Genomic DNA, 72089 nt, shown 5'->3' with positions numbered 1-72089 from the left:
ACAGTAGAGTTTAAGGGACCTTCAAAATTAGACTTCATGTTATTTTGGAAGAATTAAGTGGATAGGACTGGCAAGCTTTATTGGGCTGAATGGCCTGTTCTTGTCTAGATAGTTCTAATGTTCTAATGAAGTGTCTTTTTAAATGTGCCTCCATTCAATGGGCTTCGTCAGTGGTTTACCAAGAAGCAGGGCCATCGTGACATCACTGCTGCTGAGCCATCCATCTGGCTATGTAAGCCCAGAGGAAATGAGCTCTTCCAGTGTTTGAGTATTTCATTTTCTTAGCTTTTCAATAGGTTTTTGATCTACTATTTACAGATGTTGTGTTTTTATTGTGTACTGCGACTAGTACACTTTTCCAGTGTTGCCTTTTAGGCAACACCTTTTATTCTTGTTTTTTCCAATAAATATTTTCATTAATGGAGGGCCATTGTCAGCCTTTTGGTCACAAGCCGGAGCTTTTCACAGTTTTCCCCTTTGGTTGGGTATATTGGAACTGTTTAGGTTTACTTTCAAGCAAGTTTTTTATTTTTGGGTGCCACCAGGCCATAGACTACTGGAGGTTGTGGAATACTTCTTTGGTCATTTTTAGCGGCCTCATCCCCATTTCATCATGTTTGTAACTCTGAATACAGCAAGTCCATATTTACTGGCTGAGGATGTTGTTTTGTCTTTATTTTCATTTTATAGTAGACTTAACCTAAATGAAATGCCAATACACTGCCCTGCCTCAGACCAATGCTGCAGCTTTCGTTAAGAGCAGAGGCATGTCAGAAATGAGAATAAAACTAACAAAAAAAGAAACCCCTTACAATATTCATCTTCTGAATTGTTATTTTTAACATACTTTTTTGAAAACACAGTAAGCAATACACCATAACAGTTTTTAAATGTATTTTCAGGGAGTCCTCATACTTTTCTGTTTGAGGCGGGTCCAAAGGGTTAGTTATGGTCCTAGAGCTTTTTACGTTTTGTTTTTTTTCATAATTTCAATGCAATTATCTTTTGTTCTTCATATTGTTTAATCAAGTTAGTATTCTCTTAAGGTATCCAAAATGGCCAATGAACTTTATTGGAGTAATCACATGAGTTACCATGCAGTGTCATGCTAGCTACTTTCTTGTATATGAATACAGACAAGGCAGCACAGCAGGATGTCTGCTCATCTGATTATCTTAAAAAATACCGAACTTCATTTTTTGACTTTCTTTTTCTTAAGATATGGTTAAATGCATATTTGACTATTTTTGAGCATGTGTTTTGTGGTTTTGCAGTATTTTGTAAATTGTGGTGTTACCTGTTTATTTGGGAGTTACTAGTTTTGAAACGGTACTCTTTCCTGTGTAAACAGAAGTAAGTAAATAATGTAATATCTTTCAGACTTAACCATAAGGTATTTGTATTTCATCACTTCTTTTGTCAGAATAGTTATAGGATCTAACAGGATGGTATATCACAAGCTATGCTTTTTCAAGTTATTTACAGTTTTTTCTGTCATTTCATAAGTTTTGATGTATGAAAGTTGCCAAATACAGAACTCTATGAAACATATTTGTAACTACAGTTTGCAATCAGCCTTTGTAGGAATAAATTTCCTGTTTTACTTTAAGGTGTTTTTAGGTTCATAAGGATTAGATTTTATTCCATCAATGTAACAGGCAGTGTCAGCTAGTCGCTGCAGCATGTTACTGGTTCAGACCTCATCACTGACTCAGTCTGCGGTTCTAAGCGAGTCATTTAATCCTCTAGGAGTTTTTGCTTTGAATAGATTTTTCTAATGGTTTTTCCATCAAAGCTGGATTCTATTTCACAACTAGAAAAAGTGATTTTTCAAGGAATTTTCAAGTAATGCTCATATTGATGACAATGATCAATAGAACAATAACATTCTCTGATTGTGAGAATGTAGGTCACATTTTTTTATCCAGAAAAAGCATAACTCTGTTAGGCCCAGAAAAGTCAGCTGCACTACTGGACTTGTATGCCTTCTCAAATGCAATTTTATATAAAAATGCCCTTTTTTTTGGATGTTTGAAATTTGTATTTATTTAAATACAATATTAAGAAATAGAAAATATGTAAATATTTACTCTTCTTTTTTAAATAAGTAAATGTAAATATTAATGATTAAAAATGAATATGACTGTAAGAATAAAAATACTGAGCACCTTAAATACTGAAATTTACTGTGCATAAATATATGCTGCAAAAAGTATAAATGTATGCATAGATATAAAACTATACTGTGTGTATATATATATATACTGTATATATATATTGTGGAGGACTGCCGGCTTCATACTCCGGTCCTCACCTCCAGGCCGCCAGGAGGAGCTCTCCCGACAGCAGGATCGTGCCCCGACTTCCAGAAGGGCATCACGGACCTTGTAGTGTTTATACACAGCCCTGCTGGATACCTTGGGGGCCGCTGGGAGTCACTGTAGGGGGGCTCGTGGGTTCATATGTGCCCTATAACCCGGGAGTACGTCACAGTCACGTGACAGGAAGAAATGACGTGCTCCTGGGTTGAAGAAAAAGGACTGTTTACCCTGACCCAGAAGGAATAAGGAACTGTGGACTGGTTGGGCAGGAACACCTCCGAGGGGGCTATAAAAGGACTCTGGGAAAGTCCAGACACTGAGTTGAGCTGGGAGGTAGGAGGGCAAAGTGTCTGGGCGAGGAGGAGAGAGAATATTATTGTTATTGTTGATTTATGAGTAGTGTGGAGGGTGCTTTGTGCACCTTATTGTTAATCAAATAAAAGTCTTGAACTTTTATCCAGTGTCTGGAGCCGTACCTGAGGGTTCGAGGGAGCGCTAACGCCCCCAACTGTCACAATATACATATATTGTGGAAAGCGTACCCCCAGACACAGACAGACCGACACCAGAATGTCCAAAACACACTTCTTTTTATTTAATTCTTTCTGCACCACAATGCCTTCTCTCACCAACTCTTCTTCCTTTCTTCTTCTTTCTCTTCTTCTTCTTTCTCTCCTTCTCTCACCAACTCTCTTCCTTTCTTCTTCTTTCTCTCTTGACCTCCTGTCCCCTTCTCACAAGCTTCGTCTCCTTCCTCCCAACTCTGGCTCGTCTACTGGAAGGAGGCAGCACCTTTTATTATGACCAGGATGAGCCCCAGGTGCTCCCCCTGACGTCACCTCCTGGTGTGGCGGAAGTGTCAGGAAAGCACTCTGGGTCTTCTTGGAATTACTTCCGGCAGCACTTCCTGGTGTGGCGGAAGTGCTGCCATCCAGGATTCCCTAACTGTCCAGGCTCCCCCTGGCGGTGGCCACGTCCTCTCACGAGCATCCCAGCTCCGTCCTTGTGGCCCCCAAATAGACCCGGGCAGCTGCCCTCTCGTAGCCGAGGAGAAGTATTGCCCAAGTCGGGGACAATCCAGGCGTCCCGGCCGGGCAGTGTCCCCGGACATCTGTGACAATATATATATATTGTCATATGCAAAAAGTTTGGGAACTCCTCTTAATTCTTTGCATTCTTGTTTATCATTGGCTGAGCTTTCAAAGTAGCAACTTCCTTTTAATATACAACATGTCTTACAGAAAGAGTAGTATTTCAGCAGTGACATTAAGTTTATTGGATTAACAGAAAATATGCAATATGCATCATAACAAAATTAGACAGGTGCATAAATTTGGGCACCCCAACAGAGATATGGCATCAATACTTAGTTGAGCCTCCTTTTGCAAATATAACAGCCTCTAGACGCCTCCTATAGCCTTTGACGAGTGTCTGGATTCTGGACGGATGTATTTTTGACAATTCTTCCATATAAAATCTCTCCAGTTCAGTTAAATTTGATGGCTGCCAAGCATGGACAGCCTGCATCAAATCATCCCATAGATTTTCAATGCTATTCAAGTCAGGGGTCTGTGACGGCCATTCCAGAACATTGTACTTCTCCCTCTGCATGAATGCCTTTGTAGATTTTGAACTGTGTTTTGGGTCATTGTCTTGTTGGAATATCCAACCCCTGCATAACCAACTTTGTGACTAATGCTTGAACATTATCCTGAAGAATTTGTTGATATTGGGTTGAATTCATCCGACCCACGACTTTAACAAGGGCCCCAGTCCCTGAACTAGCCACACAGCCCCACAGCATGATGGAACCTCCACCAAATTTGACAGTAGGTAGCAAGGTTTTTTTCTTGGAATGCGATGTTCTTTTCCGCCATGCAAAGCACTTTTTGTTATGACCAAACAACTCAATTGTTGTCTCATCAGTCCAAAGCACTTTGTTCCAATATGAATCTGGCTCGTCTAAATGAGCATGTGCATACAACAAGCGACTGTTTATGGCACGAGTGCAGAAAGGGCTTCTTTCTCATCACCCTGCCATACAGATGTTCTTTGTGCAAATCGCTCTGAATTGAAGAACGATGTACAGATACACCATCTGCGGCAAGATATTCTTGCTGGTCTTTGGAGGTGATCTGTGGGTTGTCTGTAACCATTCTCACAATCCTGTGCATATGCCACTCCTGTATTTTTCTTGGCCTGCCAGACCTACTGAGTTTAACAGCAACTGTGCATGTGGCCTTCCATTTCCTTATTCCATTCCTTACAGTTGAAACTGACAGTTTAAACCTCTGAGATAGCTTTTTGTGGCCTTCCCCTAAACCATGATACTGAACAATCATTGTTTTCAGATCTTTTGAGAGTTGCTTTGAGGATCCCATGCTGTTACTCTTCAGAGGAGAGTCAAAGGGAAGCATAACTTGCAATTGACCACCTTAAATACCTTTTCTCATGATTGGATACACCTGTCTATGAAGTTCAAGGCTTAACGAGCTGATCCAACCAATTTGGTGTTGCAAGTAATCAGTATTGAGCAGTTACATGCATTCAAATCAGCAAAATTACAAGGAGACCCACATTTTTGCTCAGCCAGTTTTTCACATTTGATTTAATTTCATACAACTAAATACTGCTTCACTAAAAATCTTTGTTCGGAAAACACCCCAGTACTCAGATGTTAGATAGATAGATAGATAGATAGATAGATAGATAGATAGATAGATAGATAGATAGATAGATCCTAGGAAATGAAAGACATACCACTGTTATCTTTTTTGTTGAAAGTAGACTAAATTATTATGCAGGCTGAGAGGGGTTCCCAAACTTTTTCATATCACTGTATATATATATATATATATTTATATATATATATATATATATATACAGTGATCCCTCGCTATATCGACTTTCGCTGCTTCACTCTTATCGTGATTTTTTTCTCATACACGCTTACGTCACTACGCATGCGCTTTCTGAGAACTTTTATCTAAGCCCTACGATGGCTCGTAAACGTGCTGCTTTTTCTAAGCCTTCTGACAATACAACTAAGCGCCGGAGGAAGATGCTTACTATCCAGAAGAAGGTGAAACTCTTGGATATGATTAAAGATGGCAATACCCTACAAAAGCCTCCTCACGCATATGAAAAGACAGCTCCAGCAACTTCCTATCAAGATGTTCTTCAGCCGCGCACCCAGACACCCACTGCCTACTCCTAGTACTCCTTCAGCGGAAGATGACAACAACGCACCTGCTGAAGATACTGCACCACCTCTGAAGACTCTCCTACTGATGTCGTGCCTTCATAGGTTAGTGGTTGTGTGTAAGAACTGTGTGTGTTTGTGTGCAATTAAATGTACAGTACAATAATCTACTATATAAAAGCGTTCGGGATTGTCCTTCCATCCCGTGAGTGCAAAGCGTAGCGGTATTCCACTTATTACAGACTTACTACTTGCGGCTTGAGGTACGAAGCGACACAATGTGAGCAGAGTTCTGGTGCTCTCATTTTTTCCCTTGCTTTTGTGCGCGATGCGCTGGAAAAATAGACAAAATGATGCCTCTAGAAATAATTAATGTTGATGGAGTACAAGTGCCTCACCGCGTAGTAAATATTAGGGGAGATGGTGCTTGCTTATTCTCATCTATAGCTTATTTAGTGCATGAAACTCCGTCTTTAGCGGTACAGATTCGGACTGACATTGTACAACTTTGGACAGGCACTTGAGGGGATAAAAAAAAAACGTAGGTTTTCGGGAGATGTTATGAATGGGCACTTTGATGTTCTCATTCCCTACACTTACATGCCTGATGTACACATGGAGCACAAAAATTGAGGATAAAAGTCGGTGGCCTTAAAAGGCGAGTGCGCCTAGTAATATGATATTTGTAACGTCTAATATGTCTTATTTTGTTTTATTTTGTCTAATATATTGAGTAATACGAGTGTAATTGTGACTAAAGGGTGTTATTTCTAGAGGGCTCTAATAATGTTAAAAAACGTATTTAGAAGGTCGTAAACAGGTTTTCTATACTCTAAATGTGAATATTCAATTTATAAATAAAGAATCCTACTTCGCGAAAATTCATTTATCACGGTAGAGTCTGGAACGGATTAACCGTGATAAACGAGGGTTCACTGTATATATATATATATATATATATATATATATATATATTGTGACAGATGGCCGGAGCCCATGCATATCTTCCGGGGGAGCAGGGATGGGAAACCCAGTATCTTCCACTGGACGCTAGATGGCAGCCTCCTTGGGTTGCAGCGGTGCCTTGGACTCCCCCAGGGCTTCATGGGTGTTGGAGTTCTGTACAGCCCTGTTGGGTTCCGCCAGCACCACCAGGGGGTGCTGTAGCAGGAGCTGCTGGCCCCTTTTTAGCACTGGTTTCGCCACACCTGGAAGTGCAGCTGGGTACCCATTAAAATGAGCCAGTGACCACCACTCAGCGGCGAGATTCGGGTGGAGGAGGACAAGGTTGCCTGGGAGGAGTGGTGGTGCCAGAAGAGAGAAGAGTGGTGTACTTACATTGTGTGTTTGTACCCTGGGGACTGTGTTGTGCCTGTGGGGAAGATGTACCCCACAGGTGAAGAAAAATAAATATTTGTTTTATTTTACACGTGCCTCCGTGTGAATCTGTGTCGGGTCAGGCACAATATAGCACCTTTCTTACAATATATATATATAAAACATATATTGTAGAATAATGGCACAAGAACAAAATAAAGTTTTGGGGATTGGCCTGGCATATTGTTTTTTCAGAGTTATCAATAAAGACTGAAACCGGTCTTGTAAGCTATAAACAATGAAAAAGACAAATTATAAATGAAAAGACTGAGAATTTATATTGAGGTGGTAGGAAGTAGGGTAAGGTCATAAGTTTGGGATGGAAGTGAGGTCATCAAGGTGGAACAGAAGTGAGGTCATCAGGTTGGGAAGAAAATGAGGTCATCTGGAAGGGAGGAAAGTTACTTAATCTTCCGTGATTCAGTGGGAAGAGAGAACACATTAGTACCCTTTACCCTTTATAATAAAGTATCTATCTATCTATCTATCTATCTATCTATCTATCTAACCTTTCACACTCTGAATTGGACCATTTGGCTGTCCCCTAATCACATGTACAGTGGAACCTCGGTTCCAAAACTCTGTTCGTAAACCGATTTGTCGTGAACCGAAGTAATTTCCCCCATAGGATTGTATGTAAATACAATTAAACCATTCCAGACGTACGAACTGTATGTAAATGTATTTTTGTTAAAGATGTTTAAGCACAAATATAGTTAATTATACCATAGAATGCACAGCATAATAGTAAACTAAATGTAAAAACATTGAATAACACTGAGAAAACCTTGAACAGAAGAGAAAACTAACACTGCAAGAGTTTGCGCTATAGCGCTACGAACTGCTCGCTAAAAACACTTTTTTAATGAGTTTTAAGCACAGGGAAAAAAATGAACATTTGAAAAATCCGTAATTTAATAAACCACCAAGAAAAGTAACATTGCAACAATGCACACTACAAACCAATCGCTGTAAACAGAAGTGAAGTGGAAGTTAATATCCAAAAGAAAAAAGTCTTCATTAAATACAACAAGGTTAAAACAATGCTAGGATCTGTCTCTTTAAAAACATGCCTGGTGCATTCTTTAACTGCCTTCTCGACCTTATCGCGCACGTGTGTGTGTCTCTCTGTTGCACGCGTGAGCGCGTGTGTGTCTTTCTCTCGTGTCTGTCTCTTTGTACATGTTCCAAGACGTTTGTGAATCGAGGTTCCACTGTATATGACAATATATATATAAATATATATATATATATATATTTATTGTCACACGCGCGTGTTTAGGGGACAACTAAAGGGCCTGAATAAATGTAATTCCACGCCAAACCAGGGGGTGGCGAAGGGTACTAATTTTCTCTCTCAGTTCCTTGCAGACCATTCTCGGGAACTCCCACCTGGTTCTGGGACAACCAACGGCGTCACTTCCGGCTCCACCCCGATGACATCACATCCTCTGTGAGCATTTAGAAGCTGCCATCTTAAAACAATGATCAGTTCTGTTTTGGACTCTTTTGGAGGGCTTCAACTGCCTATTATATCTGTAGACATTTTTTTCAATAGTGAAATAATTATATACAGAATATGATAGCACTTATGAAAGTATACAGTATATATATATATACACTCACCTAAAGGATTATTAGGAACACCTGTTCAATTTCTCATTAATGCAATTATCTAATCAACCAATCACATGCCAGTTGCTTCAATGCATTTAGGGGTGTGGTCCTGGTCAGGACAATCTCCTGAACTCCAAACTGAATGTCAGAATGGGAAAGAAAGGTGATTTAAGCAATTTTGAGCGTGGCATGGTTTTTGGTGCCAGACGGGCCGGTCTGAGTATTTCACAATCTGCTCAGTTACTGGGATTTTCATGCACAACCATTTCTAGGGTTTACAAAGAATGGTGTGAAAAGGGAAAAACATCCAGTATGCGGCAGTCCTGTGGGCGAAAATGCCTTGTTGATGCTAGAGGTCAGAGGAGAATGGGCCGACTGATTCAAGCTGACAGAAGAGCAACTTTGACTGAAATAACCACTTGTTACAACCGAGGTATGCAGCAAATCATTTGTGAAGCCACATCACGCACAACCTTGAGGCAGCAGAAGACCCCACCGGGTACCACTCATCTCCACTACAAATAGGAAAAAGAGGCTACAATTTGCACGAGCTCACTAAAATTGGACAGTTGAAGACTGGAAAAATGTTGCCTGGTCTGATGAGTCTCGATTTCTGTTGAGACATTCAAATGGTAGAGTCAGAGTTTGGCGTAAACAGAAGGAGAACATGGCTCCATTATGCCTTGTTACCACTGTGCAGGCTGGTGGTGGTGGTGTAATGGTGTGGGGGATGTTTTCTTGGCACACTTTAGGCCCCTTAGTGCCAATTGGGCATCGTTTAAATGCCACGGGCTACCTGAGCATTGTTTCTGACCATGTCCATCCCTTCATGACCACCATGTACCCATCCTCTGATGGCTACTTCCAGCAGGATAATGCACCATGTCACAAAGCTCGAATCATTTCAAATTGGTTTCTTGAACATGACAATGAGTTCACTGTACTAAAATGGCCCCCACAGTCACCAGATCTCAACCCAATAGAGCATCTTTGGGATGTGGTGGAACGGGAGCTTCGTGCCCTGGATGTGCATCCTGCAAATCTCCATCAACTGCAAGATGCTATCCTATCAATATGGGCCAACATTTCTAAAGAATGCTTTCAGCACCTTGTTGAATCAATGCCACGTAGAATTAAGGCAGTTCTGAAGGCGAAAGGGGGTCAAACACCATATTACTATGGTGTTCCTAATAATCCTTTAGGTGAGTGTATATATATATATATATATACATATAAGAGCATGTTATTTGTGCCAAGGGAGAAATGTAATTTTTTATAGAAGTTCAACATTTAAAAATAAATAATTAAAAAAAAATACAGTAGAACCCAGTTATTTAAGGTAACGCGGACTGGTGCTACCTCAGATAATTGTAAAATCAGATAAAACAGCCACAGCCATCTTCGATTAAAAATTACGGATATAGAAATGTGGCCAGTTTATATGACAGTACGACTTTTCAGCCTCTTTTCATACCTTACTGCATTTAATGTTCCTCACTTCTTTGCTGTAAAGTTCCACAAGTGCCCCAGCTTCAAAACGCTGACAGGTGCATGTGTTACTGTTGTTCACTATATAAAAGTGCTGTTTCAATGTCATTTTGATTATCTGTATGAGAAATCTTGTATGGATTTTCTGTGAAGTCCTCATTGTTGCATAAACACAAAAATCCTAAAGGAGTGAAAAAGCATAGCATTTGCACACGGTCAATGCTGGAGACACACTGACAACAGTCAAGAGGTGCAAGTGATGAGGGGTGAGTGAGTCAGCTAATTGACCTCAGTTGAAGCTAAATGTATAGTATTTACATGCTTGGCACAGTATTCATGGTGCTTTTGCGAATTATAAGAAAAGTCATGTATTTCACTTTAGAGGTCCACCATGGATAATACAAAGCCTCAGTTAAATAATGTTTAATTGGGGTTCTACTCTATTGCAACAAACAACTACAGCTCCTCTTCAAATTAACACCAGATTTACTAAAAAGAAAAAACTTCTGAAATTACTAAAGATAAAAAGAGCACTCTCTGTCACAGTGGGACATTATAAAGGCATATTGTTGTAGGTATGAAACAGCTCCAGTAGTGTTATTATACTTACTTACTTATCTGCTTTATATAGTACTGAATATGACATTCCTGCAATACATACTATATGTAGCATCCTTTCAAAATTGACAGCAGAGTATTTAAAAAATGTCCTGTTCAGTTTTGGACTTTTGGATACCAATGTGTGCAATGTGAAATGTACATTGAGCATACTGTGTGGAATTAGAAATCAACTCCATATCTTCCTCAGATGTTCCCCTTACAAGCTTTTAATTAATGGCTGAATTTGTCTCATAGGGTAACATACTCAGTTAGACATCAATATATAATGTTCCATTAAGGAAACAAGCTGCCAGGAGACAGCAATAAAGTGTTTAAAATTATGTGTCTCTTAATTTGCACATGCTAAATTTACATTGACAGTTAGTGCTAATTACAATCAGAGGGCCATGGAAGGAAAGAGGAGTGGCAACTTGATGTAAAAAAATGTAGTTGAGAGATTACTAATTAGGTAATGGTGTACAGTTGGGTGGATTTCAACCTGATAGGAGTCTATATGATGAGAGTTGTGTATTAATGAAGACTAATTTTAAAACTTACAAAACTGGTTTTCAACTTGTTTTATGAGATGGAGACAAAGGATGCAGATTAGATGCAACTGTTCCATGTGGGTTAAACTCATCAGATAGATAGATAGATAGATAGATACTTTATTAATCCCAAGGGGAAATTCACATCAGTTGAGTTCCTCAGGGTTATGTTAGTCTTTCTCATTTATTTTAATGATATGGATTCCAATATGGTTAGTAAACATGAAATTCACAGATAAACTGAAGTTTGAGGAACGGCAACAACAATTCAAAAGGATCCAGGAATTGGCAAACACTTGAAAAATTCAGTCTAATGTAGAATCGTGGTACACATAAGAAAATGCAGGCTTTTACATTGACAAAACATTTCCATAGTTTAAATAATTGTTGTGAATCAGCGCCTCAAACAAAGTGAAAAAAGACTCAAAACGATCCTCAAAATAGGCATAGACCTTCATTCACCTGTCCAGATGTAGGCTCACTCCAAGGAAGCCAATCTCCAACTACCACCTGCAGACATCAGCCTAAGTAGGTCCCAAAAATGGGGAGCTGGCTTTAAATGCTCAAAATACAAATATAGCACCAAAATATATTGAAATAACCTCATAAGGGAAAGGAAAATTGTAAACTCTGGCTCAAAACTTCATTACAAATATTTATTAACAAAAAATAGAAAAATATTACAAAAACTCAAAAGGACAGAAAGGATTTGCCTAAAACACAGTCCAAAGCAAACAAGCCCCAATACGTAATCCAAAAATAAAAATCCAGAAAACAGAACAAATAAATCACAATAATCAGAAAATCTTCAGAAAAAGTAATACTTTAAACTCCTAACAACACTCAGTGATCCACTGCTGAGATTCTTTCTCTAACTCAATATAGGCTGAGGGCAATCCAAGCAACAGTAATGCAAGGGTGGCCAGTGTGGTTCTATAACCCACAGAACACAAAGAGCATCAGAACATTTAAAGAGACAGTACATATATTTTAAATTGTAATAAATAGCAGAAATGACATAAAATATGAAAAAATACTTATTAAAAAAATAACAAAAACAATAAAATAAAAAATAAACATAAACCCAGACTGATACGTAACAGTGATGAGTAGAGGTAATTTAATGGCAAATAAAATGTTAGGTCCTAATTTAAAAAATATTGAACATAAATCAAGAAATGTTATGCTTAGACATTTTTAGTACTATGGACAGTTCTGGTCAAAACACTACAGAAAAGACATAACAGCATTTGAAGGTGTGCAGTGGAGAGAAACTAGGTGCATCCCAGGAATTAAGAGAATGTCCTACTCTGACAGACACAGAGAATTAAACCTTTTTAATCTGGAGTAGAGAAGGCTGTTTAGGAAGTTTAACCTTGTGTGCTTCAGGAGAGTTTACTGACTAAATGTACAAAACCTTGACAAATATTTTTCAAAAAACAATGCACAATGGGGAAATTGTGAAATCTTACCTCATTATATAATGGTCTGATCAGGCTGATCAAAGTAACCTTAGACTAGATAGCTTAACATGAATAATGGGTAAAATCAATGGAAGCGATTATTTAAAAGAAAATCGAGAAACACAGGGTAAGAACAGATGTATTACTTAATAGTAAAAATGGGCCGAAATGGGGAACCATGTTTCATTATTATGTTGGGAGTACTATAAGGAAACAGCAACAGTTTACAATCAGGGAGCTGAATATTCTAATAATTATCTTGATATACAGAAAGCAGATAATAGAGATGCTTGTAATCAAACTAAAAAAGGTGGGAGTTCAAGGAGCAGTGTATAGATAGCTGGAAAATTGGCTTAAAGACAGGAAGCAAAGAACTATGATGCAAGGAATCTTATTAGAAATAGGTGATCTTCAGGGATGAATCATGAAAAAAATAATTAACATGCTGGTTAAGTTTGCAGATGATGCTAAATTAAGTGGAATGACACAAAACCTAGAATCAACTGACTCGGACAGGATTCAGACTTGGAGACATTTGTCACAAATTAAATTTAATGTAAGCAAATGGAAGTCACAACATTAAGGAAGTAAAAATGTTATGTTTGAATACCCAATGGGAGGTCTGAATTTTGAAAGTATTGTCAAGCTTGGGTCACAAAGTTGCCCAGGAGTGTACCAAAGGTTTTCAAAAGAGTAGAAACTTTATTCCTGTTCAGGCAGATACAAACACAAGTCTCTTTCAGAGGCAAGTAGGGCTTGCAGGGAACAGCTGTCAAACTTGATGCAACAGCCCCAATTCCTGCTCAAAAGAACACAAAGTCTTCTTCATCAATTGGGTACAGTGGCCTGAAAGCAGCGGCCAGAGCAGAAGGAGTCTGGGTGAAGAGAGACAAGACGGTGAGAACACATGTCGTACGGGAAGCCTGCTGCTGATCCCACAAAGAGGAGCTGAAGAATGTGTCTATTCCACATTGAAACACTGTTTAAGAGGGGGTTTTTAATGAGCGGCTGTGTTCTCCTGCAGCAGTGGTCACAGTTTATCCTATGAAAAGAACTTAGGAATTATGGAGCATTCACTATTTACAGCAATAGAATGTACAAAGATAATTAAGATTAATATAATGTTAGGCTTGCTGAATACAGGTTCAGGTTACTTTATACTTAGGCTAAATAACTCACTAAATCTTTTTTTTTTTTTCTTTTCTATTTATTAATTTTATTACAATCAATACATAGCAATCAAGTTTTTACAAAAAAGGAATTATGTTAGAACAGATCGATCCCTACCCCTGAGAGAGAGAGCAAGCCAAACGGTGTAACATTTAAGGCTTGTAAAAATACCTAAATTAATAAATTCTCTGTGCTTTATAAACTTATTTTAAAATATTACTGATTAGATCCGCAATGTTTTGAAAAAGTCTGTACGGATCCTCTAACTGAGTATTTGATTTTTTCCAATTTTAAATAGTATAACACATCAGTTTCCCACTGACTTAAAAGAGGAGAGTTTGGGTTCTTCCAGTTTACCATACCATACCATACCATATTTATTTGTTGAGCGCTTAAAAACACAGCATTACAACTGACCAAAGCGCTGTACAGTTACAACAAGCAGAACTAAAAGCAAAATATTAAAATAAACATTAAGAGAGAATTAAAACAGAGATACTAAAAACTGGTCAAGGGACCAAATAAAATAGAGAAAATAGCAAAAGGCAAGTGGAAAATGAAACAGGTTAAGAATTAAAAGCCAATGTGAAGAAGTGCGTTTTTAGGCGAGATTTGAATGTGGCGACTGAAGCGGCTTGCCTAACCACTAAGGGCAGGGAGTTCCAGAGCCTGGGTGCACAGACGGAGAAAGCCCTTTCACCACGAGCTTTAAAATGTGCCTTGGGAACGGTTAGGAGCAGCTGATCTGTGGATCTAAGAACACGAGGGGGATTGTGACAATGGAGCAAGACACTCAAATAGGCGGGGGCTAGACCGTTTAATGCCTTATAGGTTAGGAGGAGAATCTTAAAATCGATTCTGAATCTAACCGGCAGCCAGTGTAGGGTTTTCAAAATCGGTGAAATGTGTTGGATTCTGCTACTTCCAGTTAGAAGCCTTGCAGTCGCATTTTGAGCCAGTTGGAGTCTAGAAAGCGTGGCTTTACTGATACCAAAAGGCAGGAATTAGAGTAGTCAAGCCGGGACGTAATGAATGCATGAATTACTGATTCCAGGAGGTGGTTAGAAAGAATAGGCTTGAGTTTGGCGATTCGCCTTAGATGGAAAAAGCAGGATTTTACTGTGCTGTTGACTTGAGCATCCATTTTCAGGAACGTATCCATTTTGATTCCAAGATTGGAGACAGACGAAGTTACTGGAATGGGAAGAGAAACAAGGCCAAGGGGTGGAGCCTGTTTGCAGTCGGAACTAAAAACAATGACCTCGGTTTTGAATCGTTCAGGTGAAGGAAGTTTACAGCCAGCCAGTCCTTAATGTCAGATAGGCAGTCGAGGAGAGGTTTGGTGGAGTCAGTTGGCTTGAGGGAGAAATAAATTTGGCAGTCGTCAGCATATAGGTGATATGAAATTGCATGTTTTCTAAAATTGCACCTAAAGGCAGGATGTAGATTGAAAAAGTAGTGGCCCTAAAATGGAACCCTGGGGGACCCCACATGGGAGTGGGACTGATTCAGATGAAAAATCGTCTAGCATGACTCTGAGAGTCCTATTGCAGAAATATGACCTGAACCAGTCGAGGGCTACGCCAGATACACCAGCCCAGGATTCGAGTCGGGAGATCATGATGTCATGGTCGATTGTGTCGAAAGCAGCAGATAAGTCGAGAAGAACCATAACCCCGTGGAGTCCTGAGTCCAATGCCAAAAGGACGTCATTTAGGACACGTAAATGCGCGGTTTCTGTGCTGTGTTGGGGCCTAAAGCCTGACTGAAAAAGATCCATTACCTGATGGTCCTGTAGGTGATGAGTTAATTTTTCATAAACTACTTTTTCTAGTATTTTTGACAAGAAAGGTAGTTTGGAGATTGGACGAAGATTGGAAAGAATGGCAGGGTCAAGATCAGGTTTTTCACAATTGGATGTACAACTGCGTGTTTGAAAGCATGAGGAACTATAGCCGAGGATAGACTACTAGTTATGATCTTTAGGACATCATATCGAATCACAGGAAACACATCTTTCAGCAGTCTGGACGGCACCACATCGTCCAGAGAGCCCGAAGGCTTCATTGAGGCAACGATTTTTTCCAGATGGGGGAGCAAAATAGGTTCAAAGCTGGTGAGGGAACCGTGCGCAGGAGCGGCTAAATCAACAGAGCCAGAAGAAGAAATGGAGATCTGGGATCTAATGTTCGTGACCTTATCCAGAAAAAACGTGAGGATCTGATTACAAAGAGCAGTGGAGGCAGCAGAGAAAACAGTTACGGCTGGAGAGAGGACAGCATTTAGTGTTTTGTATAAGACACATTGATTGCCAGAGTTTTTTGAGATGATGTCAGCGAAAAAACGGTTCCTAGCACCTCTGACCGCTCTCTGGTATTGGGACCACGCGTCTCTCATGCAGTCGAAGGTAACAGTGAGACCATCTTTCCTCCATTTACGTTCTAGCCACCTACAGTTTTGCCTGATGGAGCGAGTTTGTTCGTTTAGCCATGGGTCATGCTTGACTTTGGATTGTCTCCGTTTGAGTGGGGCTACGACATCCATCACAGAACAGCAGGAAGTGTGGAAAGTTTGCAATAAAACATCAGCATCCGTGGATTCACATGATGTGGAGATTGGTGAAAAAGCAGCTGCAAAATCTTCAGCAGCAGAGGGGGGAATGACACGGGAGGGACGTGTTTATCAGAATAAGTCTGTGTGCCAACAGTGTAGTGAATGCAATCACAATTTGTTTGTCCTTCTCCACTTTAAGCCCCTCTGGAAGAACCCCAAACACAGCTGTTAATGGGTTAGGAGGGATTGTGAGTCCAAGGCTGTCTGAGAGGTAATTAAAAATTTTTGTCCAGAATAATGGTAATTTGGTGCAGGCCCAGAACATGTGACCCAGTGAGGCTGGGGCTTGGTTGCAACGTTCGCAGGTTGGATCTTGCCCTGGAAACATTTTGAGAGTTTTAGTGAGACAGATGTGCTCGATATATAATTTTGAGTTGTATAATTGTATGCTTTGCGCATATGGAGCTCAAGTGAATTCTCTGCATTGCTACTTTCCACTCCTTTTCTGATATATTAATTGAGAGGTCATTTTCCCAGTGTCCTCTTGGATCTTTGAAAGGAAGGGATTGTAAAATGATTTTATATATTGTAGAGATGGAGTCTAACTCCTTGAAATTGAGCAATATTTTTCCAGCGTGGATGAGGGTGCAAGATGAGGAAAATCTGGAAGGTTCTGTTTAACAAAGTTCCTGATTTGAAGATAGTGAAAGAAATTTGTAGCTGGAATGTTAAATTTGGAATGTAATTGTTCATAGGATGCAAAGACGTTGTCTATATAAAGATCTCTAAGCAAGTTAATTCCAAATTTTTCCAGATATTAAAACTGCATATGTTTGTGAGGTTGAAAGAGGTGGTTCTCTTGCAGGGTGCCACAGAAAGAAGCTTCTCCGTCTTAAAATGCTTTCTACATTGGTTCCAGATTCTAAGTGAGTGGAGCACAATTGGGTTATTAGTGTATTGCCGATAACGTGTGTTTATTGGAGCACAGAGCAAGGAATACAAAGAAGTACTGCAGGATTTTACTTCTATTGCGGTCCATGCCTGTGTATGTTCTTCTATTTGTGTCCAGGTTCTTATCGACTGTATATTTGCGCCCAGTAATAAAACTGGAAGTTAGGTAGAGCCATGCCGCCTTCTGCCTTTTGTCTTTGTAGGGTCGCTCTTTTGATGCGTGGATGTTTAGAATTCCAAATAAATGAGGTTATTGTTGAATCTAATTGCTTAAAGAACGATTTATTAATGTATATTGGTATGTTTTGAAATAAAAAAAGGAGCTTAGGAAGAATATTCATCTTAACAGTGTTAATTCTTCCAGCTAGTGTGAGATGAAGGGTTGACCATCTATGCAAGTCTTGTTTAATTTTTTCCATGCAGACGACGAAATTTTGTTGATAAAGAGCTTTATGTTTACTTGTGATGTTTACCCCTAGGTATTTAAACTGTTCTGCAATGATAAAAGGTAGGGTGTCTAATCTAATATTATATGCTTGAGAATTCACGGAAAGAGTACACTTTTATTCAGATTAATTCTGAGACCAGAGAGCTTTTGAAATTCTGTGAGTGCTGCTAAGACTGCAGGCACAGAATTTTCTGGGTCCGATATATACAGTACCATGTCATCTGCATATAATGAGATTTTCTGTTCCAGTCCTTCTCTGCTAATCCCCTTTATCTGATCAGTATTTCGACAATGTATTGCCAGTGGTTCAATGGCAATTGCAAACAGCAGTGGTGACAAAGGGCATCCTTGTCTTGTGCCACGTTCTAGTTTAAAGTAGTCTGAGCAAATGTTATTGATGCAAACTGAAGCTTCTGGGTTAGTATACAGTAATTTAATCCATGCACAAATGTTGGGCCAAACCCAAACTTCTCCAAAATAGTAAAAGGTATTTCCATTCAATCATGTCGAATGCTTTTCTGCATCCAATGATAATAATATTTCTGGGGTGTTTGATTTAGTTGGTGAGTATATTACATTAAACAGGCGTCGAAGATTTGAAGATAAGTGTCGGCCCCTAATAAATCCAGTTTGGTCTTGTGATATTACTGAGGGAGCACTTTCTCCATCCTTCTAGCTATGATTTTAGAGAGTATTTTAACGTCGTTATTCAGAAGTGAAATTGGTCTGTATGATGCACATTGTAATAAGTCCTTATTTTGTTTTGGAAAGACAGTGATTAGTGCTTGGCGAAAGGTTTGTGGAAGAGATTGGTTATCTCTGGCTTCTGTTAATGTTGCTAATAGGAGGGAGCTAGCTGAGCGGAGAATTTCTTGTAAAACTCTGCAGGGTAGCCGTCAGGGCCTGCTGCTTTTCCACCTTGGAGTGACTTTATAGCATCCAGTAATTCTGATAATGACAGAGGTTTATCGAGTTCCTCCACACTAAAAGCGTCAATTTGTGGTATCTGTAATGTATCCAGAAATGCATTAGATTGTATATTGTCTTCTTTAAACTCAGTAGTATATAGGGATTTATAGTAGTCTCTAAAAGTGTACATTATATTTTTGTGTTCGATGATTTTATCTCCGTTAGTGTTAGTGATTACGAGATTGCGTTATGCACATCTTGCTTGTGAATTTGTTGCGCTAAAAGCTTATTAGCTTTCTCTCCATGTTCATAATAATGATGTCTGGATTTGTAAATTAGTTGTTCAGTTTCTTTAGTTGTCAAGAGGTTTAATTCTGAATGTAGAGCCTGCCTCCTCTTATGTAGAGTCTCGCTTGGTAGTCTGGCATGTTCTTCATCTATTTTAGTAATTTCGCTTTTTATCTCTGCTACTTTCTTCGCTTCGGATTTATTTCTGTGGGAAAGATATGAGATAATCTGTCCTCTTAAGAAGGCCTTAAGAGTTTCCCAGAGTATTCCTGCAGAGATCTCAGGGGATGTATTTGTCTCTAGAAAGAATTCATTTGTTTGGATATAAATTCAGTACAATTCTCGTCAGCTAATAGAAGCGGTTGAGCGCCATCTGCGGGGTGAGTGTATGGGGCTTAGTAATTTCAGCTCCAAGATCATGGAGCATGGTCTGAAATAACAATAGCATCGTATTTACAAGATTTAATCTTAGGCAAGAAGTTATTATCTATAAAGAAGTAATCAATCCTTGAGTAGCAATGATGTACTGGTGAGTAGAAAGAATATGTTCTTGAATTTGGGTTTAAAAACCTCCAGGGATCTGATAAGTTGTGATCAGTTATAAACTTTGTAATTATCTTTGCGGTGTTAGTTGCGTTCCCCTGTGGAGGAAGTCTTATCTAAAAGTGGATTTAAAACACAATTAAAGTCCCCAGCCATTATAAGTTTATGAGTGTTCAGATTGGGAATGGATGCAAATAAATTTTGTATAAATTCCTTATCATCAACATTAGGTGCATAAACATTTATCAAAATCATTTTACAGTTAGATAAGTCTCCCATGACCATCACATATCTCCCTTCAGGATCCAATACTACATCTGATGCTACAAATGGTACTGTTCTATGTATGAGAATTCCCACCCTCTAGTTTTCTTTGTAAAACTAGAATGGAACATTTGGCCAGTCCAGTCTTTTGCAGCGGAACTGATCCTTACTTAGTAAGTGGGTTCCCTGTAAAAATACTATTTTAGCATTTAGACCTGTTAGGTGAGAAAGTACTTTCTTTCTCTTTAATTCGTGATTTAGGCCTTTAACATTCCAGCTTACGAGTTAACTGTCCCATCATGGAGACACTGATTCTGAGTTTTTGATGTCATTTTATAGTCTTAACTGGAAGTGAAATAGTTTAGGTCTTAATTTCCTATTCCCCAAGAGTTGTTGCCATGCAGCTTATTATTACGTTGATAGTTATAATTATAAAGATTGAGATGATAGATTAGATATAGATCAAGCCTGCTCTCTTTCTCTTCCCCCCTTAACCCCCCACCCTCCCTTTTTGCCTCCCCAGGTGAGGCTAAAACCCACTTCACGCAGTCCCAGTCCTCTGACATACCCAGAGACAGAGCACGTCCAAAGCACATCAAGCCCCCATGCAGTGGCGCTTTATGGTTAAAAGATAGAGATATCTGTTACCAATATAGTCTTTAAAAGAGAAAAAAAAAAAAAAAAAAGAATTTTGCACTTAATATATATATATATAATCTTCAGCAATTTTAGTGCATTAAGATGATACCCCCAGATAATAAACCCAGGTGATGGTGTTAAAGATGTGTCCAAAATAAGCATAACAAGTCTTAATGCAGTAATAGCAATAACAGTAAACCAAGGGTATGATATTGAACAGTCTCATTTAGGGTACACATGAAATAATTAGAAAAGAAAAAGAAAAAAAAAAAGAGGAGGAAAACGTAATTAAGCACAATAAAACATAAACATTTAGCGCCCTAGTAATACTAAGTAATAATAAGTAATAAGTAAGTAATAATAAGAATATGAGAATATATGCTGATAAAAAACCCGTATCTTAAAACAAATAGATCAGACAGTAGATTATTAATCTTAGCTTTATCATTTACCGCCATGACTCACAATTATGTATCAGAATAGTCCCAGGATCAGCTTTCTTAATTAATTTTCTGCTTCCTCCTTGCTAGCGAAGACATAGAAATGACTAAATCTTGAATAAATAACTCACTCAATCTTGAATACTGTGTGCGGTTTTGGTCTCCAGAGTTCTGAGATGTGGAACCAGGCCAATTGCAGAATGGTGAAGTAAGAACTTATGAGGAAAAATTAAAGAAGATGAACCCTTTCATTTCAAGCAAATTGAGATTAAAAGGTAGCATGATTGAAATGTTTAAAGTTATAAATAGAATTAACATAGTGGATCACAATTACTATGTTTCAATAAATTCTTAAAAGAAGAACATGGAGAAATAGGCGGAAACTTCTTAAAATGTTTAGAAAGTGTTTCCTCACACAGAGAACTATAGACACATAATGTAACATATAACACATCCTCCACATTTTCTATAACTGCGTGATGGCCAGTGTGATTTTTCTATGCTGTGGTTTACTGGAATGGTAACATCACCAAATCAACTAGCTAATTAAAAGGGCGAGCTCTGCTATAGGACACACTCTGGTCCCCCTGGAGTTAGCAGCGAAGGAGAGAATTATAACAAAACTGAGTGCCATTATGAACAATGCTGCACATTCTCTCTTTGATACACTAACACTTAGGACTTTCAGCCAATAAATTATTAAGCAGAAAAGTGTCAAGAAACACAACTGCAGCTCCTTTATACCAACAGCAACATGTTTACATAATGCCTCACTATGACTGTGACTGCCAAGTCAGAAGTTTTCTATCTTATCTATCTATCTATCTATCGAGCTTCTATAAAAAGCCAGATTTCCCCTTGGGGATAAGATGCAATTCTATACAGCTCTATCTGTCTAAATTAGTTTCTTTATTACTGTAAACCATAAGAAGAAAATGAGAGGTTAAAAGGACTGTTTAAGCACACAGAAAAACCTCTGGAAGTTCAGCACAAACAGATCCATTTGACTTCATCCAGAGTACAGTCTGTGCTTAAATAAATTGAGCATTATCACTCCCAAGACATGTTCTTACAGTAAATTCTACAAGTTAACAACCCTCTCTGTGAGCAGACACATTTTGAAGAAGCTCTCCAACTACTGGCCATGCTACAGCATTTAATAATGAGCAGATTCAATCCTAATGAATGCAAACTTGCTTCAAAAAGGCATTTGATATAAACAAAATACAGATATATATCCATGTTTTTTCATAGTCTTTAAAATCTCTCAATATAGCGTCATTTTTATAGGAAAACTTTATTATAGAAAAGATAAGATTATCTTGTGTTTTCCACTTGTGTATATGATTTAACAATTTTTATGCAGTATTTATTTTTAACACCCCAATAATTTGAGCTATAGTAAAATAATAAAAGTAACTTACAAAGAAATACCTTAAGAGAATCGATACTAACATTATATCATTTAGTGCCATGTCTTTCTCATTTCAATCCACGAGTCACTGTAGATCAACTGTAACATACATAAAATATGCCCACAAAATAAAATGTGTCATTCAAAACACATTATAAATCTAAAAAGAAACTTAGCGTATCTACTTTAGGTCAGCTTTGTTCACATTCTATTGACTCTTCTTTCAAGCGATAAACTATAAGATGAACATTTCTGAAGTCTTTAATCTTACTCTCATTTGTCTGACACTCTCATCAACATGGTCATATTGATTGTTACCCTTTTTTAGTGGAATCTATGAGAGATTACTCTTTCTGCCAATAGTCCCTGTTATAAATACAGGTCTAAAGGCAATTAGCAACCATGTGGATAAACGGCTTACCTGTCTTATATTTCTTGCCAAATTCAAACAATATTTCTTCTCACTTTAACCATTACCTTATTTTATTTGTTAACTGCAGTCAATAGCATGGAATAATGATAATAATTAGGGATGCACAATATGTGATTGCAGCATCAAGGTAAGAAGAAACAAAAAGGAAATCAAGGCAGAAAGCACTTAATCACATTGTTTCACTAGTGAGGACAATATACTTGAAATTTCCATATGCATCTTTCAGCAGGGTTTCCATGCTTATCAAAGGAAAAAAAAGACCACAAAACTAACCTAATGATACACCTTGGATAATGGCAGCCCCCTGGATTTAATGAATCAACCATTTTTTTTTTTTGGTACTGACCATTGAGGATTCTTTCCTTGAACGGTAACTTTATATTTTCAAACCAACATATTATATTTAACACAACATAATCGTTCTTGTTTTATGAGACAATTTACCCAACATGGTGTCACTTACTCTTGTCATGTTTTCTTCACCTCTGTCAATAATATTGTCATGGACCAGCCAAGGATTTGTCTCAACCTCAAATTTGGTTTCTTTTTGTTTAAATTTTTCAATTCATTTTAAATTATTATAATTGGTTTTCTTTAATTTTTTTTTCTGCTTCGTCCTAAAGTGTTTTCAACCCCAAGGAATCTAATTTTGGCATTCATGTTTTTATTTTAAATCTTTCTGAGTTTAAAATGATTAACATTACAATATTGCCATGTCACCATTTTGATTTTACTTTGAGTGTTTTGCTATTTGCTATTTTCTGACATTTGTGTTACATAGTTACATGGTTATATTCCCAAAATTCCCTGGGACTGTGTGATGTATGACGACTTTAACGTGACCATGAAAATGTGTCCAAGTTCATGTTCACATAATCTGACACTGAATAAAAAATGTTCGTTTTGATTATTATTGTTGGTTTATTTCTGGCTTAAAGACCTAATTTCTGACATCCTGGCCATGATTCTTGCTTTGCCTCTTGATTTGTCGAAAGATCTGCTTGATTCCTGGTTAACATACCAAGCGCATCTCTAGTTTTTGTCTCCTCTCTGGGTCATTACTGAAAATCTTTTCTGTATCTGACTATGGCAGAACATAAATATTTTGTAAATGTTGTTTTCGTTTTATATTTTGGTGAACATTTTGTTTATTGATAATGTTGTATTTCTGAATGTTTGTGTTTTGGTGCAATGTCCTTTGAGTTATGTTTCTTGAATCTTGTATGTCATGCCCAGAGTGGTAGGACCCTTAATACTGCAGATGGGGAAACATCCACGTTACTATTTAAGGAGAAGCAGCTGATGAAATAGCTGCTTTGGCACTGAAGATTGTTACTGACCATTTCATTTGTGCTTCTTTTATGATTTTCTTTGGATTCTCTGTTTTTGATCATTGGTTCTTCAATTAAGGTACAGTTTATGGTTTGTGATTTTTGTATTCATTAGCTTTTAGGCTGGCATTTTTGGCAAATCAGTTTTTTGCTACTGCTTTATTTTTGTCAATCTTTTTAGTATTTTCTTTAATGAATATTTATTATTTAAATATTAAACTCTGTTCTGTCTTTGACTAGACTAGGTTTTTATGTTTTCCTCTCCTCGTCTTTTGGACATTTAGCACTTTGATCTTTAAAAGCCTTTACCCCATTATTGAACCTGTGCAGGCTTAGCCTGCTTTACTGTTTTGGGGATAGGCTGTCAGGGGTGAAGGCTGTCTTTAGATTCCAGTGATTCGTTGTTTTTTTTTTTACTTTGGCAATAAGCTTACCTAGGGGTTGGGGTTCAGAAATACAGATTTCAGCCTTGCAAGTCTTCACATAAAATTAAATTATGTACAATCATTCCAAAGATGAAGCACAGTGATAGCTTGGTCCTAATTTGGACCAGCTAAATTAAACAGGATCCTAGAATGCTGTAGAGCATTATGATGAGCCTGTAACATGCCTTAAACAAGTGGCTAGTAAGTGTGAATATGACAGTTGTGCAGAGGTATAAATACATAACAAAGCAGTTGATTTGTGGGTTTGGAACTCCCTTATACTGGATTAACTGGGTTTGATTGCACTTAGTTATGTAGATCCTTCAGACTAAATTGTCTTTATGAGATTAAAAGACATTTCATGTGGTGATTTTTTCCTGTGTCATGGAAAACAGCAATGCAAATTAGTAATCAATAAGGTTTTGAGATCAATGAAAGAGAAAGGAATGCTTATAATTTGATGTGTGATAAAAACATATATATTGTGTTCAATGTCTATAGCTTTGAGCTGTGGGTGGAGAATGAGTTTTGAATTAAGGAACCAGAAGCATACAAGTATGTGTAAGTGTGTGTGAGCTAATAAACTAAATATCAGAGAAGATCTCAGAGTTAGCTGTTCTGGCATATTGTATTGAATGTCATTCTGCTTAGTAAATTTGGAAAAACTAAAAATATGAGAAAGTGTTTCTCTTGCTAAGTTTATTTTTGTCTTTGTGAGTTACTATAAGAATGTGCCCGACCAGGAGCAGCCTATTTGTTTTCAAGCTAAAATAGACACTAGGTGGCTGTCCTTGCTGTTTCTTAGATACAGAAAGAAAGAGTCTTGAATGTTCAGTCTTTATAGTAAACACTAACTACTAAAATCTACAGTGCAGATTTCAATGGAGGCCCCCGAAAAAATTCCTCATGTTCACAAAGCATCCACATATTATCTGTGTATCTATATTTTTGTGTGGGGAGCCTCTCCCTAATGGTCATCTGGAATGTCAAGTATTAGCATGATGAAAGTCCAGATACTAGCTTTGATCTGTATGTTCCCAGAACCATTTGCCATCTTCTTAAGAAAATAAAAAGCCATCTGTACAGTTCTGATAAGACTTGGGATTTTGTAACTCACAGAGTTTAAAAGATATTGATTCTCTAAGCCTTATAGAGAGATGTACCTCAGGCACTGGGAGACCTGTTTTATGGTTTGTCTTGAAAACTGATGATTGTCTCTCCCTGCCAGCAGTAATTAAAAATTGTCTGTTTCGACTTCTTCAGTTGCCGAGGGCCCATTTCTAGTCATCGTCTGGGTGGTTATCAGATATGTTGCATCTCTTCACAAAGTAAACGTACAGACAGAGACCCTGATCCTGATATCTGAAAGTCAGTATTTTCTGCTTGGCTGTTACTTTTCATTAGTAGAACCCAAATCCTTTAGAACTTTGCTAATTAATGATCTGGGGATTGTAAGATGGAGCTGTGTGACATCATGGACAGGTTTAGACTAAATTAGATCAAACTATGCAAGAGTAATACTTTCATTTTAGAAATAAACATGCAACAGAAAAATATAATTTGATGTTTGCCAGTGGATATTCTTACAAACAGATAATTCCTACCCAGCCAATATGGTAGAATTGTCACGTTAACACTAAAATCAAAATCCCCAGTATTAACATCCTTATCCCATACTCTCTATTTCTCCACTTTCTGACAGTTTAACAAGTCTGCAAGATCATTCTTTACATCAACTCACTTTCTGACTTTGGAAACATTAATCATTGATAAAAGGCCTGCCTAATTTCTACCCTACCCTGTAGTTAATTTCCAGGACAACTCCACAGTTCTGGAGTTGATGGTGACTGTTGTTATCTGGTGATCCCAAACAACCTCTAGCCAAAGTACATGCTGGATGAACATGAGTTACCGTTTAATGCTGGTGCCCATTCACCCACCATGTACTTTATGCCTGTGCTGCTTTGTGATACATTAATGTTTCTTCTGTTTCAGGAAAGTTTTTGCCAGCAGCTGATATTGTAAATTTCCTCAAATGGCATCTATGCATTACATTGCTCTCTGAAACTACCCAGGCAATTTCTTTATTTTGTTATTCAAGGCTGTTTTCTGTGGTCACATCTTCCACTATGTTCACACTGCTCTGAACTTAAGAAGTGACTTATGGGTAACACTGTAGATTAGGTATGGCAAAAATGCATCTACTACTCATTTACTATTACGTAACAAGACTTTAAAAAAGGCTTTGTTGGGTCTTCATGATAATTACAAAGCAACAATAAAGTGTTTATTCATCTCTGCAATGTGACCAACTAACAAAGTCCCACTTTGGAGTGGTCTGAGGTGGCTTAACTGAGACACATTCCTCTTGAAGTTGCATGTTTAGTATAACACCTGAGAATCCTTCATATTAACAAGTAATTTTACACTGCACAGAGATGTATACCCAATCTAATGATATTTTTAGTGTTATGAAGACCAAAGAAGCCTTTATTAAGGTCTCGTTACATTAGAATAAATGAGTAATAGATGCATTTTTGTAGCACTTAAAGTATTACCAAAAAATGGGAAAATTTATAAAGTAATATAAAAGAATAATTATTATTTAGATTCAAATTAGAGTCATATCATCTGACTTTAACAGGACACTCTACCATACTTATCTAATACAAGCTGCCTTAATGCCATTCAAGACCAAATTCAGCAAAATTGAACACATTTAATTTTTCTTCCCTACTATCATCCAGATTTATAAATCAGTGATAAATATATTAAAAGTATGGCATTTACCTTATGCTAGTGAATCTCATAATGAACAAAGTAATATAATGCACCTCTTTTAGGAACAACGTGGAAAAATTGCAAATGGCTCTTATTTTAATTTGGTGGAGAATATATTAAAATCATTTAGGCTTAAGTTTCCCTGTTGAAAATGTAAAATGAATCCTCTTCAACATGATGCCTATCCAATCATTTTTTGATCAGGATCACAGGGGGTAAGGAATTAGCATTGACCATTTGAAGTGACCATTTTATCAGCATAGTAGAATACAAGAAAAGCTCTTCAGAAATTATCTGCAATTATTTATACACATGCTTGCTAAAACACTTCCTCCTTTGCTCTGGGCACTGGAGCCAATCACACTACATTTCTGATTTGTAGGTAGAATGATTTACTAATAAACAGAATAGCATACAGCTGGAACATCAGGGTTAATGTCAGACAGTCTTTAATTTTAAAGCTATTATGTTCTCCTTTTATCTTCTTTTCAGACTTTTTGCCTGATTTTTTAGTGCATTTATCCAGCAAAACGTGTACATCACTCATGCAATCACCTTCTGTACTACAAGATGATAATGGTGTATTATCTTTTTGGCTACTACTTCATTTTGACTCAGATCTACAGATAAGTTTCATGATATTTGGTTTATATTCTATCGAAAAACATTTCAGTTGGAAGAATGCTTTATCAGTAAAATTATAGCTATCTGTCAGTCATAAGAACACATGCATGGCTGAAAGTTAACCTATAATAATATGTGGTTACCCTTGATTTAGACTGTACCAAGATGCTTTTAATTTTCTAACATTTCTGGTTCTTTGTAGTCTGTTGTTTAACTGCTAAAAATCAAAAGATAAAGTGGATTTTTTGGCATCAATCAGTTGTTTGAAGTGATCATTAAACCTTCATGTGCTGCTTTTTTGAGAAGTCATTTGTTTTTAGGAGAGTTTTCACATGACTGTTTTTGAATACAAATTCAAATCTTGATTTATTCTTCTTTTATATAAAACACTTTTTAAGGCACTGTTGCCTTGCAACTTCAAGGACCAGCATTTCATCTCCGACTAGTTGTGTGGGGTGTGCTTTTCTAGTTTTCTTGTATGAAGAAAAACAAAAAAATCTTCAAAGGTATATTATATAAAATATTCCTTAAATAAAGCTCACGATTCTTGTCTAGACTTGAACTTGTCATTAAGCAGTCCTGATTTGTAACACAATGTTTCTATAAATAACTCAAGGTACAAATATATCAGAAAGGAGTTTTTTGTGACACCTTTTATTGTCATCAATAGTAGAATAGCCAGTCATATGATAACATTTATTACTCTTTTGGTGTTTGAATTTTAACCCTAGGCTCTTGGTGTTTGGTCTTTATTTTGCTTTTCAGTTAGATGCAAAATGTACTTTACCTGTTTAAGACAGGATTCTAGAAACTAAATGCCCTCTGATCTGAAATAAAACTTAAAAATTGTGTAATTAAATGATGTACTTTAAATGATCAATAGCAACTGCAATAACTTGAGCACCCACATTCTCAGTTAATAGCAGCAACCACCATAGCTGTACTCTTAATAACCTCTAAAAGGCTATACTTGACATAAACCAGGATTCAAAAAATGATTTTTGCACTTCTAAATAGTGGTGGCATGGAGAAAGCTACAAAACAAAACCTGAATAGTATGAAAAGGAAATTATCTGGGTTGATTCTGGAGACCAGTGCTGAGAATATTTTTTGACAAGAGCAAAAGAAATGAAATCACTGCAGCTATGCAGGAACACTTATACTAAGTGATACTGGAGAGTTTGGTATGCTTTATCAATTTCTGTGAGCAAAGCATATATCATGATAAACTACAAGTACTTTGAACAAGAAGTGACATTTCATCTGTGTGCCATTAGCTCCTCTACTTTCCTTACAATTGTAAACAGCAAATTAGAAATTCTGCCAAAAAATAGAATTCAAAATAAGTTTGATATAATTTGAGAAGTTCATGTTATATGTGATCATGTATATTATCATTTATTACAAAGACTTTTAGCAGGTGTTGATTTGCATACTAGTCAAACACGCATTCAAATTTATATATTAGAATATTATATTATACTGTAGGATATAGTGGGTTGGATGATGCCATGCCATGCCATATTACAACAAACATTTTCAAAACCACTCAGTCAAGTTCAGGGTAACAAAGAGAGCATTTATCCCACCATTATTGTGTGTAAGCAGGAACCAACCAACCCTGGACAGGTCACTAGTCCACTGTAGGGCCCTTTTATACACTCACACTGTCATTGGTTTAGAGCTGCTATTTAGTTGAACATGTACATCTTTGGGATGTTAAAGGAGAAAACCCTTGCAGATACTGTACTGTATAAGAAGAATGTGCAGGCTCCTTACAGAAAACATCTGGGTGCAGGATTTGAACCTAACCACTTTTACACCGTGCTGCCAATACAACATAATAAGGGTTGCATGATAACTCAATTGGAGTCATTGGTTTCAAGAATGATAGGTTGTTGGCTACAGTGCATACATGCATGAATGATATATTATATTATATTGTATTATAATAGCAATCCTATGATGAAACCACTCCTTCAGTCATGAGAGCCTTCTGAATATGCGAAATAATCCTTTACCTCAGAAATCTGGTCACATTTTTAGTAGGACTGAGGTGGATATTTTGCATTATACAGATAATTATTTTAAAAGGTCATTGCTTTTATTTTTGCTAGCACATTTTTCACAATCTTCTATATAATTTCTTGATATATTCAATACATCTTACAATAAGGAAAAGATGATTTAATGGCTTGATATAAAATTTTTCATTTACTTAGATTTTATTTTTGTTTTTGCAGTGATTTTTATTGGGCTACTTTGGCAGTATTAAAAAAAATAAGCTGTTTTTCTTAGAAATAGTATCTCATTAATTGTTTAACATTGATAGTATACCTTATTGCTTCTCTTTATTTGGTGATTTTTATAAGATTTCAGTATGTTTATAATACTCTTATAGCTATGGTGTACTTTAACAAGTTGCCTGTGACAAAATTTTATTTTTTTTCTGTCCACCATAGCTCTACAGCAATCTAATTTTTATATATAAATATCTTTAAGTGAAAACAGGGAATTTTCATTCTACCCTGTTTAGAAAGACTATTGATTGTAACATTTTACTGCATGCATCAAGCTTTAGCCTTGATCATTTAATCTTCTTTAGTAATCCTCCAGTCTCACAATTTTTTGATTATATTGGGTTTGTTTGGACTTGAAGGAATATATCAAGTGTGCAAAGTTTATGGCACAATGCTTTTTGGATAGGTGCTACTCTGTTGGATGTGTACGTAAATCCTATAAAAAAGCAATCTAGTTGAACAGATTATCATTACTTATCTCTTTTCAGGTTAATAAAATGAACAATGACGGGCTAATATACACTTTTATGCAAAGTAAATAAGCTAATAGTTTTGAACATTTTGATTTTTTACAGGTAAAAACATAAAGGATCATGTGGTTAATACTGAAGTTTTGTATTTCAATACATTTTGTCTATTGTGGTGCTGGCAAGTGGAAACGTGCTGCATGTTGGATGGTCATATAAATAAGAATTTCACTATACTCTCTAAACATGACACAATACTGCTACTGCTACAGCTTATAGTTTTTAATGTTGACATGGCAGTCAGCATTGACTTCTAGTTTGAAAAAGTTCATTTTCTTTGTTTGAATTGCAGTTGCTGTAAAAATGTGCAAAGGAATATGTTAATTGGCAAACAGAATAGCATTAGTTGTTCCTAGGTAGGATAAACATTGCATACTGTGAATTTTAGGAATTCTGAGTACAAATGGAAAATATATGCCTCACCAAAGCATTCAGCTTCTTGTCATTGTCTTGAAATATTCCATTAAGTGTCAGATTTAAAGTATACAGTGTTGGAGTTTGGGAAACTGCTCTCAAGAGGGAGCAACTTCAAAAATGAGCTGTTATGTATAGAAGCACTTTTGATTATTAAGTTAAAATCTGTCAAAGTTCAGGAATGAACAGGTTAATTTATTTCAGTTGTTTAAGTAGGACATATTCATTGTGACTCTAGATGTTTTCATTTCAATTTCATTTGAATTTATGGAGCGGACCAGCACGCTAATATAACTTGTGGTAGTTTATGTCAGGGGGTGCTTGCACGATTCCGGAGCCCTGGACCGCAGCACCTTTACCACACCAGGAAGTGCATTTGAAGTGCTGCCGGAAGAGGACAGCACCTGGAGCACTTACGGGTGCAATATAAACGAGGCCACCTCACTCCATTTGGAGAGCCTGAGTTGTGAGGAGGAGGAGGACAAAGGTTACAAAGAGAGGAGTGGAGGTGGCAAAGGCAGAGAGAGAAGGGACTGAGCATACTGGTTGGTGATTTGTATGCTAATAAGGCAAAAGAAAAGAATAAAAACTGTGTGTGCTTAGGACTTGTGTCACTGTGCCTGCCTGTGTCTGCGCTGATTTTCCACAACGTACAGAATATTTCTGCTGTGACAAGGGGTGATTTCCCTTGAAAAGGATAGGCAGCTGTCATAATTGATGTGTGAGACACTGCTCTACTCCATTTTGAAAATCAGAGTCATTTGAAGGATTTACCTCACTGACACTTTCTCTGTTAATTGAGTATCTGGAACTCTTTGGCTGGATGTCCTATATAGATTCTGTGTAGACAATTATTCATGTTTGGAATACTTACTAGTTTAGTTTGCATAATTGTTATTCATGTATATGCTGTGTTTATTAGATTCCTGTGTTTGTTCTTCCTAATATATGTGGTGAGTAGATGGGGGTGATTTGTTGCAAGTCCCTTACCCAAAAGTACACCAGCACAGTCTAAGTAAGTAAAGTCAATTTTCTTAAAAAATGTAAGCACACAATGAATGGTATAACAGGAAGAGTAAAAAAAAAAATAAAAATAGAAAGGCGGAATTAAACAATAAAGACTACACTACTGTGGGACTGCCTATAACGCCAGAACTATCTAACTAAATATACATACCGTATATACTTGCGTATAAGTTGGGTCTTGAAACCCGAAAAATCAGACTCCAACTTATACGCCTCTCAAAAATGTGATATTTACATTTTTTTTTATCTTCTTGCTTCCTCCAGTCTCACACCAGTTTCTCAGACACATTGAATTTTGTTGCAGCAGTGCAGTTACCAATTTGTTTCACCACTTCAATAACTTTTAATGTAAAACCAGCTTCATATTTTCTTCTGATCGAACGCTCCATCATAGATAAGGGATGTCCTGACGAATAGTTCGGGTATTACCGTGTGGTCACGTAGGCACTCTCTCAGGTGGGTGCTAGGATATCATATTCTCTTGGACCAATAGCATGACTTTTCTGAATTCAACTCATACGACCGACTTTATAAAATACCGGAAATTATACAGTCAAATCAAGCCCCGACTTACCAACTTAAACATGAGTATATACGGTAATCATTTCTCTCTGTCCTACCTCTAGCCTTTCTCTACTACAATATATTACAACTTCCTTCCTCCAGATGACCCCCTGCTTCTTCTTCTTTTCCAACTCTAAGGTCATCTGACTAAAGATTTTTATAAAGGTGGCCCTGGGACTACTTCTGGTGCTGCTAAATCCTACATGAAACAACTTCCTGGTCACCTCTGTTCTTAACAACAATTGTTAGTGACTGGAGGTGCTGTGCCACTGTAAAGACGTAATTCACACGCACTGCAGTGTGCGAGGGGGTGGGGTGATGAGTTGAGAGGCAATAGTTGTGTATAAAGTTGAATTACGTTCAGTAAAGTTCAGTAGTCTTTTGCCTCCATCAAGAAAACATTGCCTGGCATATTTGTTTTCCTTTCACACTTTATTGCTGTAAAAGTCTCCTTAACTGCAGAATTTCCTTGATAACATGTGAGTTTGAGAATTTTCCCTCTTTTTTTTGTTTTTTGTTCTACCTTTAGTGTGAAAGAGGCATTTACATTTCAAAAAGGCATAATGTTGATAAAAACAGCATACTTAATGACAGAGTAATTACTGTTTGGGAGAAAATTCATAGCTTTACAGATGTTAAATCAATATATAATTTGAAATTAAAGCATGCTCTGTCAAATCAAGCAATTCTGGTATGTGATAAATGTTAACTTGCCAAAGAATAAACTTAAGTAATTCTATGAGTTATTACTTTTGGAATTAGTTGGTCGTGAAAGGTATTGTGCTGTCTTGGGCATATGATGAATGTGAAACCAACAATAGGGCTCTGATTTGTTTTTAGTTTGATTGTAAAACTCATTGAAAAGCAAGAGATTTAGAGAAAACTGAGAAAGTTTGTTCATAACTGTTTAACTTGTAATAATGCCCTTGTTTAATATTTCTGGGATTCTGAACAAACATGGATCAGTATGGTGATACAGTTGTTAGCACTGCTGGGTTGGGTTTGAGTACCCAACTGGTCACGGTCTGTGTGGAGTTTGCACATTTTCCTCATTTCTGCAGGTTAACTGGTGGCAACAACACTGGTTTAAAGTCAGTTGCCACTAAACAACACCCAAAAATCATAATTCTTTTGTTTCTTGCCACGTGTTGTTTGTAATGGTGGCTGAGAACAATTTCATGGAGAGCGGTGAACACAAAACTGAAAATAAAAAGAGATGATACACACAGTTTAAAAGCCCGATTTTCAAATGAGGTAACAGCACTAGTGGGTATTCCCTTAATTTGAAACTCTTTATGAATTATATTCAGCCATATCACCACCATCTTCAGAATTGCATTGTTACCCTACATAAGAATAACCAGGTGGAGATGTTTGGTTAAGTATAAAAAATTAGTTTGGTTGCTGCCTTTTTCTTGAGGATACCCATGATATCATGGTTGTCAGTGATGAAATAGCTAATAAATTCAGAATAAGTGCTAAGTAGAGTTATTTTGATTCTACTTAATTTCAGTAGGAAATGGGTTGGTCCATCTGTGATGCCCCTTGCCCTTGGCTAAGCATGATATATCTTGGGTATCTAGTAATTGTTATACTGACAACTGCTATAGTAGTACAAAAACCAAACTGTCTTTTATTAAAACAAGTAGTGTTTTTCCTCTCAAAAAGTCACTGAGCAAATCTTTTAAATTGGCTCACACATTATACATTATATAAATAAAAGAAAATGTAATACTTTAAAATCCTAAACTCAGTTATTCTTCTTTAAAACCAGAAAACAGAAATCTGCTTCAGCACTTTCCCTTTGTATCATTGCATACCTCCACGCCTTTGTCATTTTAGGAGGTCTGATCAAAAGCACTTCCCAATGCCATCCTTTCTGTCGAAATGTTTACTGTGTTCTTCCTATTCCCAGATCCTTTGACATCCATCATTCCCTTCTGCACAGCACTACTGGAATTGAGTTACTGCCCACAAGCTTTCCTCCTCACTCTTGCAGTATTCAGCAGGTCTACTAACAATCTGGAAGAAAGAAGAACAGAACACCCCAAAAAAACACACACACACCCTTCTTGTATGTATCTTGGGCCTTAAATACTTTTAATTATGCTACACACAATTCTCATTAGCACAGCACTGCTTCATTCAGTCCGGAAGTCTCTCCCACCCATGTGCAACTTCAGTTTTGCCAGCAATTTACACTATGCCTTCTACACTGTGCAGTCAGTCAATGCGAGGCTGATGGATTTTCATTATCCATCTACTGATGTGCCACTCTTACAAACCCCACACACCCTTGGAGAAACCTAAAACCTAAAGCGCCTGCTTTTAACTTTTTTATTCTTTTCATATGTAAATAGTTAAAACACAGAATCTTGCCATCATTTACCGGTTCTGTGAGGCGTATTAATTACACTATCATTTCATCCAATGCCATAACAGATAGTAATGCTGCATTATTTATAATTATGGAAGATATGCAATTTTGCCTATTCCAATAATTTGAAGAGATTGCCGAGACAGAATCAGGTAAGGATGTTTGAACTGACAGAAATATACTCAGCACTCCTCCATGAATACTATATACTGTATATCCTAAGGAAATCAGTGAAAAATTGCAGGTAAAACGCACACCGTGTACTTACAGCACCAGAGCAGGAAGTAGAGAAGTAAATACTGGACCGTTCAGTGTAAGGTGTTTTCAGATTTGTCTACTCATATATCATACATATCTGTATGCAGAAAACAATGGAAATTAGAGAAGAGCATGGAACAGTGAGTAGAAGATGTGGAGGGTTTTAATGCAAAACTGTGATTTGACAGTTTCAGAATGTCAAGGAGAATGTTCGATTACTTATGACAATTTCTGTCTGCAAGACTGTCAGGCTACTCATTCATTTAAGGTATGCAATTTCCATCAGAAAGCAAATAGCAGATGGACTTTATTGGCCAGTAACAGGTGAGGAGAGGCACACTGGATAGAATTCCCTAGACTTTTTGAAAGCATTTATTGCTATAACTATTGAGGCAATTGATGTTTATTTCAGTACCATTGAGTCCTTGTTTATTTTGCAACCAGAATATAAAGGGCGACCTGGTTGGCAGCAAATGTTTTGCATGAGCAATGAGTTTTCCTTCCACGTGTCCACAATATAAATATCCACCTTAATAAAAGGACAAGTGTCTGTGTGTCCATCTGATTGCTGTGCCTCTAATATCCAACAGATCACAAACAGCAGCACAACTTTTAGGAATCCTGTACTAAATATTGTGTAACAAAGACATAGCAAATAGACAGTCAAGTTTTACTGCAAATATTAATGCTCTGGTCTATGTTGATTGCTTAAAATGTTGGATGGGCCTTGATTCACTAACCTGGCTGTGAGGCCTGTATAATGATTGGTCAGGAAGGGAAGAGTGACATTTCCCTTCCCAGCCAGGAAACAGGCAGGAAAGTGCACTGCACTGACTGGTGCACCAGCACTGGCATCTCAGCAGCAATGGATGGGAATCCCTTACCCAGATGGGAGGCCAGCATACTGGATGGATGACTGGGCTATAGAAGCATACTGACCTGGATGGTTAATAGTCCCTTTTCTGTTTGGGAGGCCAGAAATGTAGAATATTGGGAATCTGCCTCCCATGTGCATGTTGTCCCTCCTAATGCTGGGTGGTTGCATCCCTTATGGCAAGTCCCTGTATGGATGCCTGCAGGACAACCTGAGAGTCATAATCCCATAGGGTTTCCTTGTTGGGTTCCGTGGGCCTCCAGGTGGAGTTGTGGATGTTGAGTGCCCTGTTCCTGGGTTCTATCTGACCCACAGGTGGTTTAAAAGGGAGCACTCTACTTTGTCCAAAGTCAGTAAAGAAGAACTACAACACTCGTCTGGGAGGACTGGTGGAGACAGTAAAAGTAAGTAAAACAAGGCTTATGCATAGAAGTGTGCTGGCTGAGACCTGTGAAGACCTTTTGTGTTACAGTTTTTCTCCATCACTTTGATGCAATTCTCACATCAGGAACGTCATTCTCACCACTCTTAATGGAGTTCTCAAAACAGTTAAGGCATTTCTCATAGCAGAGACTGACCTGTGCAAAACAAAAAAAAAAACAATCAAAACCTTTTTTCACACGTGTCAAAACATGCACTGTGACCAATGAATAAAAACCTTTCACCACTTTTTCTAAGAGTTAGACACCAAATGTTTTTATACTTTTATCAAAACCTTACTGACTTTAAAAAATGTAGGCTTAATGTAGGGTAAAAAAATGTTCAGACACAAAAATTAAATGTGAAGGATTCATTTGAAACTTTATGCAGTATAATTGCTGAAACTGAGAATAGCAGAAGGATAAACATGAAACTATATGCATCAGAAAACTAACAAAGAAAAAATATACAAACCTAGAACACTGACTTCTGTATAGTACAATAAAGTTATACATAAATATATGCATATATAAAGCTAAAATTGCTAAAAAGTGCAAAATATGAAATGTCTAAACGGGAATCCTGTCTCTCATCTCTATTATCTACCTCATCACATGTGATGTCTTCCCTTCTGAGACACAAAGGGTAAATTCTTTTTGCATGCCACACCAACCTCGACAAGCCTTCGGTGTAACATATTCAAAGCCAGCATCCATTGCTTCTAGTAGGGAAATCAAATTATGAGACTGTCGATCATACACCTTCCACCTCAGAGAAGCACAGAAGAATTCCTCAATTGGATTGAGGAATGGTGAATACGTTGGCAGGAACATCATTGTCATTTATTGGTGGATTTCAAACCATTTCCTCACATGGATGGAGTGGTGAAAGCGTACATTGTCTCACATTACCACATGAAGTGGTATGCTGACTCTCACATTCACCCTTTCATTTTTGGGAATGAGGCCATTGCAGAGCCTCTGTAAGAGCTGAAGAAGCCGGTCTGTGTTGCAGGGCCCAATGCTGAAGTATGCTGAATTACCCCATTTTCAGTAATAGCAGCACATATTATGATGTTGCGCCTACACTGGCCTGGCACATCCACTGTGTCCTCTGACCTATGATGTTCCTGTCACATCTCCATTCTTTATTCAGGTCAAATCCTGCCTCAGCCACATAAACAAAATTGTGTGGTATCTTATTGGCCTCCAACTCAAGTATTCTCGGTAAAATACAAAAACAGTGTTCACAATTGGAACATATGAAATAATGCAGCTTAGAAAAAAGAGGAAACATCTCTTTATCCTTACTTGTACACACAGGATTCCAAGCTCTTTTACTCTCTCACTGTTCCTCTCAAATGGAACCTTGAACAGATGTTTTCTAGAAACAACATGTCTTTTCAGGACCCTGTCTAAGGTGAAGAGACTCATAGAGGCAATGTTTTGAAAAATTTCATTGTCCTCCAAAACAGCTCAGTGGATCTCTTTTAGCATAATGACATTGCTTTCACTCATTATATTCATAATTGCAGTTTGGTGCTTGTGTGTCAAAGTGGCCCTCACCCACCAGAATGAGGCAGTGGTACTATTCTGTCAATACAAATGTCATCAGTTTATCAATTGTTAGACTGTGGTCTCAGATTCTACTATTTACATATGTTGCATGTGATACATAAATACAGTAAATGTGTCATCAGATACCCATTCTCATTCCTGAATGTCTGTATTACAGAAGCCTTATCACTTGAGGCTGTGCCCGTTGGCCAACTTCAGCCAAACTTAGGGCAAGGTTGATAAGGTGGTCCACAATTGTTGCCCTTATTTCATTGGACACCCTGTGGAACCAATTCACTTGTCACCCTCTACCCCTGCCTCTTTCTTGTCTGCTGTGTGCTCATCTCTCACTTGTCATACTATGCATTTGGGTACCACATCCTCTCACAAAGCCTAGTTTTTGCAACTGCATGATACCTTCTTCTTGCTCCATTTTCGGCAGTATTCAATGGGTGAAGCATGAGCATCATATATGCTTGTGTGTAAGTACCTCAGTGTTATGACATGCACCTGTGATACAAGATTGAGGGTATGTGTTCCTATTTGTTTCAAATCAACTTTTTCTGTATTTAAACCTTCATGTATTTCTGTGGGTGGCATGGTGGCACTGCTGCCTTGCAGTAAGGAGACCTGGGTTCGCTTCCTGGGTCCTCCCTGTGTGGAGTTTGCATGTTCTCCCCGTGTCTGCATGGGTTTCCTCCCACGATCCAAAGACATGCAGGTTAGGTGCATTGGCGATCCTAAATTGTCCCTAGTGTGTGCTTGGTGTGTGTGTGTGTGCCCTGCGGTGGGCTAGCACCCTGCCCGGGATTTGTTCCTGCCTTGAACCCTGTGTTGGCTGAGATTGGCTCCAGCAGACCCACGAGACCCTGTGTTAGGATAAAGTGGTTTGGATAATGAATGGATGAATGTATTTCTATTTTCTTTCAATTGAAGGGTAATTTACTAGTAACACTGACTGTTTGCAATTGGGCTTGTTCTTTCATACATATTTGAAACATTTTTAAAGTGATTTGATTGAAAACAATAATGCAATGCTGGTTAGTATTAAGAAAAGTGAGAGATATGAAGTTCTGACTGACAAAACTATAAACTGTTTTGATGAGTTGTCAGAGTCGTATGAGAAATGTATCGACACAATGACAAAATGTCTTTAGTAGTCAAGTATATGTAGAAACAACAGCAGTGTGTACAAACACAATGAGAAATGCTAATGTGGGTGGGGAAATACATTACTGATTTGAGAACTGCATTAATAGTGGTGAGAATGACGTTCCTGATGTGACATCTGCATCCAAGCGATAAAAAAAAACCTGTAATAAAAATGCACTTACTGTATGTGAACCCAGGACTGTCTGTGTGCAGTTGTGTCTGGGGTTTGGGGCTCAGTGATGCCCCCTATAGCAGATGTTACACTTGCAATGTAGAGATGAAGCACTAAAGCAATAGACTGAATCATGCTTAGGAGACAAAACAGAGATCATTACCAGCAAGTCTTACAAAATATTATTTGCAAAGAAGCAAATACAACTCTGGGTTAAGGACAGCATAAACAGCAAAAATCACAAAATCAGAAATGAACAAATTACAGGTCAAGCTAGCTTACTAGTATGGGAGTATCTGTCCAGTGGTTTAGAATCAAGCATTTCAGTAAGACAAACACTAATGGTGTTTCTGCCCAGCTGTACATCTTAGCTAAATATGATAGGAAGTCCAAAACATACCCTGGATTTCCTCCACTGTCCTCTGTTATTTGAACTTCTTGTGCTGACCTTTGTTATTTCAAACTCTAAATTATCCTTACTCCTGCAGCGAACACAAGTAAAAAGACAAGCAAGGCCCAGGAACCTGATATTATCAAGGGGCCATTATTGAAAGAGTTCTGTGGTTAACCAGGTGTCATGTGTGGCAAATTTACTACTGCTTCATTCAGGAACATATTGTATCCACACTGTTGAAGAGCTTAGAAATCTGCTCCATTCAAAAGTATTAATCTTTAAAAACAAATGGCTTCAGGTCAGTACCATTAACAAAGGTTATTGCTAAATACTTGGAACATCTGGTTCTTGCTTATCTTACTTACAGCACCAGTAGTCCTCAATGGAGTCAGGAAACTTAATATAAATATTAAAAAGAACAATAAATATATTAGTAACAGTTTATAATATTTTTATTAATATGTCATTAACAAATATTGCATAACACTTAACAGATTATCAGATCGGGTATATTCACATGTTCTTAAAAGTCATTCATTATAATTCAAATATTGATAGTATTTTATACTCATGTTCATTAATATTCTATTAACTAACATTATATTATACATCTTTGCAAATTATTCATTGGTTGTAGATATTCTTGTAGTACCTAATATAAAGATGAAACTATCCACAGGTTTATAAAGGTTTAATAATGAAAGCAATGAAAGTTGTTATGAAGTATTCCCAGCATATAGTAGTGAAAAGTAAAGCAAAATGACACCTTTTATTGACTTTTCACTACATTCATAATGGCTAACATGGTACAACATCTTAGTACTACAGCATATATTAAAAATTCTTAGTGAAAATTTTAAAGAGAGCATCACAGCCAAAACTAAAAATGTGAACCATACAACTCTTTAACCCTAGGCTAGGATAACAAACTGCGCCTCTATCTTAAATATGGCCATGCAACAGTTCTGTTGGTCACGAGCGGAAGCAGAGAGCGGCAGCGGATCAGCGAGCGGAAGCAGAGAGCGGCGGCGTCTCCCACAGGCACGTAGCCCTTCGAAAGCACCCGAGCAAGTTCACCTGAGGTAAAGCCGCAGCTGACCAGTAGAAATAACCGGCAGTGAGAAATTAAAGTCGATCGCTCAGCGGGTGGTGGAAACTTAAAGCGACGGTGATTCAGCTCAACACGGAAAGCGCAGAAGCACCTATAAAAACGGCAAAGATGACTTCAACATTTAATGTAAGTTCTATCTGCTCTCTGCCCATCGAGGGCACGTTTATATGTTGTGTGTCCTGCAGTATGTACAGCTCAGGTTTTCCGGCCGACAGTGCAGATAGCTTCACCTGCCAAAAATGTTTAGTTAATTTAGAGTTGGTCGGGAAAATACGCGAATTGGAGGACCGCGTTAGGAATCTGATAGCGATTAGGCAAACCGAAAATTGGATCGACTCGGTTTGTTTAGACAATTCGGCTACATCTGATTCGGCTTCAGTCTCTCCAGGTCCCACTGTAGTCAGTGCGAGGCCGAAATCAGCAGCACCAATTCAGCCACAGGGCGAGTGGGTAACAGTAAGACGGGGTCTAAGAATCCAAAATTTAGTCCCCAGCACCCAGGTCACCAATTGGACCCAGAACAGGTTCTCAGCTCTCCGCAGCGCTCCGTGGAAACTGAGAATAATAAAGTGCTCATAATTGGCGATTCCATAGTGCGGAATGTTAGAATTCCAAACTATGTTAAACCAGCAGTTAATGTTAAGTGCCTTGCAGGGGCCAAGATTTCTGGCATAAAGGCCGCATTGGACCGTGTTGCCGATGATGAAGTATCTACCTTATTGCTGCATGTCGGCACTAATGATATTTATTTACAGCAATCTGAGGTATTAAAGCGAACTTCATCTCTCTATGCACCAAAGCTAAAACAAAATGTCGGAATTTAATTGTATCTGGTCCCTTACCAAGATTATATAGAGGGATGTGATTTATAGCAGATTGCATTCCTTTCACTGCTGGCTAGAAACCTGGTGTGCAAATAAAAGCATAGCATTTGTGAACAATTGGGATGATTTTTGGGAAAGGCCTGGATTTTTCAGAAGAGATGGTCTTCATCCTAACTGGAGGGATCTTATGTATTATCCCAAAATATGGCAGCAAAACTGCCTGGTTGACTGATTAGAGCACCATCCAGGCCGCAGTCATGTGATCTTAAATCACAGGCTGTTCTTTATCCCACCTGTTATTTTCCTGAAGCTGTTACCCATAATCCCTGTTGTGGGGCATCCAGTAAATTTAGTCTTGATACAAACCATAAATTAATTGATAACCAAAAATAAGGTGTATAATTAGACCAAGGGATAAAACCAGACACTCCACCAGGGGCATCTGTAATAGAAATTTAATTCAAATTAAAACAAAAAATATATCAGCAGTTCAGAAAGAACCATGCAGTTTTAAATGCTGTTTATTGAACATTCGCTCTCTTGGCACTAAAGCTGTTTTGGTAAATGATATAATATTAAGTACAAAATCTGATCTGTGTCTTCTTACTGAAACCTGGCTTAGTAAATGTGACACTGTTCCCCTAGCTGAGGCGTCACCAGATGGATACTCGTTCCTTCATAAGTCTAGAGATTCTGGTCGAGGAGGAGGCCTTGGAATAATTCATTGTAACAAAATGCAAATCACTCCTAAAAATTTAGGCAACTTTACATCCTTTGAGGCATTCATTTTAAATATTAAAACAGATTCCAACACAATTATAGTGCTAGTCTACAGACCACCAGGGCCATATTCATTGTTCATGACTGAATTTAGCAACCTTCTGTCTGATTTGGCTATAAATTATGATCACGTAGTTCTGATGGGGATTTTAATGTACACATTGATGTGGAAACTGACACTTTTAGCAAATGTTTTACTTATTTGTTAAATTCAGTAGGATTTTGTCAGATTGTCAAAGGTCCAACTCATAATCATAACCATACATTAGATTTAATTATAACTTACAAAGTTGAAATTCAAAATTTAAATATTACTCCATTAAATGTAGTTATTTCCGATCACTTCTTAATTACGTTTGATTTAGTTCTGCCCATGCCAGCGCACTCGCAGATTAAAACAAAGACAGTGCGACATCTAGATTGTAATTCTGCTTCAAAATTTATAGATACCTTGAGTAAGTCGAGTGTAATTGTGGAAAACCATTTAGATCAGTTAACATCAAATGTAAACGTGGAAAACAATTTAGATCAGCTAATATCACATTATAATGTGACCTTGAGAGATGCTCTGGACACAGTGGCTCCCCTAAAACAAAAGTGATCAAAGCACATAGAAACTCTCCCTGGTTTAATGAAAACACTCGAGCTCTTAAATTAGAGTGTCGAAAACTGGAGCGCAGATGGAGAACAACAAAGCTACATGTCTTTCAAATTGCATGGACAGAGAGTGTAAATAAATATAAAAAAGCCCTCTTTAAAGCTCGCTCAGAATACTATTCTACATTAATAGATAGCAATAATAAAAATCCTAGGGTACTTTTTAGAGCAGTGGCTAAATTAACAAATGGGAATTCAGATCAACAGTGCAAAATACCAACAGATATTAGCAGTACAGACTTTATGAACTTCTTCAATGAGAAAATTAAAAATATAAGATCCCAGATCTCAGCATCACAGTACAAACCAAATACTAGCTTAGCAGACCCTGCCACATTGCATTCAGCACTTTAATAATTTTAATCCTGTAACTCACCAGGAAGTCTTAACTTTAATTACTAAAATGAAGCCCACTACTTGTTCCCTAGATCCAGTGCCAACAAAACTAGTAAAAGTGCAATGGATGTTCTTGCAGCCTATTCTAACCATTATCAATAGTTCATTACTGCATGGCACGTACCTGATGCACTAAAAGTGTCAGTTATTAAACCTTTACTTAAAAAGTCAGACCTAGACCCACACATACTAAATAACTATAGGCCTATTTCAAATTTACCATTTCTCTCTAAAATACTAGAGAAAGTAGTCGCCAGTCAGCTTCAGTCACACCTTACGCATTACAATTTATTTGAGAAATTCCAGTCTGGCTTTCACACTGGTCATAGTACAGAAACGGCACTAACACGGGTTGTAAATGACATTCTGATATCCTCTGATGAAGGAAATTCCACTGTAATTATGTTGTTGGACTTAAGTGCAGCATTTGACACCATTGACCATTCTATTTTACTGCACAGGCTAGAAAACGATGTTGGGCTTACAGGCCTCGTGCTCGCTTGGTTCAGTTCTTATTTATCAAATCGATTCCAGTATGTACAGAAATGTGCAGACAGTACTCCATCATTATACACAGAAGTTCAATATGGTGTCCGCAGGGCTCAGTACTGGGACCTTTACTGTTTTCACTTTACATGCTTCCACTGGGATCTCTCATTAGGAAACATAATGTTAATTTTCACTGTATGCAGATGACACCCAGTTATACCTTTCATTTAAATCAAATGAAGTTTCTCCGATGTTGTCTTTAATTAGTTGTGTTAGTGAATTAAAGGAATGGATGAATGAGAACTACTTGTCTTTAAATACAGATAAAACAGAGATGTTAATTGTTGGAGGGAATGACGCTGATCACAGCAATATTTTGTCGTCATTTAACTCAGTTGGAATCCCAATTAATTTTACTGAATCAGCCCGCAATCTAGGAGTTATCTTTGACTCTAGCATGTCATTTAAAGCATATTACAAAGTCGTCCAAAACATGTTTTTCCATCTTAAAAATGTTAGGAAATTAAGGCGCTTTCTAAATAAACAGGATTGTGAGAAATTAATTCATGCATTTATCTCTAGTAGGATTGACTACTGCAATGCGGTGTTCACTGGCTGTTCAAACTGTTCTCTATACAGCCTCCAGTTAATCCAAAATGCGCTGCAAGAATTATTACAAGAACAAGAAAATATGAACACATAACCCCAGTTCTTAAATCTTTACACTGGCTCCCAGTTAAGTTTAGGGCAGATTTCAAAATCCTCCTTTTAACATATAAAGCATTAAATGGCCAAGGTCCGCTTACTTGTCTGAACTTATCATGACTTACAAACCTGAGCACATTAAGATCTCAAGATGCCGGTCTGCTTAGGATTCCAAGGATTAATAAAATAACAGTGGGAGGTCGAGCTTTTAGTTACAGGGCCCCTAAACTGTGGAATGGTCTTCCTGCTTCCATAAGAGATGCCCCTTCAGTCTCAGCCTTTAAATCCCGGCTGAAGACTCACTACTTCAGTTTAGCATATCCTGACTAGAGCTGCTGATTAACTGTACATACTGCATCTCTGTTGTTAGTCATTAGCACTATAACATAAGTAACATGATAATTATATTTGAATACTAACCCTCACCTATTCTGTTTCTTTTCTCGGTACCCAAATGTGGCCATTGGTGCCACGCCCACCTGCCAAGTTGTTTGCCTGCCTATGGTAAAGTCATCCCTGATGGAGGATCACAGGAATCATGGGAAAGAGGGTCCTTTCATCGAGCAACGTTTCAGCCGTGGCATGGCCAAATGGGGAGGCAGCTAGATGGATGAGGTCTCCAGAACTCTAAAAATATCCAAACCTAATTATGTCATATCATCTACTGTTAAACCGTACTTCTAAAATTTTTATTATTATGCTGTATTAAGGAATTGTTCTGTTCTGTGTATTGTATTGACCCCTACTTTTGACACCCACTGCACGCCCAACCTACCTGGAAAGGGGTCTCTCTTTGAACTGCCTTTCCGAGGTTTCTTCCATTTTCCCTACAAGGTTTTTTGGGAGTTTTTCCTTGTCTTCTCAGAGAGTCAAGGCTGGGGGGCTGTCAAAAGGCAGGGCCTGTTAAAGCCCATTGCGGCACTTCCTGTGTGATTTTGGGCTATACAAAAATAAACTGTATTGTATTGTAAACTGTATTGTATTGTAAGATAGCAATGGTGCACTTACATGTACTATAAACATTATGGCCACTTCTGCTTCCTTTAATTTACAAAATGGTACTTATAAAAGGAAATGTTAGTACAAAATGGTGTTAAATGATGTCAACATCATAACATTAAAAATAAGCTAAAATTAAAATGACAAAAAAATAACCCTGAAATAATGTTCAGAATTGATATTAAAGGTGCCTGAACGCAGATTATAACAGTTTCGTAAGGGGTTAGAAAGCACTGATGTCTAAAAAAAAATAGTATCCAATTAGTACATATAATAAAGAGAGCAAAAATATATTTCTTTCTTGTCCTGTTTTTTAGTAAGGGTTTTCATTTTGTGTCACAGTGGTCAAATGATGAAAATGATCAGTCTGCATTATGCACTCGGTACACAGCAATGCTTCAGGTTTCAAAGACTCAAAGGTAAAGATGCCAATATAGCAGATGACCAAACATAATATCTGGATGGCTGTTTTAGATCCTGTGTCCTGGAATGTTACATAAGTATACATTTTGGACTAGACGTAGAAATATCTTCATTCTCATCAATTTGTTTAGACTGATATTTTTTTACAATCTTCAAACCGGCTCACAGGGCCATAAAGAAATTTTGTACCTGTGAAATTTTCTGCGTTAGTAAAGTTTTTACAAAGTGAATTTTAATACATCATAAACCATATCTAATAACATAACAGTAATAACAATAAAAGTAATGTTGAGTATAATACTATATTTTGACACCTCTTGCATTTATTTTTGAAGAAATGTATACAACACCAATATCCCCACAACCCTACACCTGTTTTGTTTTTCAAGTTGCATAAATGGCATAAGCCCAGGAGGTAAGGACTCACACAGAAACTGAGAAATCACACTTGGTTATATAATCATACTTAAGGAAAGGCTGAACCATCTGATGTTTGGATAAATGCTCCTGTCCAATCAATGTTTATCTCTTTGACACTTATAAGGTGCCTTAGTGTGGTCAGCAAAGGAAGAGGTTAGTTGCCCGCCATGGGGGACTTTACCTGTTCAGATTTGCTTTTCTTTGGGGCACCTTTTATTTTGGTGAAGTCTAAACAGATACCACTTTCTCTTTATTAACACCACAACTGTCAGATAAGATTCAGAAAGTTAGCTAAACACAGAAGCTGGCCTATGGAAATATTTATAGATAGTTGTTGGGTAGACATAAGTCTAATACAATCATTTTCCTGGGTTGTGCCCATTCTACAGCTCATTATGCTATTGCTTAGTTTCCACTTTTAATGACTGTCTTGAGAATGTCATTTTAGCAGAAAAAGCCTTTTAAAACATGCCTAATTCTGTTTGTTTGCAAATTTAATAGCAGAACCTTAGTAACTCCTCTGTGCTTAAAGTGGCTGTGTTTACATGCAGCCTGAATTTCATTACCCATAATAGCATTACATTTTCCATTTCACAAGTTAATAGTTAATGCAATTTTTTTGCGGATTAACATAAAGTATATATGGTTCTTCATTCTTCCTCATTTACCTGTAGCTTTTAGCTGTCAAGACCACCTCCCTATTGACTTTATTTGAGACTGAAATACAAATACAGATTGACAAACATGAATAACAGTTTGAAAAAATACTAAGATAAATGGTTGCATGAAAAACAAATTAACAAATCAGACAATGACAGCTAATTTATCTTGTTTATTATATGCAACAACATACTGATGTCTGTCAGTTACTGTAATGTTAAAAAAATGTTTTTGTTGTAAAGCACTCTTTATTGAGCGGAAGTGCAAAGTACTGTGAGAAGTTCACAGGTAGATACAAACTTTAATTACCAATTACATAATGAGTAAACATAAAGACAAATTTGTTTAAAACACATAGAAAATAAAATGATTTGATTCTAATTAACATAAATGGAGCACAGCAATATCTGTTCTCTAATTAATTGTTAAACTATGGCCTGGTGACAATGGAGGAGAGAAAAACAAAAACTCCAGTCAGCTGCATCCCTGAATAAAATAACACACTGCTGGTCAATGGCCAAATGTAAAGGAGAAAATCAAAGACAAAGACAGACACAGTCAAAGTCCTGGAGACTGCAGCCAACTGGCCGGCCACCCCATCTTGGATATTCTACAGCAGAGTCTGTGCTGGGCTATACAACCTGATAGGAAAATCTTTCCTTTCATTGATTCCAATGCTACCTCTATCTCAGATGCCTTTTCCAGGCACAGGACAACAGCTTGTCAGTACAGCAGTAGCATCGAGTGACACATTAGAATACAATTACAATACAATACAATTTATTTTTGTATACCAAAATCACACAAGAAGTGCTGCAATGGGTTTTAACAGGCCCTGCCTCTTGATAGCCCCCCAGTCTTGACTCTTTAAGAAGACAAGGAAAAACTCCCAAAAAAACCCATGTAGGAAAAAAATGGAAGAAACCTTAGGAAAGGCAGTTCCAAGAGAGACCCCTTTCCAGATACATTGGGCATGTAGTGGGTGTCAAAAAGAAGGGAGTCAATACAATACAATACACAGAACAGAACACAAGTAATCCTCAATAGAGTATAAAAATAAAAATACATATACATAAAAAAGTACGGAGCAGAAATTAACAGTAGATGGTGCAACGTGCCATACTTCCCGCACATCTATGGCTAATATTTGGGAGCATTTCCCTGACAAAGGGATTATTAGCAAAGGTTTATGTCCACCACGATCACCTGACTTAACAACGTGTGTCAATTTCTTGTGGGGTCATTTAAAGGGCTGCATGTATGAGACAAAGTTGAACATTGAAAATGTGATACAGAGAATCAATCCCATGATGTTGCAAAGAGTGTACATGAACATGCTGAAACAGATGTATTGATACAGAAGGTGATTACTTTCAGCATCTTCTGTAAATGTGAGTATCTTCACCACGTAATGCAGTTGTTTTGGTGGAGGCGGGCCCCTTTTTCGTGGGCCACTCTATTTATATATATATAATATATATACACAGTAATCCCTCCTCAATCGTGGGGGTTGCATTCCAGAACCCCCTGCGATAGGTGAAAATCCGCAAAGTAGAAACCATATGTTTGTATGGTTATTTTTATATATTTTAAGCCCTTATAAACTCTCCCACACTGTTAACATTATTAGAGCCCTCTAGACATGAAATAACACCCTTTAGTCAAAAGTTTAAACTGTGCTCCATGACAAGACAGAGATGACAGTTCTTTCTCACAATTAAAATAATGCAAACATATCTTCTCTTCAAAGGAATGTGTGTCAGGAGCAGAGAATGTCAGAGAGAGAGAGAGTGCGCGAGAGAAAAGCAAACAATCAAAAAATCAATACAAGCTGTTGGGCTTTTAAGTATGCACACCGACATAAAGCGGTGCAAAGAAGGGAGCAATGTGAAGGTAGTCTTTCAGCATTTTTTTGAGTAGCGTCCGTATCTTCTAGGCAAACAGCCTCTGTGCAAACAGCCCCTCTGCTCACACCCCCTCCATCAGGCGCAGAGAATATCAGAGAGGGTGAGATAGACCGAGAAATGCAAACAATCAAGCACCGTGCGGGAAGAACATCGTATATCATTGAGGAGTTTTATTTAATATGTAATACATGCTCTGATTGGGTAGCTTCTAAGCCATCCACCAATACCGTCCCTTGCATGAAATCATCTGGGCAAACAAACTGAGGAAGCATGTACCATAAATTAAAAGACGCATTGTCTGCAGAAATCCGCGAACCAGCGAAAAATCCATGATATATATTTAGATATGCTTAATTTAAAATCCGCGATGGAGTGAAGCCGCGAAAGTCGAAGCGCGATATAGTGAGGGATCACTGTATATATATATAGTTATGTATATATATATATATATATAAAGTAATTTACAAATTATTACAGTATATACTTAAATGAAGTTGTAACAATGGATTATTATAACATAAGGAAAAGAACTGAAGATAACTAAAGGGTTAACTAAATGTGGCTTAAAGCTTCAGCATATGAAGACTGCCTCATCTTAGAGAAACCACTGGCTTAATTTTCCAAGGTTAGAATGAGGTAAAGGAGTAATGAACATCCCTCTAGAAAGCGAGGATAAAACTAATGAGAAAGCCCAAACACTTCTCCAATGAAGCGGTGTTAAGATCAATAAAACAGTCTGCAGATCACCCGTATTTATGAGTTAACATTCAGGTAAATAGGAGAATCAAAAGGTGTCAGAAAATACTGGTTACACTACTTGATTAGATGAAATAATAAAGCTATGCATATTAAGAGTCAGATGACGTAATGTATCAGATGAGGTAATGGTAATAGAAAAGTATAAAAGGTAATGAATTATTTTCTTTATTGCTCACTCCATGGACCAAGACAATTATATATATCTTTGTGCCAATATTTTGTGCATTTTAAGCTGGACTCTGTGCTGACTTCTTTTAATACAGAGGAAAATTTTTTCCACAACACTGTCTAAAAGGAATATGTCACTTCTGAATTTTGTGAAAAGGGCCTGTTGCTCTTACACCACAATATTTCAGTTGGTCCATACTTTCAATATCCCATTACAAAAGTGTACATTTCTGTGGTTTAAATTTCTGATGTGAGCTTGTGTGTGTTTCAGACGCACATAATTAACATTCACTTTAGTCTCACGTAATGAATGTAAGGTCTAAATATGTCTCTAATATAGAACATAATTCAATGTTCCTTTAAAGATTTGATTCCTGATACAGCAAAGCATCACCAAACCACAGCCCACTGACATTAGGTTTGACCAATGGTGTGAAGATCTTACCTTGGTATGCAGTGTGAGCATTTTTCTACTTGTACACACTTGAGGGGAGTCATATGTTTCTGGTGGATTCAGTAAGAAGTAAAATTAATCCCTATATATTAGGGTTTTGTGACTTCATGGAAAACGTTAAATCTCATTCCTGAAGAAATTATAGTAAGGCGGCCATTTTCCCAAATGTGAACAAAATAGATCTGTACTTTGACAGTGTCCCGGGAACTTACAACCAATTCCTGGCCGACATATGTCAAAAGGTTTTTTGTTTTTATGTACATCTCACAGAATGTCTTTTTAATTGTTATGTGATGTGTTTTTGTGTCATATTTGTTTTATATTTTACTATTTTGATGATGTTACAATCTCTGCCATTTTCTACATTTGTTTTTCATAGTTACTGCCACTTTGACAAGGTTAATAACTATTAAACAATTTTTTGCTAGGATAATGGTTAACACACTACATGATGTGTTCAGTCATAGTGACCATGCTATAAAAGATGACCACTAGGTTTGAAACATATCAGAAATATGTTGCTAAATAAAGGAATGACTTCACACAAAAGCTTACTTTCCCATGTGAATTTTGATTGTGATTGTGGTTTTGTTAACAACTTAGATATGCATGGCGTGGATGCTAGGTGGTACTTTTGCCCCTTTAAACCCAAAAGACAGACACACAGGACACAGGGTAAAAGCAATGAGAAGCACTTTTATTCTTTATCTTCTCCCAACAGTGCCTTCAAGCACCACAGCCACAATAAACAGGCAATTAAACAAGCACAATTCTCAGTAATACTTATAACTCTCCTCCACTCCTCCCAGCAAGCTCTGTCCTACACCTCCTAACCCTGGCTTGCTTGCTGGGTTCACAACAGTCCTTTAAATAGTCCTTGACCCAGAAATGCTTCCATTCTTCCTCCAATGTGATTTGCCAGCAATTCCGGGTGAGACGGAGAATTCAAGTTTTCAATCAGCCCGGAAGTACTTTGTGGTTTCCGTTGTCGTAATTCATTAGTACTTCTGGGCTAGGTGAGAATTTCTCCCACCATCTTCCCACAGCATCCCCTGGTGGCACCCACGGTACCCAGCAGGGCTGTGCTGCCAAACCCAAGCCCCATAGTCCCCTGCGGGAATCCAGGGCACCGTTGCAGTCCAGGGAAGCTGCCATCTAGCATCTTGGGGTAGGCAGTGTACTAAAAAAACTGCCATATATATATGTGTTTATACAGTAAATATAAAAGATTTTTCTGCACAATCCTAAGGAGGATGAGAGGAACCATGGCAATAGTAAAAGATAAATCAGCTATTATAGAAAAGGAAGTGAAGGAGGAGGTTGATAGATGCAAAAGAAAAGGGAACTATTTCATCGAAACTTGGAAGACACCAGAAAAGGAATAGTATGGTAATAAATGAAAGGAAGACCAAGGAATTGAAACTATAGAAGGTTAGTTTATGATCTTAAAGAGAAATATACAATGAAACCAATAAAATTGATTTTGATGATAACAATCAAATTTGAAGATTAAAATAACTGGCAAATTGCAAAAATAGTTTGTAATGGTGGAAAGTAAAATATCAGAAACAAATTCAGGTTGAATGTATAATTCCAGGAAAATGAACAGTTACCATGAGGTTATTCACGAGATAAAGATATGCATGAAAAATATAAAAAGGGTAAAGGAATACAAATTATTATAATTTAACATATATAAAGTTGGGAAATAATCTAAGAAAACAACCTAAGACTTAATAGAAACTCTAATAACATTTTACAGATAAAGCAGATTAACTCTGTTGCTTTTATTACTAAAGTAACAAATTGTGCTGCTCAGGCAGAAATCAGAACAGAGAAAATGAAAAGTATTGTTAAGGCTGCTGAAAAATTCTTTGTTGCATATGATGTTTCATTAGAGAGGATTTATTTTGTCAGTTATTTTGTGAGTTAGAATTTGAGAGCAATATAGATTTTCAGAACCCAAGTAAGGCAATTTGAAAATATAAAGTAGTTATTTAGTGTGATTTTTGGTGTAATTTTTATTTGGTGCGATATTTGGTGTAATTGTATAACTAATAGTCAGGTTTACTATAGTGTGTTAATGCAATGTGTTGGAATGATTATTAGAGGACAGCAATTTATAAAATATAAGGTACAATAAAATTGTGCCTGTTTACTTAATGTTGGGTTCTGATAACTAAGCTATGAAATATATTTAAGAAATAGCTAGTAATTGCAAATTAGAAAGTGATTTTCTTTTTTTTTTACTAGGCAATAATTTAACTAAATGCTATCAAAGAGATGTTTGCAAGTGGTGTTTTAAAAAGGATAATGTTGAAAAATTGAAATTTGTTGCTTGCATTGTTTAATCTTATTTAGAAGATAGAAGCTCTTGCTTAATTAACTGGCAAAGCCACATTTAAACAAAATGAAAAAAGTATTCCAAAAACGAATAAAGATATAAGAATAAAGATAAAAGAATTGTTCCCTGGTGCAATAAAACATATAGTAAAACTACCAAAGATAAGGACAAAGCTTTTACATAAGTCCGTAAATCATTAATGTTCAAGAACGGTGCTTTTACAAGAGTCCATAAATCATTATTAGTCCCTGTTGTAATAGAATATAAAAAGAAAGCTATTGCTACATGAATTATTAAAAATATGAAGTATTCTTATTGTACACAGTATTTCTGTAGAATGAAAAGATACAACAAGACTAGCACTGGTATGGTAAATGTGAGCAATAAACGGTTATTATAGAGACATTTACGATCCAGTTTTGGAGAGGGTATAACTATAACTAAAAAGAAAAAGCAAAAGTATTATTAAATAATGTTGTCAAGATGAATAATAATTCTTGGAGGCAAGAAAAAACCTGTTAAAGAGGTATAACATAATGGAAATGGAAATGAATAGAGGGATAATGAATAGTCATTTCAAATTAAAAATCTCAGTCAGAGCCATTAAAAGTACAGCTCCAGAGAATGATGGAATAAATAATGACTTTTTAAAAGATATGAGCAATTAAACACTTCAAATACTATTTAAATAATAGCCCATAGAAAATAGGTAAACTATCAAAAGAGTGGATATACAGTATGCTACAATAATCTGAATTGCTGCACAGAGATGAGATTTGTTTGATCTGCTTTCTTCAAAGGCAGTTTGCATTATCATTTTCTATTTGTAAATAAATTAAAAGCATTGTGGTAAACAGACTGAAGCATCACATGTAAACCATGCATTTGATTGATCCAAATTATAGTGATTTTAGAAGAAAAGGCTCCACATTAGATAATAATTTAAGTTTAGCTTAGAAGATGCAGTAACAGTGTTCATAGACAGAAAACAATGTTTTATGATGGATGCTTATTCATTAAATCTTCAGTTTTATGATTAGAAGAGCATTGGTATGAATGGTTTGTGAATGACTTAATTGAAAGTAAAATAAAAGTAAATACACCTGGTGATATATCAAAGGTAAATCAGAGAATTAACCTTGCAGGGCAGTGCTATAAACATTATGCAATATAACGGTTAGTTATAGAAATCAGCAATAACTGTGCCTCATTGTTTTGAACTCTGAGGAGTTTTCAGGTTATCCTCATATCTGTGCATTTTCCTCAAGATGTGCCTGTTAGGATTATTGGCAATTTTAAACAACACCCCTGAGTGGGCCCTGCAACAGATGGGTGCATTTTCCTGTTTTGAGTTCAGTGCTGTCACAATAGGCTCCGGTACCACATGACTGAATTTGTGCTATTTGCAATTTTAGTTTATGTAAACTATCCATCCATCATCCAACCCGCTATATCCTAACTACAGGGTTACGGGGGTCTGACGGAGCCAATCCCAGCCAACACAGGGTGCAAGGCAGGAAACAAACCCCGGGCAGGGTGCACACATACCCACACACCAAGCACACACTAGGGACAATTTAGAATTGCCAATGCACCTAACCTGCATGTCTGTGGGAGGAAACTGGAGCACCCGGAGGAAACCCACGCAGGGAGGACCCAGGAAGCAAACCCAGGTCTCCTTACTGCGAGACAGCAGCACTACCACTGAGCCACCATGTCGCCCTATGTAAACTATATAATGATTTTTTTCATAGTTTTTGATGGAGAAAAAAATTCTATCTGAAATAAAAACTTGGGCAAGGAAGTGGAGTGCAACTTACAATAAAAGTTATTTGTACAAGAATAATATTTTTAAATGAATTTGTGGTAAACCTCAGTAACTAACTGGAGATAGTTAAGTCTTTTAACTTTTTGGGGATTTGGGGGAATATTAATATAACAAACACCGTACAGGTTTTGGTAGAAGACTCAAAAGCTAAATAGAAGCAGAACTGTATAATTAAATATCATCCTATTAAAATATTTTAATGTAGGGTATCACCATGTCATTTAATATAAACCTCAAGTCATTTCCTCTTTTAAGACTTCAGTAAGTTAACATATGCATCATGGAAGATGTAACCAGAGGTCATCAAATGCTTTGTGTCTTTCAATATCAGACACACTCTCCTAAAATACTGAAAGACAGATGACTACAAGTCATGTAAGTGAAATTGCAGTAGAAACTTCTTCATGGATTTTAGCATTCATTTCTGCCAAGAATTTATATAAGACAGAGAAGCAAGACAACTGTTTTGTTTAACTGAAGATATCCAGAATTCCAGTGTTTTATTGAAGGATGAAAGCTATCCTTTGTGCTAAAAATGGTCACATTCTTCCTTTGTAGTGATTATTATAACTGAATTTTGAAAAAAATATCTACCAAAAACACAAATCTCATTAGTCTCATTAAGTAACAAAAGTATAAATGGAACACAAAAAAGAAGAGGAATGTCCAGATGCAAAACTACACAAGAGAGTAACCACACAATGGAGTGTGTAGTTTAAGAAACAAATGCCTTACAGGTCCAAAGTTGAGTCTTTCACTAAACAGACACCAAATCCCACTGTCATCTGCAACAGAGAAAATATCAATCTAGGATGCTGGTCTTCAAAAGCAGAGTTTCAAAGAAAAAGCCATACAGTATATGAATCTGGCAAATAAAAATGAAAGATTAAAATGGCCAAAGGAACATTGGCCATTGGGTAAAAGATGACTGGAAAATCATATTATGGTCAGCAACCCTGGAGTCATCTTTCTCTGTGGCAGATGACACTGGCATTTCGTGTGTATCCGGGGATAAAGCCAACTGAGGGCATTCTACAGACACTGATGTCATTATCCTGACATGTTTCTTGAGAAAGGAGTTTTATTTTTGCCATTTATGAAGCAAGAATTGAACTTTAGGAATGCCAGGACTTTATAGGTGAAGTGCACAGAATAACAGTTTTTAGAAGTGCTAATGTAATTAAAACAGTTTCTCTAATAAGTAGTTAGAATTAACACATGACAAAGCAAGGATAAGCTAAGGGAGTTTATCATTTGCACACTGAAGGGACTACTGCTGAACTAGAACTTTGCAGGTATATGTGAATAATAAATTAAAAATCAGTTATTTCAAACAGTAATGGTCATTATACACATTAGTAATACCTTGGTTATATTCTTAAACCAATTCAATGAGATCTTGTTAATAAGGGAATCAACTTCTATCAAAACTGTGAAAATCTCTGGATGTGTACAAACTTTCGACCTGTAGTGTATATATAGATATACGCAAATTCATAATTTTAAAATCTTTTTATTATTAAATTAATTATTTTCCACGGAACACTAGTTCACGTCTCATAATATAGAACACTAGTGATCCTTGGAGCACAGTTTGGGAAACACTGACCTTGAATAACATTCTGCTACCTCTTTTGTGCTCTAGATGGCTCCATTCTTGTTCATCCCCACCACTGCAGCCCACCCTATTGATTCACACCTTGCCTTTTACTCTCACTTACAACACTACTCTGCAAGCTCCTCTCATTGGCCATTTCTGTCTTCTTAGGGAATATGTCTACAGGTCTAGAGGTGCAGTTTCTATACTATTATTTTTTCTAAAACCTGGTTAAAACATATAAAGAATAGAATGTTTGTTTTAACTACTGAAACACTGTTATTCCTAGAAGGTAGGTTAGAAATAGGTCTAAGCAGCAAAGCTAACTACTGCCCCACTAAAAATACAGATCTTATTTCTTATTTTTAAAAGCACATTATTATTACATAAACAATTATTTGGAATAGTCATGACATCAATTACTATGCATATTCAAATAAAACAAGTCATTTGGTTTTTGAATTTTTTGTAGCATATGTTTGTGAACTGGTCAGACTCTCATAAGCCATTCATAAAGTCAAAAACGTTTGGGTTTACGAACATTTGAAGGGCCAAAACAATTAACAAGGCCGTGTTAAAGATCCAAGAGGAGGAACAACTCACACACTATCAATTAAGCTTAAAATATTTACACCATACAAATTGTCTACATATGCTTACATTACTTCAAATTTTCACCCATTAATCCAGCTACCTTCCAGTTATTTCCTTCTCTAAAGCTGATACTTATACAGTAAATGATGCATCCAAACTGTGGCTTGTCTATGGTGCTGCCTTTCTTTTTTACTTCCTTCCTTCCATCATCTCAGCCATAGCAAAAATGTTGACTTCAGTCATTGATCACTGACATTGTCTTAGACCATGCCAGTACCAGGGCTGCTTCTGTCCTACCTGAACCTGGCTCACCATATGTTGTCACTGTTATTGCACCTCCAACTTCAGCTCTAACTGAAGTTCTGACTGCTGTTAGTTGTGCTTTAATTTTCATCAGTAGCCTGAAATGCTCACAGTATCTGACGTCAGCATCACTTTTGTTTGTATGTTGCCCTTTAGGTATATATGCCTGCTATAAAGATCTTGCTTTTATTCACAAATGAGTGAGGGAACTTATCACCCATTGCATGTCAAAAGATCCATCATAAGGATTTGCTGGTGCACACATTCAAACTACTGTAGTAAATCTTTAGCTCAATCTTCCAGTTATGTTAATTAGCCAGCCAAGATCATCCAGAAGACCTTGTTGCTTTTGTCTATTCCCCTGATGATTTTCATGCATTATTGTTGGCTATTTAAACATCCATCCATTTCCTAACCCGCTGAATCCGAATACAGGGTCACGGGGGTCTGCTGGAGCCAATCCCAGCCAACACAGGGCACAAGGCAGGAACCAATCCAGGGCAGGGTGCCAACCCACCGCAGCTATTTAAACATTGTAACTGAAATAATCTAACCCTCTTTTTCATTTTAAATCCTTTCTGACTGATGATTTTTGACCATTGCTTTTCAGTGTTTATAGATGGCTAAATGCTACTCTGTCAGCCTCACTTGCCACTTTCTTTTTAAACCTGCTACTTCAAAATGACTCTTAATATTACCTCCATACTCACAAGGCACGTCTGCTCCAACACGGTAGGGGAGCAAAGGCCTCCTTCATAAACAACCCCCACTGAGGTAAACAGTTCCTATGTCTTGTCTCTGCTGCACAGCTGGAGTTTGGCAGAGCTTGCTAAGATTTCTAAACATTGGTTTCAAAATTAGTCCCCTGTCAGATTTCTGCACCAAATGGCTCTGCATGGCTCTTAGTAAAGAAACCTGTCTTTTTCATATCCCAAAAGGTATTACAGTTTATGAAGATAGTCTGACCAAAATATTTAGAATCTTACACAATTTGTTTTCAGTATATACCACTATACTTTAAAAAAAAATGTAAAAGAAATGAAGTTATTTATGAACAATCAATTTGAAGTTACTGTTAATATGCATTAATGAAATGCATGACGTATTGTACAGGTTGAATATCATACATCACAACATCCTTGTTTATGATATGTAGACAGGAGGGGCAAACTGTCCCCAAACCTTAATGAAAACCTTAAGATCCAAAATGTCAGTTGAGTCCCCATCACTTGCTACCACCCAATTCCAAGCTTGCTGATATACTGGTTGCAAGGCGCATTTTAAGTCTTGGTACATGAACACCTCTGGGTACTCCTTAAGCACATCTGGCTTACTATGCTGACATTCAAAGGTTTGTTACCTTTCCCTGAGGATCTTCCTCCAGTGGCAATAGGTTTCCCTGCAAGTAATCTATATGAGTGTGCGTGGGGAGTGCCAGTCTGGCTGTCTAATCTAATGGCCAGGGGAACATTTGTAACACTAAGAAATCTATTGTTAATAGTCTGACCTCTACACTTGGTACTAGCAAATGTGTTGATCAGATATGCCAGTAGGTATTTTACTGTCTTTTGCACAAGTGACAAAACTGACACTACTACTTCTGCAAATGTTCTCATACTTTGGGAATAGAATTCATTACTATTGTGTAAATAAACTGTAATGTACATCAGTATATACATAGTCAAACCAGGTTAGTCTCATTGATGGTCAGGGGGAGTTGTGTGGTAGGTTCACCAAAAGGTATATATAAAGGCCATGTAACATTGTAATCATACAAACCTATGCACCTGCATTAATAACACTTTGCAAGCAGTTGCAGCTAGAACCATGAAGCTTATAAAACCATTAATCCATTAAATGGATGCACTTAATCCAAATATTTTATGAAGGATACCAATGCCCAGTCTGGCTTTATTGGGCTCAAGGCAGCACCCAAACATTTGCCATACTAACCCAGGAGAAGAAAAGGCAGACAAAGAGGAGGCCGAGAGAAATTGAAAGTTAATATTTTGCAGAAAGAAATTTTGTTCTAGGCACCTTTATAATTTGCTACTTACCACAAATCAGAGATTTTTTATTTTAACCGTCTTTTCTGTTTCCGCATACTTCATGATTTGCACCACAATTTTTTGTTTTGTCCTGGTTTTTTATCATTCATAGCATACGTGCTGTAGATATTTTCTAAGTACACAGTTTACTTTTTTTTTGTTTATGTTTTTGTTTTATTTTAACTGTATTACATTTGTAAATTACAAAAAGGAAGGTTCAAATAACAGTAATTTGAAAGTAAAGCATTTGATATTATGATCAGGCATTTATTTTTTAAGGTTTCTCCTTGGCCTATAAAAATAAATGAAACTTGGTTTTGGAGCTTTCAGCAGTCAAGGAATATGGTTGTATCATTGTTTTTCAAATCTGATGCATTTTTAGTGTTTTTCAAATGTAAATACGTTCTCTTGAAACACCATCTTATTTTCGTTATGAGCAGTGCTAACTTAAAAAGCCGGAGTTAGGAACAGCCAGCAGCACAGCATTCACCATTCATGTTTTTGGGTACAACCTATTTGCTACCATTTTTGTCTGAGCATTTAATAGAATCTCGGGTTTTTACCTCTTTTCTTCCCCTTGTCTAAAGTTGATGAGGTCAGCCTTTGTACAGGACCCTTGGAGCAATTTTTAAGTTAAGGGCCTTGCTCAAGGGCCCAACAGAATAGAATCCCTTCTGGTAGTAACAGTATATGAACCAGCAACCTTTCAGATACCAGCACAGATCCTTAGCCACATAGCAACATAATGGTGGTCCTGTGTCCAGATGCTGTATGGACAGGTTTCAACTTCTCATCACCCTGGAATGTAGGAAGAAAGTTCACACAATGGATCAACAGAAGAATGAATTATTAATAGACCCCAATATTCAGCAGCAGAAATCATGCCATTTGGATCAAATAATTTATAAAAACACAGAAGCAGTGTTTTTTTGTGTGATACTTAAGTGTTGCATCTTTACCAGTGTCAGATGGGTTGTAACTTTACGGTACACACATAAAAGTAAAAGATTGGCATGGTAATGATCATTAAATCTACAGTTTTTAAGGGCTCAGAATCTTAGAGGTATTATTGACTGATACTGATCTTGTATTACTGTAGCTCATAAAATGCAGAACTACCACAGAAAATAATATAGGTGACCTACCTAGTATATAGGACACCTTTAAAAGGAAAGATTTATCTTTAATGGCAAATCAATACAAAGATTGAATGCTTCTTTAAAAATAGAGATTGGTATAATGACCTTCACTTGACTTTTACATTGTTTGCAACACCACCTCCTATTATTAAATATACACAGATTAATCTTAACTCTCAAGAAATACACATTTTTAATGGTTATCAATAAAAAAAAAGTTCAGACATATGAAACTAGTAAACAGACACCCAAATCATAATTTTTCCTTTTACTTACTGCCTTGACATCAAATGAGTTCATAGCCATATGTTAAGTAATGACAAGAAAAAAAAAATCGGTGTCCTTAGGGTTTAGAGAGGCAGAAGATGGGCTTTAAAAGCCACATATTATCAAATTATTCAATTAGGCTGTTTTGTCCAAAAACCATAATACTAACTGAGACACATCAGGGGAGTCATTTCCTGATGTAAAACAAGATAAAGGGTCTGAGACACCCAGAGGCTAACCCTGTACTGTATATTAAGTTACACAAAAAGCATAAAAAGAAAACACGTGTCAAAGTGCAAGGTTTGAAATCAAGCACTCTGCCCAAGATGGCATTGATTCCTCTTATGATGAATTCTGGGAAGAAGAGGCAGGTCCAAGTGGTCTGACCCAGGAAGTGATGTCAGAGTTGGAGAGGTGTCAATCTTCATTTCTGCAGAGGGGAAGGAGAAGAGACAAAGTTATTATAGAGTGCCCCCTCATGTCTTAGTGGTAAATTACACTCAAGCCTTTAGGTTATTCCCCAAGCACACACATGTGATACTGGGTAATTACTTTGACGCAGAGATAACTGGCATTATGGGGTGCTCCATCACCCTGTAGAGGGTTGGTCGTTGCATTGGTCCCAAAGGTGATTGCTCAAGCTTTACCCCCACTGAGACCCTGAATTACATAAGTGGGTTAAAAAATGGATGGACGTTATGCGCTTCGAGAAGTTACAATCTACATTAAATGTAATGTCACTTCTCAGACAGAAACAAGAGATTATATTTGAAAATAACTTCATTCGTATTTTCTCTGATTTCTTACTCTCAACAGCTGCTAAGCGTGCCTTTTCTTATAATATTAAACAGCGCTTATGAAAAGCCTATATCAGATACAGCCTCCTGTATCCTTCCAAACTGAAAGTGGAGATTCAAGGCAAACATTACATATTTACCAGTTGGGAAAAAACAGATAAAGAGTTAAGAAAGCTGATCCTGACACTTTCCTGACATACGACCGTGAGTCGCACCCTGTCATGGCATCGTACAGAAGATATCACCAGCTGTCTGATCCGCTTGCAATGACACTGGTACCGTAATTATACATCCTTTTCCCTTCTCGGTCACTATCTGTTTTAATTACAATTATACACATTTATGTATGTATGTGTGGAAGAATTTAAATTAGTAACCCTTTTTTTTATTATTCTAAAGGAGACTGTTAAACATCATACCCTTGGTTTATTGTTGTTGTTATTATTGTATTAGGGTTTACTATGCTTATCCAGGGCCACTATTTAACACCATTCCCTGGGTTTACTATCTTAGCATTTCAAGACTGTTGAAGATTTTTTTTTTGTTATGCTTATAGTATTTAGACTGTATTGGCAATAGATATCTCAATTTTAATTCACATACACCGCTGCTGAGGGCTTGTTTTGTTTTGAACGTGCTGTGTCTCTAGGTATGTCAGAGGACTGGGACTTTGTGGAGTGGGGTTCAGCCTCTAGTGGGGCGTCAAAACGGTTGGACTAGGGAGGGGGAGAAAGATAGCAAGCTATCTCTAATCTATCCTTTTAATCCTTATAATTATAATTGCCAATGTAACAATAGACTACATGGCAATAACCTCTGGGAAAATTGGAAAATAAGGTCAAAGCTGTCTCACTTTTGGTTAAGACTACAAAATGACATGTAGCACCTGAAATAAAGGGACTGTGTTAAAAAGAATACTTTAGTTGCCCCACATTTTTATGCAATCCCACTGAATTAAAGCTGAAAGTCTGCACTTCAACTATATCTGAGTTGTGTCATTTAAAATTCATTATGGTAATCTACAGAACCAAAATTAGAAAAAAATTGTCTCTGTCCAAATATTTATGGACCTAACTGTACCTCCTAAAACAATTATCCTCAGCAATTCATCGCACGTGTCCAAACCACCTTAGTCTGCTTCTCCTTAGCACAATGCCTACTGTCTCCACACCAAGTCTTTTCCCTTCTTTCCTGCTTTGATTCATTTCTGCTTTCATTAGCCAGTTTCATTCACGTGGAACACAATATTGCTCATGCAGCTTTCAATGCCAAAGCGATTAAGTGTAGAAGTCAGAATGGAGTACAGCTCCCTGAATTTCTTTCATGCAGCTATCACTGCTATGCCAATATCTTTGTCTGCACTAGATGGGAGAACATTCAAACTATAAACTAAATCTATTGCTGATATCTAAATGATGCTACATCAGTATTCTGCCCCACTCTCAAACATTTTCTACCAACAAAGGTCACAATTGTCACCTGCAAACTACTATTCACATCACCTTATCTTTTATGTACTCTTTTCTGACAAATTGCGATCCCAATAACTCATCCAGTAACATCCAGTTATTCCATGACTACTGCAATATTGCCTCCCATGACAATCGTTCACACACTCTCTGGTTTCCACTTCCATCACCATCACAAAAGAGTGGATCCTTGGTGCAGCCCCACCATCACCTTGAGACTGCTGCCTTGGTTAATGCTACATGATTTCTATATGCTATTTATATTTAATCTTTGGTAATTAACTATATTTTCCTATTCATCGCTTAGTGGATACTTCTAATGTATTTGTATTTTGTGAAAGGTGCTGGTTTGGATCAAGGCCACAATGAGAAGAGCAAGACTTTGAAAGCTCTTCTTTAAGACAATCATTAGAACATTAGAACAATCTGGAAGAGAACAGGACATTCACCCCAACAAAGCTTGCCAGTCTTATCCACTTAATTCTAGTGTACTTTTGAATGTTCTTAAAGTCTTGCTGTCCACCACACTACTTGGCAGCTTATTCCAAGTGTCTTTGGTTCTTTTTGTAAAGAAAAACTTATTAATGTTTGTGCAAAACTAACCCTTAACAAGTTTCCAACCGTGCCCCCGTGTTCTTGATGAACTCATTTTAAATTAACAGTCTCGATCCACTGTACTTATTCCCTTCATAATTTTAAACACTTCAGTCATGTCTCCTGTTAATCTTCTTTTGCTTAAACTGAAAAGGCTCAGCTCTTTTAATCTTTCTTTATAATTCATCCCCTGTAGCCCTGAAATGAGCCTAGTCGCTCTTCTTTGGACATGTCCTTTTTTTAGCCAGGAGACCAAAACTGCATACAGTACTCCAGATGAGCCTCACCAGTGCATTATAAATCTTCAGCATAACCTCCTTGGACTTGTACTCCACACATCGTGCTATATAATCTAACATTCTGTTTGCCTTCTTAATGGCTTCTGAACAGTGTCTGGAAGTCATTAGCACAGAGTTCACTAGGACTCCTAAATCCGTCTCATAAGGTGTACTCTCGATTTTCAGACTTTCTATTGTGTATTCAAACCAACAGTTTTACTTCCTATATGTAATACATTTACTGACATTAAATTTCATTTGCCACAAATGTGCCCAGGACTGTATGTTGTTCAAGTCTCTTTGTAATGATTTAATGGATTCTAGAGTATATGTAATCCACCTTTCTTGGTATCATCTATGAACTTGACCAGCTTGTTACTTATATTCCTATCCATATCATTTATATATTAAAAAACAGCAGTGGCCCAGCACTGACCCCGGTGGAACATCACTCTTAACATCAGCCAATTCTGATAAGGTCCTTGCGCCATCCCCCTCTGCTTCTTGTGTCTGAGCCAATTCTGCACCCAACTAAAAACATCACTCTGAACTCCCACTTCTTTTAACTTGATGCCCAACCTCTCATGTGGCACCTTATCAAATGCTTTCTGAAAGTCAAGATAAATAATATCACATACTCCACTTTGATCCTAATTTTTTGTTGCTTCCTCATAGAATTCCAGCATGTTAGTTAAACATGACCTCTCTCTTTTCAACCCATACTGACTGTTCAGAAAAACTCTTATACTTGCCATGTGCTGCTCAACCTTATCCTTAATAATTCCTTCCATTATTTTTCCTGTAATGTACATTAAGCTTACTGGCCTATACTTGCCTGTATCTGCTCAGTCGCACTTTTTAAATAACGGATAATATTTGCCATTTACCAGTCCTTCAGGATTTCCCCAGTGTGCAGTGACTTCTTAAAAATACATGTCAAGGCTTTATATTTGTACTTGTTAACCTCCTTAAGAAGATGTGAGAAAATATTATCTGGTCCTGGAGATTTGTTTGATTTCCACCTGTTTAATCTGAGCAGTACTTCTAATTCTACAGTTTCCAAATCCTTCAGTACCTCCTTAGTAGTCCCATTTACTGCTGGAAGGTTATAACACTGATCTCATTTAATTAGCTCGTATTTTTTTTCTATTATTCTACATTCAGAAAAGCACAGCAGCATGATTTTTACATTTATAAAAAATGTAGAAATATTTCTGCTTTTGCTATAGATTTAAATGCTTAACTCTCTTTTGTTGATTTCATTATATTTTGCTGTTTCTCTGTGCAGTTTTCCCCCCTTCATTGTATCTTAATAATGACAAACACGAGCTGAGCAGACACACTGGCAAATAACACTGAATAATCAAAGGCTGCAACTACTTTAGCATCAGACCCACTAATTAGTAAATAATATATTAATTAAACAATTAGAACACCTGGAAAAGTAGAGTGAAAATCAAGATGAAAATATTGTTAAAAAGAAAAAATACATTATTCCCATAGAACTGCTTGGTACATTTTAATATATATATATATATATAGTGTGGAGGATGGCCAGTCGTTTATCCCGGCCAATACCCCCAAGCCGCCAGGTGGAGCCCTCCTTGCAGCATGGAGGTCCCCAGACCAGCAGGGCATCATGGACAATGGAGTTTTTATGCACCGCCCTGCTGGATGCCATGGGGCCACGAGAGGGAGCTGCAGGGAGGACTGAAGAATTCTTTGTGCCCTATGACCCGGAAATTCGTCATAGGAAGAGCGACGGGCTTCTGGGTTGAAAAAAAAAGTACTATTTACCCTGACCCGGAAGGAATAAGGACTTGTGGACTGTTGGCTAGGAACACTTCCGGGTCAGGGAGTATAAAAGAACTGTGGGAGCTCCCAGACAGCGAGCTGAGCTGGGTGGTTGGGTGGCAACGCGTCTGGGAGCTGGAGGATTGGTGTATTTGTAGTTATTATTGTGTTTTCTTAGTGATTTGTATGAGTATTGTGGAGGAGAGGGTGTTTTGTACACGGTGGCTGAAGAATAAAGTCGAATTGTGGACTTTTACCTGGTGTCTGGAGTCGTGGACAGGGGTTCAAGGGAGCGAGAGCGCCCCCTATCTACCACAGTGGCGTAGTCGGCAGGATACTCTAGCGTCGTTTGCAGAGGACCTGAAACAAAAATTTCTGTGGGAAACGAACCCTGAACGGACAATGGCGTTAGGAATCATCACAGCATCGCCAAAACCCGAAAAAAACGAGTCCAAAATGGGGAAGAGGAAGGGCAAGCAAAGCGACAACGCGGAGGAGTCTAGGAGAGGCCTTACAAGTCCGGAGAAACCTCCAGGAAGCAACAATCACTCTAAGGTACGTGCCGGGAACGACATTAAAAATCCTTTTATTGTTACTCACTTTGTCCGGTGCATGTACCTTGGAGATGACCACCTGGAGGCTCCAAGGGAAAAAGGAGACTGCCCCGAAGACGACGGCCTGCTCCTGTCGAAGCCAGAGCGCCTAGGAGCCGACTTCCGCATGACGGCAGCCGACGAGGGACACGGCAGCAAACCCGGTGCATTCTGGGAAGGAGGAGGTCTGCGTCCCACTGTTTGCGCCTTCGAGCCCGAAGGAACGGACTCGGACATTCCGAAGGGGAAGGGGAGGCGAGCGGAGCACCGCTCACAAATCAAAAAGGTAAGGAAAGTTGGGAAATGGCTGTTCGGGATGTCGTAAAAAAAAATAAGACAGACCACAGTCCGCTGAAGAAAGCGACCCGATCCTCGACCGAAGCCTTAGAGAACTCCAAGTCCCAGAAGCCTCCGTGAGACCCGTCAGAGCACGTGCCAGAGGCGGGCTTGCTCATTGGCTCCCGGCCAGCAGGGAAGACAGACGAGGAAGTAAGTCTTCTGCCGGTCGAAATAAATAATATTGACTTGCGGGAACTCGAGCGCTTAATCGAGCCCGTAGCAAGTTTTTTACAGGTCCTGACGACCATTGAGAAGATCGTCGGGGAATTGGGAGCGGCAGCCAGACAGCTGTTGGTGAAGGTGAGGGCCTACGTGCGGCGATTTGGTGGGGAGCCTCCCGTAATGAATAATGCGGCGATACAGGTAAGCGAGACCCGTGATCGTATATAATAGAGGGACACGGTGTGATCCGGGCCCGCGTTTAATAAGTAGCGGGTGCCAATACACTGCGTACCCTACAAAAGAGGTCAGTATGATGACAGACCGGTCGGACGAAGGATCGATTGAGCCAGGACAGCTGAATAGTGCTGACTCCCGGAGCGAGGTGGTCCTAAAGACGCCGCCACCGGTCACTTGTAAAAATAAAGGGGTGCAGACAGTAAGAGGGCTCTCTTTATTCAATAGAGAGACTCAGACTGTGGACAAACCCCAGATTAAACAGGAGAGCTCTAAGTTAAAGCAGGAGTCTCCTGACAAAGTGGATAAGGGCCATAAGAGTGTAAAGGCGGCAGGGGATTCTTTCCCAGCAAGAGAAGGGGCGGCCCTAACGTTTTCCCCTTGTTTTCAGTTTCACAGGGGGAAAATACCAGGAGGACGGAAGGTTGGGCCACATTTGGCGATACTGTCCTTGGAGAGAGGGGGATAAGATGTCAAATTGGAATAATATTCCCCCTAGATTCTCCAGGGATCAAGATGTAAAGATTAGTCAAGGCTCAACCGGAATGTCCTCTTGAGGAAGACTTCCTCTGGCAGGCCGCCCAATGATAATTCGTCGCTGGGAGGGGAATACTGTGGAGGATGGCACGTCGTTTATCTCGGCCAATACCCCCAAGCTGCCAGGTGGAGCCCTCCTTGAAGCATGGAGGTCCCCAGAAGACCAGCAGGGCATCATGGACAATGGAGTTTTTATGCACCGCCCTGCTGGATGCCATGGGAGCCACGAGAGGGAGCTGCAGGGAGGACTGAAGAATTCTTTGTGCCCTATGACCCGGAAGTTCGTCATAGGAAGAGCGACGGGCTTCCGGATTGAAAAAAAAAGTACTATTTACCCTGACCCGGAAGGAATAAGGACTTGTGGACTGTTGGCTAGGAACACTTCCGGGTCAGGGAGTATAAAAGGACTGTGGGAGCTCCCAGACAGCGAGCTGAGCTGGGTGGTTGGGTGGCAACGTGTCTGGGAGCTGGAGGATTTGGGGTATTTGTAGTTATTATTGTGTTTTCTTAGTGATTTGTATGAGTATTGTGGAGGAGAGGGTGTTTTGTACACGGTGGCTGAAGAATAAAGTCGAATTGTGGACTTTTACCTGGTGTCTGGAGTCGTGGACAGGGGTTCAAGGGAGCGAGAGCGCCCCCTATCTACCACAATAGTTTTTACCAAACTTAGTTTTCTAATTTCTATATTGTTCCCAAAACACAGAACTTGGGAAATAGCACATCACTTAATTAGCCCAGGAGTCCAATTAAAAACAGAAGCTGGCTGGAACAAAAACCTGCAGCCACAGTGTGCCTCCAGGACCAAGGTTGGGAAACACTGATTTAGAGCAACCACTATTTCACCTCCTCCTTGAGTGTTCTTTTACTACAAAAATACTGAAAGAATCTCTTAGGGTCATCTTTCACCTTATCTGCTATATTACTTTCCAACTGTCTTTTAGCTTCCTTAGTATCATTCTTAATGGTTGCCCTCCTTTTCTCGTACACCCTATAATTTACAAATTTAGTTATTAGTCGTATACACCTTATGCAGCTGGGTTTTTTTCCTTTATGGCTTTTTTTTAATTCTTTATTAACCCACTGTGGAGCATTTTTTCAATTTCCTATTAATTCCAAAAGTAGGTAAGCCATCTTCCACTACTCCTCAACTGGCACTAAACTTTGAAGCTTATCCCAGTCTATCCCCCTTAAACATTGTTGTATTTGCTCAAAATATGGCCTACCAAAGTTCATTTTCATTTCTTTAAACCTGCTCCTGGGGTCACTTTTAGAAAAACCACAAAACACACTTATAGAGTCAGGTGATTGTGCCAGTAGAATATCTATTGGTTTCTGATGTCTCTTCTGAGCTTTCATTTGCCATAAAGGGTTGGGTTTCCAAAGGTAGCTCCTCAGCCTACTTGCTTGCAAATCTACCTATAAAAGAACAGCATGTCCCTAATTCTCTATTCCTCATACCATACATAGGAGGTTTTCTGACTGCTAGCCTAGCCTTCAAGGCCTTAAATGCTCTCTAAACAAAGGGTCAGAATACCCTGTCAACTAGTGTGTTGCTTGTAATTTAGTGTTCTGGGAGACGATTACATGTTTCTATCCAGACTGAATCTTAATGTCTCCTGCAGTAGATTCTCAACCTATTGCACTTCTGGGATAAATTACACACCTATAGGATTATAGCCCTCTGACAATCCCTCACCCATAGCCACACTGTAGCATCCCTACTTATTCTAGTTTGGCTTCTGTAGAAGTCATTTAAGACAAAATATGGTCACCTTGTGATATCCTTCTGGTGTATTTGCTCCTGGCAATCTCTTTCCAGTAGGGTACCCTTTCACAATGGCTAAGAAAATGACTAATGATCATAATTTTAAAGAGTTACATTTATGTATGTTCACTTTCTCACATATTCTTGCAGGCACAGCTCTAATAGGTACTGATGCAGTAGTGAACAGTGGATGGACCTCTGTATAATGCCTGCTTGAAGTATGGAGTACAAGGTGTGCCCTTTAGATTTGGATATACCTGGAAATAACATCCATCTAGCGTAACAACCTGTTAGTAGTACAACATAATAATGGTAAAGAAACACTACAACTCTTTTTGACTACCGCTACCAGTTTTTCTTCATCATTCTTAATCCTGTGGTATAATGAAATTCATTTTAAAATAACAAGAGGCACTTGGATGGAAAGGAAGAAAGGAAAGCCTATGGAATGTGCATTGTCAATATCACTAAGTAGATAATACAAATTAAAAACAGAAAATCTGTTAGAAGATGAGAAAATTGAATTTGTTTTGTATATGTGTATAGAATATTTTGTGATGCCAGGCAGTTGCAGAGAGTGGTAACTGCAGCAAGACACATTAGTACTCCTTACTTCAACATGGATCTGTTTGATATAAGAACATTTTTAAAAAGCAGTGCAGTGGCTGTCTTCATCCAGGAGGTAAATAGTATATGTGGGATAATGACAAACTTTGAGCTGGTGACATGAATAAGAGCAGGTAAAAGGCAGGCCAAAAGTGTTTCATTACTTGTTTTGCTTTTCTTCTGATGGCATTCTGAAAACAAGGGTGGGCATGATAGTGAGTGCTGCCAGGAACCACCATAGCAAGGATTCCTGATCATAAATGCCTAATGTAATTATCTAGAAAGTAAGAAATACAGTATACACACTACCATGTTAGTAACTGTGATGCTCTCTATCATTATTGCACCAAATGATACCTATCCATACAAAATAGAATAAGGCAATAGCCTAGATCATCATAATGATACTAACATTTACTGATATGAATGGTTTACCTCAGACTTTATTGGTACTAACCCACTATTATTATGTGTAACACACCATATTTCTTAACGAAAGCTGCTTAAGCTCTTTCAGATTCATTTAAAAGTGTGCTGTCTTAGTTGTGTTACTTTGTAAGTAATGAGCATATTAAGGCTTGCCATTGCAGTGTGCCCTGCTCATGCATAATTTAGTAAGTCTTCTAATTGATAGTTATTTTTAAACTATTTCTGTGCATAGCTATAACTGAAACATTTGGCTGTTATCTGTTTTAGCATTTTTGGTTTAACACTAACAAAACAAAAAGTTATAGCCATCAATGTAGATGTGATTTGAGGTTGACAGAGAGAAACATTGCATTGTATACTGAAATTTTTGTTTTCCTTGAGTGAAGTTTTCACTTTTTCACTTAACTTTTGGTAATGATACCTTTCGGTTGCTTGGTGTGACTGTCACTGTCCTTAGGTTGGACCGCATGTTCCTGTGGCATGTTGGTATATTTCATTCACCATCTGCACTAGTGTTGTACAGTACACCAGTAATTAAAAAGTTTTAACAAGTGAGAAAATGTCTGTATGGTATAACATTTACAGTAGGTGCATGTGGCCACTTGGTTAGCTGGTTTGAAAAAAGGAGCATTTTTTAATTTTCTAGTCACTTCAAAGAGTTTCATATCACATTTTTTTTTATTATGTATTTCTGTAAAAGTGATTCATGTTCAAACATAACAGAGATAATAGAATTATATGTATAAGTGGTGTACATAACATATATTTATAATAACATTTTACAATGTCATGTGGCTGAAATCGCTTTTGTAGTAAGAAAATTCTAACTCAAGTGATGAAAAGATCAATGTGCTGTTGTTAGTTGCTGTTGGATATGGAAAGTATGTGGCTAATTGTAGTTCAAATTTCTTAAACATTTTTTTTAAGAAATACCAAAGGGAGATTTAAAGTAGGGGTGGCACGGTGGTGCAGTGGTAGCGCTGCTGCCTTGCAGTTAGGAGACACAGGTTTGCTTCCCGGGTCCTCCTTGCATGGAGTTCTCTCCGTGTCTGCGTGGGTTTCCTCCAGGTGCTCCAGTTTCCTCCCACAGTACAAATACATGCAGGTTAGGTGCATTGGCAATCCTAAATTGCCCCTAGTGTGTGCTTGGTGTGTGTGTGTGTGCGCCCTGCAGTGGTTTGTTTCCTGCCTTGCGCCCTCTGTTGGCTGGGATTGGCGCCAGCAGACCCCAGTGACCCTGTAATTAGGATATTTACAGGTTGGATAATGGATGGATGGATGGATGGATTTCAAGTCTGTGCTAAAGTCACAAGCTAAAATTGTTGGCTGCATCTGAAAATGATAGATACCGAATCATTGTGGCACTTTGCAGTTAGATTACAGTCTCAGAAATGAACACAGAATCATGATAATTTTTGTATAATGCAGGAACAAGGTTGGTTTTAGTATAACGGTCAATGTATTATAAAGTATCACTGAGCCATTTTCTATACCTTTCTACATAAGTTAAGTTGCTTTTTAATTTTTTACTTAACCCCCTTTGATTTCAAGGAGCAGGAGAAGTGAGCTGCTGCAACTGAGGCTCACATAAGACTCCAAACAACAGCAGTTAGCATATCATGATACCTGTCCCTGAATTCTGGTACCCTAAGGGATGGCACTTACATTGTACAGTGATTAATAACCACTGTATTGGATAAATAAAAAATACCAATATTAGTGAACTGGATAAATAAATATCCATCTGATGTCATAGT

Source organism: Polypterus senegalus, chromosome 8 (assembly GCF_016835505.1).
Source record: "Polypterus senegalus isolate Bchr_013 chromosome 8, ASM1683550v1, whole genome shotgun sequence".
Taxonomy (NCBI): Eukaryota; Metazoa; Chordata; class Cladistia; order Polypteriformes; family Polypteridae; genus Polypterus; species Polypterus senegalus.
The sequence above is the reverse complement of the archived record's forward strand: the minus strand, read 5'-3'. Positions refer to the sequence as shown.